The sequence below is a fragment of the Mytilus californianus genome, unplaced genomic scaffold, assembly GCF_021869535.1.
Source record: "Mytilus californianus isolate M0D057914Y unplaced genomic scaffold, xbMytCali1.0.p SCAF_9, whole genome shotgun sequence".
NCBI lineage: Eukaryota > Metazoa > Mollusca > Bivalvia > Mytilida > Mytilidae > Mytilus > Mytilus californianus.
This window is the reverse complement of record NW_026262745.1, coordinates 31484091-31556179: the sequence shown is the minus strand read 5'-3', so window position 1 is coordinate 31556179 and position 72089 is coordinate 31484091. Positions and strand designations below refer to the sequence as shown.

Here is a 72089-nt window from a genome sequence, read left to right as displayed (position 1 = left end):
TCCCAGCCTTCCCTTTGTGGTATGGTACCTTGCAGTTCAATTTCAGAGAGATCCATACACTTGAACACAAATTATTGTCTGGAAACTAGAAAAATGCTTGGGTTTTTTGCACCTTTTTGGCCCCAAATTCCTAAAAGTTTAGGGCAATTACCCCCAAACTCAAACCAAGCTTTCCCTTTGTGATATGGAACCTTGCAGTACAATGTCATAAAGATCCATACACTTACACACAAGTTATTGTCATGAAACTAGAAAAATGCTTGTTTTTTTGCCCCTTTATGGCCCCTAATTCCTAACATTTTGAGACAATTACCCCCATAAACAATCCCAGCCTTCCCTTTGTGGTATGGTACCTTGCAGTACAATTTCAGAGAGATCCATACACTTGAACACAAGTTATTGTCTGGAAACTAGAAAAATGCTTATTTTTGGCCCCTTATTCCTAAACGTTTTGGGCAAGTACCCCCAAACTCAATTCCAGCTTTCCCTTTGTGATATGGAACCTTGTAGTACAATTTCATAAATATCCATACACTTACACACAAGTTATTGTCATGAAACTAGAAAAATGCTTGTTTTTTGCCCCCTAATTCCTAAAATTTGGAGGCAATTACCCCCAAAATCAATCCCAGCATTCAAACCCTCAATCAGCATCATTTAACAGTAATATTTAAAAATGGAAATTACATAATAAACAGTGGGAAAGCCACGGATCAGTTCTGCGCCTCCTTCCATATGACGTAACGGACATAAATTCAAGGGCGACAATCGCGATTTTTACATAGACGGCGACAGTATCGCGCCATCTCGGTAATTTGTTTACGTCGTGTACGTGTGATTTTTCAAGAAATTTGTTATTAAAGACAATTAAACTTGCATCGTTTCATCATCAATTAGTTATATAGGTAAGTTTAACAGGTGACCATACTATTTTTTCTTCTGAGAAGATTTTATTTTACAAGAAACGAGCTTCTGAAAATGGCAAGTGACTTCGTTGTTTTGGAAGATAAAAATATGGCGGGTGTTTACCCCTTCTGAAAATAACTGACACATTTGCATCCTAATTAATATTTAAATATAAAATGACCAAAAATAGTATCTATGATGATGGGCTTCCCCAATTATTTGCATAATTACCCATCACTCCGTGTCAAACTACAACTGAGGCTTCGAAAAGGAAGCGCATCAATCAGCGCCATTTTCAACAGATTCACATAAATAGCAGGTTTCTGAGCTCACAAAATCCCATTTATTTTTTCATTATAATTATAGTTTCAAATGTAGAAAGGTCTGAACAGTATCCCTTACATCATTTCCATAGATCAGATCGGTATATAGCGAGATATTGACCCTTTTTCGAAGCTGAAATCCAGTATTTTATAGACCACATGTAATTCAGCGCCCCCGTCCTTCCGTGAAAATTTAATTTTGACAACACTAACTTTTGCTTGTTCATAATTTCATCTACATTTTAATACATTTATTGAGGTCGTGTAATGATTGTGTTTAGTTGTCTTGCATAGTAAAAAAGTTCAACCTGTATTAAAACAGGGTTTTGCAGTTTAATTGTATCCTTCTAAAAACTGAAACTGTAAAACCAAACCTACACAACTACCCATTGTTTATGTTAACAGCAGTACAACTTTGTTAAATATTGCATCCATTCTGGTAAAATATTTTTAACATATTTCAGGTTTTACAGATTATTGATAGTCTTATTCTATTGACTATTCTTTATTTTGTTTTTTATTTATGTTTGTTAATATGTTTGCATTTTTTGCATTTTAGTAACCTTACTTTTAACATATATATGAATCCAGGGCTACATGAGAAAGTTCTTCAGTTTCATCATGTTCTGGCATTACATTTTAGTACCCATTTCAGGATTAAAAAGATTGGGGACTAAGGTAACTTTGGGGCTTCTGGACCCCTGAATATTTGAATTATTTCATTGTTTATAGTCTAAAATGTTGTGTGTTCATTTTCAGCATTTGTCACTAAGCTTATTTGTCGGTTTTATATGGCATGGTATGATTTTTGAAGAATATTTGTATGCTGTTATACAACAAAATGTGAATATAGCAATTAGCACAACATTTGTATGATATTCAGGTCCTTCATCAGGAACGCTCGACGTTAAACCTTACAAAAATTATTTTGATAAATAAAAAATATGTCTAAGAAGACGAACTGTTTTAAGATACATCCTGAAAGAGAGTCTGGACCTTGCATTCACTGTGAACGTCACAATGATAGGTATATCCATCTCATCCAGAAAAAGACTGATCATTTTGATTTTTTTCAGTTTATTGTTCAAACTTATAATTATTCTGAAATTGCTTGTATTTGTAGAACATGTGAAATGAAATTTAAACGTGCATTTGCAAAAGTTTCTGAGGAAAATGAAATTGGAGTTTCATCATCAAAAAAAACCTTGTCCAAACATAGATAGTACAAATAAAAGTAAAAAAACATGTTTTCTACATAATTTTAATTTATGCACAGAAAAAGGTGATCACAATACATCTATTGATCCAAATTTAATAGAAAGGAAATTTGATGTTAACTTTTTAGATAAATTTTCAGACAGAAGTAATGTAAATGATGTTTTATGTCATATTCATTATAATACCTTAAGTAATTTTAAAAGAGAAATTTCTCAGCATGTTGAGTGTGTCATATGTGAAAAGTCCTCCAGCAAGAGGTTTATTTCTATAACTAAAGAGAATGTTGATATTTTCACAAAATATTTAACATTAGAATTACAATATGACACTGATTTAGATACTACAGCAAAATTAGTTTGCTGTTCATTATGTTACAAAAATTTCAATTCATTTTGTAGGTCTGATGCTGGGGAAGATTTGAAATATCAAACTTCTCAATATATGTGTGAACATGTTCATAAATTTAAGTTTGACGAGTCTGTTAGTCAAGACAATATAGATTTTTATACTTTTCAGCAAATAAATGATATTGTTTTAGAATCCTTTTTGAAGGAAGAACCTTTGTTGCTTCCAAATATATATGAAAAGTACAAACAGTTTTTACTTGTTAATATAGCAAAATTTCAATATGTTATATCTGAAACTGATCTGAAAAAATTACAGCACAACAATAAGTGGATTTTTAGAATGTTGAAAATTAGAATCAGTAAAAGTTTACAGGTTTTTGTGCCTAATAGAAAACAGAATGGACGTTTAATATATAGAAATGGGATGAATTTGATAAATTGTTTACATAGTCTAACTGTTAAAAATAATCAGCTTATATGCCAGAAAAATGATATAAGCGAACAGTTGATAGAAAAAAATTCTACCATTATAGCTCTCAAAAATAAAGAAACTCCAAAACATGAAATTTTTAGTGAAGCACTCCAAATATTGAGACCATTTGTAAAATCATATACAGCAGGTAAGACCGCAACCTCATGTTTACCAGATATACATGCTTTTGATGCTAAGCATGAAATAAATTAGATTCCCCCAGTTTTGTGGAACTTTTTATATAGATTGAGTGCAACTGACAAAGAGGATAAAGAATTTATAAAAACTGTTGGTTCATGGGATCATCACTATATTGAGACCCCATTTAATGTAAATAGAGCATTTCCAAGATTGTATACATGTAGCTGTATTTTTAATTGTCAAAATGCTCAGTGTATGCAACCTTTACATCTCCTTGTAACTGATATTTGTGACAAGTTTTCTAATGCCTCATCTACATTTCTATCAATAAATGCTAGACTAGGTCTTGGAGTGTCAAAAGATTCCTTACGAAGGTACATTACCAACAGATGTAGGCAGTTAGAACAGCAGCAAAGGTTTCTGACTTCAAACAGTTTTGTTGTAGCTAGTTTTGACAACTTGGATAAAAATCAGTCTTATTCTGTTGTTGGTGTAGGCAAAGATAAGAGTGGTTTTCATGGTACAACAATACAGGCAGTAACTCCTTGTCCTTCTTTACATACTAGTATCAGCAGTTCTGAGTCTTGTGGTACTGGTTTAGATAAAAGTGCTGTTCCTTTGCTTAATGGTGGTATTTCATCTGAAGCTAGTGTTATTACTTCAGACATTGATAGCAGTTCAAGTGAGCCTGAGGTAGACTTAAATTCAAGTGCTGTTGCTTTTGTTGATAAAGTTTCAACTTGCACAGCATTATCTAGAGATCGTTCCCTAACATGTGATTTTATTCAGTCTATTGTGAATCCAGATGATAAAATTGGAACCCCCCGTTCCGGCCTGGGGAATCAATTTGAAAATTTGACTGCTTCATATTTGGATGTTTCCCCTAGAGAAGCTGCCTCCTTTACTGATTTCACTGACTTGGTACATAGGTATGGGTTTACCAAATGTTTGTTACATGAAAAACAGATACAGATACCTGGAATTAAGACTTTTCTTTCCATTCCTTCAGAAAAAACTGAGAAGTCTGATTTTACATCTGTTGCTGTTCTAGATGATACTGCCGACAAAAAAGAAACAGTTCTAAAGGTGCTTAACATCTTGCATGATAAATTTGAGATCGGTATATCATGCAATTATATTGTTGTAGTAGGTGATGGCAAAAGTTACGACCATTTGATTAAATTAAAGAGTGAGTATGGTGCAAACTTGTCCTGGGTTCTTCCATACCCAGGGGATTGGCACATTCTCAAAAATCTGTTGCCAATATTTATGAAAGTGTATTTGGATGCTGGTCTGAAACAACTTGCATCCAAATTACATCATGGCTCAACATACAGAATTTTAACAGATTGTACTAAATTTGCTGTAACCCATAGATTTTTGTTACAAGTATGGGAAGCTATGTTGAGGTACCAGGTTAATTCTTTTCTTACAGTTTCAGAGAAAATCATAGATTCTAAGACCTCTTTTGAACATATATTAGATGATATTTTTTCTTCTTTGAATTTAAATTCTGTTGATGAGGCAAATAATTGTAATATCGATTCTTTGTGGACTCAAATATGCTGTAAGAAAATAGAGATTTTTTCAGCTTTTTCAAATGATCTCCTGTCAGAATTTAGAAACTGGAGATATGACCAGAGTTCAAAAAGTGACACATTCTCTTTTTGGGATTCTTTTATTCATACAGATTTTATGAATTATCTTGGTTTTTATGTTTCTATTAGAACCAGAAACTGGGAACTGAGAAATGCATGTTTGAAACAACTGGCATGCTTGTTTCATGCCTTTGACAGGCATAATTATTTAAAGATGATACCTTATCACCTTGCAGATTTGCAAAACTTCCCGCCTGATGTTTTGGACTTTTTTCAAAAAGGGTGTTTCTCAGTTTCCATTTCTGGAGTAAATTATTTCTCTGTAGCTCTTGATGAAGCTCATGAGATGCAAATTAATTTAAAAACAAAGAATGCTTTAAATTCTTTCAGCCAGTCCTCGCTGGCAACATTAACATATTATCTGCCATACAGAGCAGAAACACTTGATAATTTAAAAATCCAATTAGGGTTTAACAGAGATTCTCCCCACCATACAGAAATGACAGTCCCATATGTACAATTACAAGAGAGAAATATAGATGAATATTTTTCTCAGTTGGAGCAGTCCTCATTATTTATTTCAGATGACAAAAAAAATCTACACCACATTTTTTTGGACATTGATGCAACAGACGAACAGTCAGACAGCCTTTTGAATTACAGACGGTATGGGCATGAGGACCTTATAAATTATGTACAGTGTTTTTTGGTAGCTGCTTCTTCTAAAAAAGCTCCCCCAAGGAGAAGAAGAAATCTTATTACATTTTCTGCTCCGAAGGTCACTGTTAGTAAACAGAAGAAGGAAATAAAAGATCAGAAGACAGTTATTTCCTGCCTGAGAAAAAAAATAGCTTTTTCAAAATTTACTAACAAAGCTGTTTCAGATTTAGACCAGTTTCTGCAATTACCCAGGGCAATATGTGATGCAGATGGAATACCAGAAAAAGGTCAGAAATCCTGGGCTACTTCTGTATTTAAGAAGATGTATCCGGTATCCTTTATTTCAAGTTTACCCCCATCCCCACTTGATACTGATACTGCCTATATAATAGATGGAATGTTTATTATTAACACCATTCCCCTGTCTGTGCATAAAACATTTTTAGATTATGCAGGGTTTCTGTTTGATAAGTGGGTGGTACGACCCCACTTTCAGTTTAAGGCAACTGAGGTTCATTTGGTATTTGATCACCCAAACAGACAGGGTACCAGTCCTAAAGACATTGAAAGATCCAGAAGAGATATATCTGATCAAACTGTTGAATTTGATCAATTATCCCCTGATACCGATTTACCCTCTAACTGGAGATCCTTTCTTTCAGTGCGTAAACAGAAAAGGCTTCTGGTAAATTTTATTTCAGAGCAGTTCCTTACATTTGCAAATCAGAAATTTTCAAATTCTGAATGCTCATTCATCACTGCTGGTGGATTTGATAACCAGTTTAAAGATCAGGCTCGACTTGCTATTGCAAATACATCCATAGAGTACATGATAGCATCAGGTGACCATGAAGAGGCTGACACTAGGGTGTGGCTTCATGCAGTTACTTCCACTGCTCAAACAGTTATAATTTATAGTCCCGACACCGATGTTTATTTCATAGGTCTTCCTCTTGTAAAAAACAGTGATAAGTCATTTTATGTACAGTTAAAAGATTCCCCATATGAAAAACTTTTTATTAGCATGAATGAATTTTCTGTAGCCTTACAGAATGATATTTGTTTTCAGGGTATTCAAGATATTGAGTCATGTATACAATTGCTATATATTTACAGTGGTTGTGACTACGTCTCCTACTTTAAAGGTTTTGGAAAGAAAACATTTTTTGATGTATTTAGGAAGCATGCTTCATTTATAACTGGTACAGAAACTGCATATTTGTTAGATTTTGATTCAGAAAGTGCACTGTTTGCTTTTTATAGATTGATATCAGCAGTGTATTTTTCTAAATATTCCACTGCATTTTTGCCACTGACTTCTGTGAAATCCTTATATGACAGTCTTCATTGTCAAAATATTCATGATAAACATGTATTGTTAATATCTCAAATTAGGGAAAAAATGTGGGAGAGAGTCCTTTCAGAACAGGAAATCATGCCAAATTCTGAGGCATTGAAATTTCATTGGCTGAGATCAAGCTGGGTTTTTCAGTTTTGGGCACAAGCTTCTGAAAATTTCCTTCAGCTCTCCACTCTTTCAGATTTTGGATGGAAGGTAAGTAATAATTTACTTGAATGTATATGGGACACTGAAGGAAATTTTCAGAAAGTAGAGCAGACAGTTCAGTGGTACACAAAAGGATGTTCATGTAAGACGGGTTGTACCTCTAATCGCTGCAAATGCAGAAAATCTAAGTCCAGTTCTAAGGATGGTTTCTGTGGTCCTGGGTGTAAATGCACTAATTGTGTAAATCTGCCAGATAAGTCCGACACCTTATTAGATATTTCTCTTGCTGATATTTCATTAGATGAAATTAGTGATGTTGAGATAGATGATGATGATGATGATGATGATGATAATGGTGATGACCCTGTCCAAGCACATCTATTTTCAGACCTTGATATGTTTTATCTTGCAACAGAAGACTTGTAATTATGTCACATATTTGTTACATAGAATATATTGTAAAAGAAAAAGATATGGGCATCCATATATCATGTATATGACACAAAATCAGTATATGCTCAGTGAAAAAAAGAAATAATGCTTTTATTGCTGTTCTTCATTTTGTTTATTTTGTGTAAATTATAGTCAAATTATACATCCAAGGAATAACAGCTACTACAAAAAATATTGGAACCATAACAGACAACATAGTTTATGAATATATGAATCCTTCGAAAAATAAAATGAAGCCTCGACTTGGTAGAGGCACAAAATTTCCATTAGATTTATTGTTTTCCCTAATTTGAGATATTGAATGTTTCACCAGACTATGCAGTAGGCTCTGTACTATCTTTAGTTTCTGTACATATTTTCGTATTTTCAGCTTTCAGGTCATATATATATATATATCTTAATGAACCAGATATTGGTCACAATTTAAAATTCAATGCTGTATCATATTTATTGGCACCAATACATAGTGCTTTATAATAGGATCAAACTGACGGCATATGAACTTTTATGGAGTTTTGGCATTCAATTTGCAACAAATATTAGGTATTAAATTATGAAATATCAAGACCTATATTATTATATTCTTTTCAAAATTGTTTTCCTATATGTCATCATGATAAGTTGTCCATCATTGTGGATATATGGTTTTTCATGATGTTACAACCAGGAAATTTTATTCATATTTCCATGAAATAATGATCTTTTGATATGAAATAGTCCAAATACAAATAGGATCAAACTGACGGCATATGAACATTTATGGAGTTTTGGCATTCAATTTGCAACAAATATTAGGTATTAAATTATGAAATATCAAGACCTATATTATTATATTCTTTTCAAAATTGTTTTCCTATATGTCATCATGATAAGTTGTCCATCATTGTGGATATATGGTTTTTCATGATGTTACAACCAGGAAATTTTATTCATATTTCCATGAAATAATGATCTTTTGATATGAAATAGTCCAAATACAAATAGGATCAAACTGACGGCATATGAACATTTATGGAGTTTTGGCATTCAATTTGCAACAAATATTAGGTATTAAATTATGAAATATCAAGACCTATATTATTATATTCTTTTCAAAATTGTTTTCCTATATGTCATCATGATAAGTTGTCCATCATTGTGGATATATGGTTTTTCATGATGTTACAACCAGGAAATTTTATTCATATTTCCATGAAATAATGATCTTTTGATTTGAAATAGTCCAAATACAAATTTATGGCCGTCACAAGCACAGTTAATTTAAAAAATGAAATATAATTACAACACTGCTCTTAAAGATACATGTATACAGTCTCTTTGGTGACTATTCTTTATATATATTTATATAATATTAAGTTAAATTTACATAAAGTTGTGACTTCAACATGATTTACTGATACTGGTCATCTTTTTTTTTAATGTCACTCAATTTTAAGTTTGTTTTTGTTATCAAATTAATTTGAATTCCTTTATGTCATCATGATACGTTGTCCACAGGGGTGGATATGTGACTGTTCATGATGTTACAGCCAGGATACTATATATTCAATGAATTTATTCTATTTGATAAATCCCAGTATTGCTTTTATATGGACAAAATAATAGTTGATTAGTATCTGCTTAGGTTTCTTGTTATATTGAAGGCAGTTTTTAATTGTCTCTAATGTATTATTGAATACATTATAATACAGTTGTTTGTATTATTATTTTGAATCTAGAATATTTTCTTTTAATGGATGTATTTACTTTATGTATGTGAAAGTCCTTTCAGGTCAGTTGCACTCAATCTATGTAAATATCTTATACAGTGTTATTATATATGTTATTATATCTATATGTAAATATTGCTTACATAGATGGAATATTATGTTTAATGAACTTCTTTTTAATTATGAAATGATTATTTGTATATAATGCTAATGAAACGGGTAATTAAATTTACACACACATCAATTACTAATTTATGAGAACTAATACTTGAAAAGTTGTTTTCTAATTGATGTGTTTAAAGCTTAAACAGAGAATACATTCTGTGTATCCTATTTAGTCCCTAACATGACATCTGCTGACAAATAGAAATAGTATTGTTTATATAAAACCATTACTATGAGCCCATTTAGAATTCAAGTCCTATTCGAATGCAATTCAGCTATATTTATGACTGATCTAGGATGGAAATTAAAATTTTCAACACACATTACTAAATGAGAACTGATACTTGAAAAGTTCTTCTCTAATCATGCTAATTGATGTGTTTAAAGCTTAAACAGAGAATACATTCTGTGTATCCTATTTAGTCCCTAACATGACATCTATTGACAAATAGAAATAGTATTGTTTATATAAAACCCTTAATATGAGCCTATTTAGAATTCAAAAGTCCTATTCAAATGCAGTTCAGTTATATTATTTATGACTGATCTGGGATGGAAATTAAAATTTCAAATTGTATACATGTACTATCTAAAATTGTTTAAATTGTCCAGTGTTATAATGTGGAACAAATTATGGCTAAAGTTGCCACATAGGAATGAGAGTCCACATGGTCTTGATATAGTATTCTTTGTGCATGTACATATATTTATATGATTAACAGTTTAATTTGCTTTATACCAGATTTCTATAAAAATCTGTCCACACAAAAGAAATTATTCATGTTATTGTTAATTTGAATTCTTCTGTATTGTGCTTTATTCTAATATTCTAAATATTAGTCTACTTAAAATTTATTTGCATTTAAGCTTGGCTTAGAAATATTTTGAAATATCATTTACTAACAGAGCAAAATTCAAGATTTAGGGATGGAAATTGAAAAGTTCAATAAGTTGGACTAAAAAAAATCCCACAAATTATATATGATGAATTGCTTGTGTTTAACGCCACTTTTTATAATTTGCTATGTTGTGTCAGCCAGTTTTTATTGGTACTTGAAGCAAGAATGCTCAGAGAGAACCTTTGTTAGGAGCTACCCTACTCCTAGTCAATTAAGATTGGAGTTGAGCGAACCCGCTCAAGGAGGGTTTAAACTCACAACCTCAGTGTAGACACGTAACTACTTTGGCATCCCCACAAGTAATGTTAGGAGTAAATCTAAATAACTGCAAAATAATTTTAAGTGACTGCATTATTGTTTGTTGGAGTTATTGTTTTTATTAATTATTATTGTAACATTCTTAACTGTTGCCTTTAAGTCAACAGATTTGATAATATAATGTTGCAATATGAAGTTTAACTTTGTTATATATATATATATATATATATATTATAACAATATATATATGACATGATTTCTATAAAAAAAAATTGATATGTAAAAGTGGTCAATTAAAGATAAAGTATATTAATAAATACATAGAATAATGTCTTTGAGTATATAATGTAGTTGTATCATGATTATGCCCCTTTTCTCCTTAGACATATCATATAAAGTCATTAACATAGATGATTTATTTACATCTTTAGTCTTAACTCTTTTTTGTTTATTCTATTTAAGCTTATTTACTTTTGTTTATTTACTATTGCAATAAACATGATAAAATTTATTTCAGTTTAATAAAAATGATGATTACAAATATATTTTAAAAAGTCTTAGTGAAATTAGAAACATTCAAATTGAAATGTGAAACTTGTCATTATTGTTGGACTCAGTAGACAATTAAAATATGACTATAATTTCATACTGGGTAACTAATACTTGCTTAATTAGAAGTTGAAAATAATGCTTAACTATGTATCTCTTATATTTACAGATAACAATAGGAACGAAGAAGAGCTTGGAACATTTCAGTTTTGAGGATTTATGAAACAGAGGACTATTTGACATTAGATGATGTTTTACATGGACTTTTTTACATTAATGCCCCTCTATATTTTAAGATATATCATTATTGCATTTTTTTTTATTTACATCCAAAGTCTAAGTATTTTTGTTTATTTTCTAGAAGCTTATTTATTTTTAATTATTTAAATTTTTATTTACATATGTTTCATTTTTACATTATTTTTAAATTTTTCATCCTTTAATTAACCTTTTTTTTCCCTTAACATATTTTTGTTTTTAAATATACACACAGCTACATTTATCATTTTCAGCAGAGCCTATTTGATGAAATAAGATCAAAAGGTACTAACTTCAAGGATATAAATTCTTGACTAATTTTTTCTTGTTGAAAATCAGTTGAAACAAATTTTGACAAAAGAGAATGTGCAAGTCAACGTTAAATGTAAAATATTCTAAATGTCACTGTTGGTGATTTTCTTCCTGCAAAAAGACTACTGATTCTGTAATTGTGAATGCTAGTCATTCTGTGTTGTTTGGGGAAAGACGGTATTGCACCCTAAGTACCTATAATTGTGAATGCTAGTAATTTTGTGTTGTATGGGGAAAGAAGGTATTGCACCCTAAGTACCTATAATTGTGAATGCTAGTCATTTTGTGTTGTTTGGGGAAAGACGGTATTGCACCCTAAGTACCTATAATTGTGAATGCTAGTCATTTGGTGTTGTTTGGGGAAAGACGGTATTGCACCCTAAGTACCTATAATTGTGAATGCTAGTCATTTGGTGTTGTTTGGGGAAAGACGGTATTGCACCCTAAGTACCTATAATTGTGAATGCTTCTCATTTGGTGTTGTTTGGGGAAAGACGGTATTGCACCCTAAGTACCTATAATTGTGAATGCTTCTCATTTGGTGTTGTTTGGGGAAAGACGGTATTGCACCCTAAGTACCTATAATTGTGAATGCTTGTCATTTTGTGTTGTTTGGGGAAAGACGGTATTGCACCCTAAGTACCTATAATTGTGAATGCTGGTCATTCTGTGTTGTTTGGGGAAAGACGGTATTGCACCCTCAGTACCTATAATTGTGAATGCTGGTCATTTGGTGTTGTTTGGGGAAAGACGGTATTGCACCCTAAGTACCTATAATTGTGAATGCTAGTCATTTGGTGTTGTATGGGGAAAGACGGTATTGCACCCTAAGTACCTATAATTGTGAATGCTGGTCATTTGGTGTTGTTTGGGGAAAGACGGTATTGCACCCTAAGTACCTATAATTGTGAATGCTGGTCATTTGGTGTTGTTTGGGGAAAGACGGTATTGCACCCTAAGTACCTATAATTGTGAATGCTGGTCATTTTGTGTTGTTTGGGGAAAGACGGTATTGCACCCTAAGTACCTATAATTGTGAATGCTGGTCATTTGGTGTTGTTTGGGGAAAGACGGTATTGCACCCTAAGTACCTATAATTGTGAATGCTAGTCATTTGGTGTTGTTTGGGGAAAGACGGTATTGCACCCTAAGTACCTATAATTGTGAATGCCAGTCATTTGGTGTTGTTTGGGGAAAGACGGTATTGCACCCTAAGTACCTATAATTGTGAATGCTGGTCATTTGGTGTTGTTTGGGGAAAGACGGTATTGCACCCTAAGTACCTATAATTGTGAATGCTTCTCATTTGGTGTTGTTTGGGGAAAGACGGTATTGCACCCTAAGTACCTATAATTGTGAATGCTAGTCATTTTGTGTTGTTTGGGGAAAGACGGTATTGCACCCTAAGTACCTATAATTGTGAATGCTAGTCATTTTGTGTTGTTTGGGGAAAGACGGTATTGCACCCTAAGTACCTATAATTGTGAATGCTAGTCATTCTGTGTTGTTTGGGGAAAGACGGTATTGCACCCTAAGTACCTATAATTGTGAATGCTGGTCATTCCATATCTGTATGTTTCGTGTATGAATGCTAGTCATTCAGTTTGAAGTTTTTATGTTGACATTCATTTGTTAAGTACAGTGACTAAATTGTCTGCAACTTATCGGACTAAGAGAGAAATGGTTTTATTTGCCAATTTCAACCCGCTATATGTCGACTGGTTTTCTGGCTTTTTCACGCCAATGACCAGAAATTATTTTAGAACAAGTATGTTTCAAGTTTGAATAGGAATTTAATTCATGTTTTGAAACTAAAAAAAAAAAAATATTTTGCAAGGTTACAAAGCTGTTTAAAAATTTTTTCATTAAAATGGTGTGCATTTAGATATTTAACACAGTATTCAAAATGGAAAGATTATGATCCATAGGACTGATACAAAAGGACATTGTCTCATTGGCAATCATACCACATTCTTTATTTTTATATGGAATATTGAAAAGGACTTTTATTACTTTCTTATATTAAATAATAAATATGTTAAAGGTTGATAATGTAGCTGGTGTATTTTTTCTTTTTTCATTTTTTTTTCAATTTGTTTTCCTCTTTTGTTTTTTAGTTTAATAAAAATTGAATCTTATGTATGCTTTAGTGTTCTATTTGGATAAACTAGGTATGAACAAGTAATTTCAATCATCCATATCCAAACCATCCACCAAGACCATTGTATAAATGGTAAAATAATCAGTGCAAAACAGTTGTATCCAATGTTCAGCCTGATTGATTTTCCAATTTGTTTTACATTAATAATCTATCAACATTAATGGTCATTTCACTTTTAATATGGCATGTTTCAAGTCAAGGATATGCATGCAATATATTGCATTGCATGGTCAAGTTTCAATGTATTACTGATATACAAAGGCAGCAGATGCAAAGGGACAATCAAACTTGCAAGTTGAAAACAATGGATAAAGCCATCACAAAAAAATAAAGATGACAAGACAAACATGTGTCTACTTTACAACATGGATCACTAAAGACTCTGAGCAACATGAACCCCACAAACATACAGGTGATCTCAGGTGCTCTGAATGAGAAAGCTGATCCTGCTCAAAATGTAGTATTAAGGATGATATGCCCAAGTGGTCTTTTCCCACATGTGATCACATGATTTTGTAAAACCTTGGTTTTTTAATACTGTAAATTTACAAATTATTGTGTGCATTTATTGTTGCTATTTTTGAAGAATGAACTAAAATGCAAGATTAAATATTGTTGTTTCAGGAAAATCTGTACACAGATATATGAATCTGATTAAGATATAGATCCGGTGTCCAAGCTTTGCTTCCTGTAACGAAAGCGTGGACATAGGATCTGTATTTAAATCAGATTGATAGGCTATCGGAATATAAGTTCTTTTTGATGGGATATTCACCCAGTCACATTATTGCATAAATAAAAACTTCACAATCATTTCTGAATTTACAGTACCTAAAATGTCCACCATAAGAGACATGTAGAAAGAATAGTGTGAAATAAGAGATATGGGTTTAACACCAATTTCAATAATATAAAACAGGATCACCAAAATCAGTGAGACATATACAAGGCATCTTCAAGTTTGATCTTGGAGCAATTTGGCCTTTGTTTTATTTCCCTATTAGTCATATACAGCTTTTACATGAATTGAGACTTGTGTGTTCTTGGCTTTGAGTATTCCTGCTGATTGATTAAAACAATTTTTGTTTCAATAGTTACAGTCCCAAACACCCCTAAAAATGAATGGTTTAGGGTCTAACAGATTCCTTGATAAGGATAGGCACATATAAACAAATGTGGGAGTGTAACCTTCCCACTAGTCTGGTACAGATTTGTTTAACAAGAACAGACCCTAAAAAATCAAGTGAAAAGGGATTGACTCAAACTGGTTCTTCAAGTCGCAGTGCCAGTCTACAAATGTATATTTGTTGATCTCGGGGAAAATGAATACAGATAACTCAATCTCATGAGTTGTGAACATATGGCTAAAAATGTTCAAGTTCTGAATAAGGATAGGCACATATAAACAAATGTGGGAGTGTAACCTTCCCACTAGTCTGGTACAGATTTGTTTAACAAGAACAGACCCTAAAAAATCAAGTGAAAAGGGATTGACTCAAACTGGTTCTTCAAGTCGCAGTGCCAGTCTACAAATGTATATTTGTTGATCTCGGGGAAAATGAATACAGATAACTCAATCTCATGAGTTGTGAACATATGGCTAAAAATGTTCAAGTTCTGAATAAGAACAATAAGACCCATTTAATATAGTGGATCCAAATTTGTTGGGATCCTTCAATGGCTGGTTCAATTCTGTTTTTTAATATTAATGTATACAACACAACATCAAAGATTTCCTGGCTTGCATGTAGATATGTTGTTTTAGTACGTTGTGTAGAGATTAGCTTAGGTTTTTCACCTGGCATGTGTTTTAGGTTTTCATTTTCTTGAAAGTAGGAAGGGGGGCACCACCAGACAACTGAAATAATAACGAAATCCATTCATACACAAAACAAGTCTCAGTGTAGTACCTTAATATGTTACATACTGCATAATGATTAAATATCAATTGACAATAATTGATACGAAGAGTCTGGGCAACAAGGAACAGATTAACAAAAGACGGAACAAAGCAACATTTCACCATTTTTAAAAAGGAAATATATTTGAATTCGAGAAAACATCATCATATTTCATTGTCCTTATCATTTTCGTGGTTAAAAACGGGTAATTTATTGATCTTGTGCTCCATTTTGCGATGAAATAACTCCAAAAACGCCTGAAAAATGTCGATTTTTAACCTCCTGTTCAAGCGTTAATTATGTAAACAAGACAAAGAGTGACGGGAAGTTCTTGGTATAGTCATGTGCCTTTATCTATCTGGGTCACATGTATTTATATCTCAACCAATGAAAAGCTTTAGGATGCAATTGTGTCAGTTATTTCCAGACGGGGGTATTACCCGCGGTTTTTTGGAAGTCAACGGAGGTCGAAACTTTATTTGTCATATTTCAATAACGAACCAATTATTTTAATTTTTTTTTGGCAGTCGTTTAACAAAATCTATTCTGATGAAAATTAAACCGCAGATACTGTTGAATGATAAGTCGTTTTGATAAATTTATTGTCTGAATCGCATGCTACGTTTTTGTTTACAAGCTGATTACAGCGCCACCTCGAAATTTTTCGATTATGTCCCCTTTCCCGCGTGACCACCGGAAGGAACTCTTCAATGTCACTGGCTTTCCCACTGAAAGGTATTAAAATAGAAAATGACATCATAGTCATGGCTAAAAATAAACAAAATCCTTAATCAGCAACATTTTACAGTAATATCTAAAAATAAAATTCCTTTGTAACCATAAAAGCCCATTTAAATACATCATGACAGATATTAAAATAGAAAATGACATCATAGTCATGGCTAAACATAGCAAAAACCTTAATCAGCATCATTTAACAGTCATATCTAAAAATAAAAATTTCTTTGCAACCATAAAAGTAAAATAGAAAATGACATCATAATCATAGCTAAAAATAAACAAAATTTTTTTTTATTACCAAATTTTAAATGGAGTTTATTAAACTAAAACAATAAATTTGCAACCATAAAACCCCATTTAAACACATCATAAAAGTATTAAATAATTCAACTACATCATAAGGCTATAAAAATAGAAAATGACTTCATAGTCAAGGCTAAAGGTAAACAAAAAACCTTCATCAGCAAAATTTTATATTGGCAAATTTCCAATGAAGTTTATTATACTAAAATTGTTGGCAAATTTCCAATGCATTTATTAACAATAAAGTTATTGGCAAATTTCCAATTTACATAATTTAAAAGCAGTGTAAGTGAGATATTTAAATGAGTTTGAATTACCAACCTTACACTGCTTTTAAATAATGTTTTGTACTTATTTGTCTATTAACCTGGAAACCCTTATTTTTTCACCTTTTTTTCCCTTATTATTTAAAGGTTTGAGCCATAACCCTACCCCAAAGCCAATTCTTAAATTCCAATGTAACCTAAATTTACAATATACATAACTTCAATTTAAGTTTTTGATAAAATCAAACCACATCATTATTATTTGCTTTTATATCTAAATCAGAAATAATTAACCAACTTTAATGGAAAATTTTCACACATCACGCCCCCCCAAACTCAATCCCAGCCTTCAGTTTGTGGTATGGTACCTTGCAGTACAATTTCACAGAGATCCAATTACTTAAACACAATTAATTGTTGGAAACTAAAAAAAAATGCTTATTTTTAACCCCTTTTTTAGCCCCTTATTCCTAAACATTTGAGCAATTATCCCCCAAACTCAATTCCAACTTTCTCTTTGTGATCAGAATTAACCAACTTAAAATGGAAAATTTTAAAGAAAAAAAAAGGAAAAAAAATCCCCCCCCCCCCCCCAAAATTTTTTGACCCACTTCCCTTTGTGGTATGGTACCTTTAAGTACAATTTCAGAGAAATCCATACACTTGAACACAAGTTAATGTCTGGAAACTAAAAACATGCTTATTTTTGCCCCCTTTTTTGGCCACTTATTAATAAATGTTTTGGACAAACATTTTACAATAATATTTAAAACTGAAATTAATTTGTAACCTTAAAATTAAATAGAAAATGACATCATAGTCATAGCTAAAAATAAACAAACTATTGGTAAATTTCCAATGGAGTTTATTATATTAAAACAATAAATTTGCAACCATAAAAGCGCATTAAAATACATCATAAAAGTATTAAATTTTTTTTAACTACATCATAAGGCTATTAAAATAGAAAATGACATCATAGTCAGACTAAAGGTAAACAAAAAACCTTCATCAGCAAAATTTTATATTGGCAAATTTCCAATGAAGTTTATTATACTAAAATAATTGGCAAATTTCCAATTTACATAATTCAAACATAGTGCAGGTGAGATATTTAAATGAGTTTGAATTACCAACCTTACACTGCTTTTAAATAATGTTCTTTACTCAATTATTTGTCTATTAAAATGGAAACCCAATTTTTTTAACCTTTTTTCCCCTTATTCCTTAAACGAAAAAAATAATTACCCTTTTTTGACCCCCCCTATGATTCATCACCCCCCTTCCCCCCCAAACCAAGCTCAATAACAGCCTTGCCTTTGTGGTATGGTACCTTGTAATACAATTTTAGAGAGATCCATACACTTGAACACAAGTTATTGTCTAGAAACTAAAAAATGCTTATTTTTCACCCCTTTTTAGGCCCCTTATTACTAAACGTTTTGGGCAATTACCACAAAACTCAATTCCAGCTTTCCCTTTGCGAAATGGAACCTTGTAGTAAAATTTCAGAAAGATCCATACACTTACACACAAGTTATTGTCATGAAACTAGAAAAATGCTTGTTTTTTGCCCCCTTTTGGCCCCTTATTCCTAAAATTTTGAGGAAATTAACCCCAAAATCAATCCCATCATCGACCCTTTGTGATATGGAATCTTGTAGTACAATGTCAAAGAGATCCATACAATAACACACAAGTTATGTCTGGAAGTTACAAAAATGCTTATTTTCGGCCCCTTTTTGGCCCCTAATTATGTTGGTACCATAACCCCCAAAATCAATCCCCACCTTCCTATTGTGGTATTGAACCTTATGGTAAAATTTCATAGAGATCCATTCACTTAAACTAAAGTTAGAGTGCGAAAACCATTGTGTATTCGGACGACGACGCCGGACGACGACGACGACGACGACGACGACGACGCCAACGTCATACCAATATACGACCACAAAATTTTTTTGCGGTCTTATAAAAACTGGTCAGTCTAGAGTCAGGAAATGTGTCTGGGAAGGTTGACAAGTCTTCCTGAGACCTGTTATTCGTGAAAAGGCAAGTAAACAATCCGACACCATGTGTCGGTATTACAAAGCAGGGTTCATTTTTATATCAATTTCCTGAAAATGCATTAAGTGTTTCATTTGACGTTAAACAGCCATTCATCAATCCATCATTTTTCCATAGCCTATTTTACTATCGGTTTACTCTTTTATAATGTAGTATCATAAAAAAAACACATTTCGTATTGTGTTAAAACCGTATAAAGTTTTTTATAGATATATACGGATATATCAAAGTGAGACAATACTGATAAGCGATAACCTTGTATATCGTCAAAATACATGGTCATCATTTTATTTTTAACCTTTAATAAACTTTGAAATTGAAGAGCAAATTGACCATTCAAGATGAAAACCTCTGCCGGGTAAAAAGAATCTCTGGAAATGGTTCCAACGTCGTCTTGCATACATGTTGTTCGATGTGATCCATAACTCACAATTCAAGATATCTGGATTAACTGTATGACAAGCAGTAACAAGTTTATCCAAGAAAAGGGCTTCCTGTCTTCTGCACCACTCTAAATTAATCGGTTCTAAACATTCATCTGCCTCTGAATTATCATCCTCTATTCTTTTAAGGAAATCATGCTCCAAGCCCAAACATTAGCTCAAATTTCGGTACTCTTGACCTGAAATTAAAACCACATAATATTTGGTTAATATACATATTGTATGACAATTAAATGAAATCAGAGATTAAAAAGGGTAATATGATTATCTTATTTGTAAAGGTAAGTTACACAAATAATTCGTCGTAAACTAGGGGGAAGAACAGTTTAAGCGTCTACTCACCAACACTGTGTTTGATTCGCTTGCAGAAATCCTTTAGTTCTGATGGAAGGGTACTTGTAGTTTTTGGTTACTCGACTTTTTCCAATCCTTCGCAAAGTTTGTCACACAGAATTTCAAATCTTTTTTGAGTACGTGTAACCTTGGAAATAATTCTGTCTATCTTGCTAAGGGCAAGGTTTGCCTCTTCGTTGTCGTCTATAGATTTTGACAAACTTTTCATATTCTGAGCGATCTATTTAAAAATTAAAGTTATACATTAACAGACCATGTGAATCCACCTGTGTATTGCGAATATATATATATATTCAATGTTAGATACTCCATTTTTCGGTAGCAGTTTTAATTTGTGGTAGGCAGTTCAGTTTGAGCTTAAGTATAGGTGTTATACCACACATTAAACGAATTACATTGAAAATATATGTATCAGACAGGCCTGATGAGATGGACGTATAGACAACTGTTTAAGAACTAAAACGGGTCCCATTATAGACATTTTACGACCAGAGCTATACGTTCTAGCCAGTCCCCAATCCGCATACGTTTTTTTTAGAATCGAGTTTGGATGGTTTGAGAACTATTGATGTGTGACCAAGGAGTCAAAACAAGCAAAAAAAAAAGTAAAATAAAAAAAAGTCTTCTTTTCAGCTGTACTTCTTTAAATGTCATACAACCAAATCAACAAGTCACATCGAGGAGCAGCCCTACGATATGTTATATAAAAAAAACTTATTTATTTATTATAGTTAGTTAGAAGAATGTATTCCCCTTTTCACCAGAAGGCAATATTTTAATTTTCCCATTACAAATAATCTTTTCTTTACAGTGGGTAATCTAGATATAGAAGTCTAAAATATTGTGTTTAGTTAAATTTATAAATACAATGTATACTCTTTTGCTTACCTCTTGCATTTTGATTTTCATATCTACATTTTCCGGAATGAATGCCATCAAGCTATCATCTTCGTTAATTTTTGGATGGAAATCCAACAACACTGGAACTTTATCTGTACTCTCTACATCATTAAATGATTTTTGCAAAAATGTTTCTTTCATTCCATTTTGAAAAACAATTGGGGCAGTTGCGCGCTCCGTTAACTGAAAGAACTGTGAACTTGTTGGACAACTTTTATATTTTAAATTTCTTGCTTCTTGCGCACCTTTGTTTGTCCGCTTTCGTAATGTTATAGTCTTTAAAATGATCATCAAAAAATGTAATGACTTCTTATCGTGTATTTATACCTTGTATTTGTGGATCATAAAGCTCATACAATTAATTGAATTAGATTTGGAAAAGCAAAACTTCCAAAGTTCTATTAAAATATTTACAATATAAGTCTCTTTTCTCTTGCAAAGGTATACAAACATTTAACTGTTCTACCTTTTACACTTGTATTCTCCATTGTAAAGTTAGACAAAATTTTGTTTGCAAGACGCTCGTTTCGTCTTCAAAAGATTCATCAGTGACGTTCGCACCAAAAAGTACAAAGATGAAGAGCATTGAGGACCTAAATTCCGAAAGGTTTTTCCAAATCAACTGAGGTATTTTATTCCTGAAGTAGAATATCCTTAGTGTTTCCAAAAACGCAAAGTTTTGGTAGATTTAGATTTAGTTAAAAACTCTCCATGATCGATATAAACAAAATGTCAAATATGTGTGTTCTTTCTTCTTCAGTTTTACAACAAAATTTCAGGATACTGAAGATTATTTGTCGTTGCGTGGTATTTACCAAAATTTAGTTGTCTTGTAAATGCCCAAGAAAAAGACATAAATAAACTCATCATAGATACCAGTATTGAAATTTTGTATTTGCGCCAGACTCATCAGTGACGCTCGAATAAAAAAAAGTTAAAAAGGCCAAATAAAGTACGAAGATAAAGAGCATTAATGACCAAATTTCCTAAACGTTTTTCCAAATACAGCGAAGGTAATCTATTCCTGAGGTAGAAAAGCCTTAGTATTTCAAAAATGTAAAGTTTTGTAAACAGTTAATTTATAATTAGGACCATATCAATGGTAATTCATGTCAACACAGAAAATTTATAATATGTGAATGTATAATACAAAAAAAAAAAAAAAAAAACGAAACAAAAGTGATTAAAATTATTATTATTTACCAAATTTGGCGTCTGGATTAAACTACTTAACAGATAACACCTTGCATAAGGCGTGCTCTGAAGCTATGAACTGTGGTTAACTGTACTGTGGCTATTGGTAGCATGTTCTATTGAATGATGGTGTGTGTAAAAAATACCATTTATGTGTTTCCTTTGTGGTTCTTATATGTCTATGAGTATTTGGTTGGTTTTGTCTTGTTCGACGGTCTGTTGGTAATAGTATTTCAGATGATATTGCTATAAGACCGTGAATAACTGTTTAAAATATCATTAGACGTGTTTTAAGGCGGCGTTCAGCTCATGTAGGTAATTTTAAGTTGTTCATTATATTTGTAACACTACTGGTGTTATAGTAGTAATTACAAATGTAGCTAGTTACTCGTGTCTGATCCATTGCTATTTTTAAGAAGCATCTTTTGTTTGAGAGTCCCATAAACTGCAGCTGTATTCTAATTTAGGTCTGACTATTGCTTGATATGCTCTGGATTTAATGTCTGTGTTTGATATTTTTAAATTTCTTTTAAGGAATCCTAAGGATTTATTTCTGTTTGAGATAATGTTGTCATTGTGTAGGTTCTATTTCAGATTTGATTGTAGAGTAACGCCCATATATTCAGCAGATGTAACAGTTTCAAGAATGTGGTCATGTTTGATGTAATCATGTATGTATGGTTTCATTTTATGAGAACTTGAGAGTTTGGTGCATTTGTCCGAGTGCAAAGCCATAAGCCAATCTGCTTCCCACTTTGCTGCAGCATCTAGATCTTCTTGTAATTTGTTGCAGTCTGATTGAGATTTGCTTTCTCTATATATGATGCTGTCATAAGCAAAGAGTCTTAATTTGCTATGTGTAAGATATTCGGAGAAGTAAATGATGTAAATGAGAAATAATATTGGGCTCAGAACAGTACCCATGGAACTCCAGATGTGACTGGCATTGATGTAGAGGAAATACCATTAAAACGTCGGTTTGAGTTCAATCGGATAAGAAAGCTTGGATCCAGCTAAGCGTTATTTTTTCTTATACCACACAGTAATTTAGTTTGTAAGGTATTATTGGTAAGGAACTTTATCAAATGCTGTAGCAAAGTCATAATGATGAGGTCAGTTTGTGTAAGAGAGACGAACGATATCAAAGGGACATTCAAACTCACAAGTCGAAATAAACTGACAACTCTATGGTTAAAAAGAAACAGACAAACAACAGTACACAAAACACAACACAGAAAACTAAAGACTGAGCAACACGAACCCCACTAAAACCTGGGGGTTATCTCATGTGTTGATCAGCATCATTTACAGGTAAATCACAGATTATTTTGTATATGTAGTTTCAGTACTTTTTACGTAGTTCTTTCTCTACTTACTTTTTAAGTTTTCTTTACTTTTCCTGGATTATTTTGTATCTTACGATGTGCCATACTTTGTTGTTGATAAGTTTTCATAATTTATTTGTCACCCAAGGTATATGTGTTTATGTGTTATCAATTTGTGAGATTATGTTTTTCGATTGATGTAACAAGGTCTACTTTAAAGGTGTTTAAAGGTGTTCCATAATGTGTCAATATTACTTGTTTCATAATTTTGTTCTAATGTTCTTAGTATTTTCCCAGTTAGCTTCATCCAATCTAAGGATTTTTCTTGGTACTTCCCTTACTCTTTTGAGCCCTGTTTCTTTTTTAATGTAAACTATGTCATGTTTTGCTTAGCCATCTGGTGGTAATGTTGTGATTTTTTCATATTTGTTCAGTTTGTTGTACGTATAGCTTTATCTGTCACTTGATGTAGGTTTTGATCATTTGTAATATCTAGTAATAGTAATAGGAATAGTTGATGTAATTTTTGTTCAGGTTTGCCTGTAACTACAGATGGTAAAGATAAAGGCAACAGTAGTATACCGCTGTTCAAACCCAACAATTTGGCCCAAGTAAAAGTCGCTTTCAACCCATCTATTTAAAGTTGAAGTATTTTTAATTCTATGTAATGGTATGTTTGAATTTTCGAGAGATGTTCCATCATCAGAGAGAGGTCGATACTAGGTAACAATGATCTTTTTTGTACCTGTGATATTTATTTCGGAACATAAAAGTTCACATTCGCTAATTTTTGAGCTTATGGACTCTTTTGTGACTGCTAAAAGTACCAACCCCCCGTGTTTTATTTTTATACAGTATTTGTGGACAATATTCAGTAATGTTCCCATAATGATGTCAAGTTTAACTGAGTTAATGATCTCTTATAAATCTGGTTTTATATTACAAGTTGATTGGAAGTTCATATTTAATATTCTAATGGGTTTCTTTATTTGATTTTGGTTTGCTTTAGTTTTGATATTAATATGTGGTTTATATCTGTCATCAACATGTACTTTTGGTGATGAAGTGTCCGTTGGTGCCCAGGGCTACTTAATACTGAACATGTTCTAAGGGTTGAAAATTGAATTTCAGTTTCAACGCTAAATGTTGAATTAAATATTGCTGTAGAGAAATTTGGCATACTACATTGTAATTATTCACAAGACACATTACTTACATCAATACATCTAAATGTATTTGCTAACTTGTTTACTTTCAGTTGAGCTGCAATAACTCCTGTTACATGAATGTTTGAACTATTAGTAGTTACAAATGTAATTATGTTCTCATCTTGGTGACTGAACTTTAACTGAGATAGATAGTTTGCTATTAGTAAAATGATGGATAAGCTCAAATACGTATAGTACAGTGTTGCATGATGTTTCTGGTTTATTTGTTCACTTTATTGTGTATGTGCTAAGTCTACCTTTAAAGTAGGATGTTGATATTGAAGGGGTATTTGTTAGATCGTCGTCATTTCTGCTACCAAAGGGTTCTTGTTTATCATGACATAGCCTAGTTAGTTAAAAGAATCAGTGCAGTTTGCAATTGGAAGCAGAAATTAGTGCGGTTTTATGTTGTGTGTGTTTTTCTACAACAAATGTATTTTCGAATGTAAATCAAAACAACATAATTTTTGAAGAGTGTATTTGGATAAATATAATTAACCAGATATGACAATTTTCTGTACAAACTTTGCTGAAAAACGGACATAATGTCAAATTGATTGAACAACAATTCATACAATACAAATTTCCTGGCATTTCCTTCACGCATGCGCAATCCTCTTTTAACTTGACATGCTATCAGACATTCAACAATTTATATTTTTATAAATAGTCGTGTCCATGAACCAATCTCAGCAAAACATACTAATACTATTGTCTATCGGTGACAGGGGCGTAGCTTAACCTTTTTAATGAAGTGGAATCACTAACTAAAGGGCGAGGGGTCCATTAGGGGGCCTCGGAAGCTATACATACATACTCAAATTCAAAACAAACACAACCGTAAAAAAACTTGTACATTTTTGTTGTGGTTTTTTGGTAATCTTTTTGTTTTAACTTCGACTCGAATGAAGACTAAACCTTGTCGTTGAGTGTGTATGAGTTTCATAAAATTTGGATGAGCCAAATATAAGTTAGGGTAGGGAATTATAAATTTGAAAGACGGAAGGACGAAATGACACTCAATGGTAACACATACTGCCCCATTTGCCTAGCGGGAAGGGGATACAAATGTGTCTCTTCAACATCACTCAGCATATGTATATACATATCGGAAAACAGTAATGTATATATTTATGTAAGTTTCATGTCTGACAAACATACGGATAGACACATTAAAATGTCCTGACGGAAAAATACATATGTCCATGAAAGTATGACATATTCAATACTGCAAACATGAGCTATGAGGAGCTTTACTGTCTTCATACAAAATACTTTTTTTTTGGGGAAGGGGCTTTTTTTTATATTGATTTGAATACCAAAGGGATTCTGAAGGAGATGATTTTATTTTCATCGTATGAGGCATTACTCTTAAGCCTGTCAAACAATGAGCTGATTCTTTTCCTACCAAATACAAAATCGACAACTGTGAGCTATTGCTTACTAGTTACAACTAGGATACCCTACATTACAAAGTGGTATCAATTGTCAGACAGGAAGTAGGGAGGAACTGACAGGTAAAATCAAATTCATGAAGCTTGTTACTTAATACTAGATTTCTGCAAGAAATAGTTCATGAGAAAAATGCCACTAAAACTTCCATTCATGACCACATGTTCGAAAATAAAAAGAGGTCAAGGAAGTAGGAAACTGAGGAGTATTTTGCTGTGATGAATAGTTGCTAAGAAAAATGGTGTTACGGACTGATGCCTTGACAAAGATACACATGTACAGTAACCAGTATCCCCCGTACTCCGTTGAACAAAGAATGGGAGGATAAAAAAATAAATATCATTCCCAATAAGTGCATTATGTGGGAACCAAACCGGTCGTTTTTACAGGTGGCTGCCCACCCCTTTCTTTGCATTGGCCTTAGCTTTAAGTCGCGATTTAACAAACACACCGATGGTGAGTCATCGACCTTTTCTGATTGTTAGTGATTGATGAAGAGACGCTATGGTTTTTTTTATACTGATCCTAAAGTTTGAAGAAAAAAATAATTTGGCTTCGATGGGTTTAAAAAATAAATAATTGGATGCTTTTTCACCAAGTCTGTAAAAAAAAAACGCCTTTCTCTATGTTTGGTTTTTGTTTTGTTCTTAGACTTAGTTCTACTCTTATTTGTGCGTCAAATTATAAATTAGCTTAAAGGAAACTTGTATTTTGCAATATTATATATTATATATTATCTTTGTTTGTCTCTCTCTCTCTCTCTCTCTCTCTCTGTTTTTGTTTTATGTTTGTTTATGTCTAGTTTTTGTGAAAACGACGTCGATGCACGTGCTGTCGTGCCTCCGGGAAGCGCTCCTATGGTTTTTTTTTCCTTGTCCGTATATAGTTTCTATAACGACTTTCCAAGTCTCGCTGTGTATATGTTATATGCATTTACATGTTCGCCTCCCATTGCAGGTTTATTCTATTTTTGTTTTGTTAATGCACGATTTGGTGATCCATACATGTTGCATGTTTCGCTTTAATATATATTCCCTTTACTTTCTTAAATTGTTGAATCCTGATTTGACCTTTCTTCGGTAGATTGTCCTGAGATACATTTAAACTTTTAACTATCTATATGTTTGAAAGGATTTCCCAAAAGTAATGGTATGTCGTAATCAAATAGTCCTTTATAAATGATTTGATGATATAATTTAGGTCATTTTCGACCTAGGCCGTACATCATAATCACGTATCCTAGCCTAATTTATTTTTATTTATTATAATATTCGATTATAGTTACTAATTATTAAAATCATCCAAGGGTGACAGGGGAGTAAAGATATGGTAACCACAGGTCTTCTTCCGACCGGTAGTAATACCCTTGCAAAAGTGGGGCGTCCATTCAGCTGTGCGGAGTGTACAAGTACGCAGCCACGACCGGTCAGAATGGGGACGATAAATCCGATGCATCGTGAAGAGAGAGTGCCACGCTCCCTGCTCGTTAAGAACCATTGTAACAACTTTTTGAGGAGTCCGTAGGTGGCCTGTTACAAGGCAAAATTTCTGTCCCTATCAAATATACTCTCATTTTTTAGTGGGTGTCAAATTACTAAAAAAAAAAAAAAAATCAAATATAGAGATTGATATTGAGATAAAATTAAAACTACCAGATTCACACTTGCTTATTTTCTCGCAACTAGATAGTATAAGCAACTCAAAAGGAATTTAATATTAGCATACTTATGTTTTTCTAAATAACCATAAAAGAGAGATTGTTAAAACACAAGATCACCGGAAAATTAGTAAGGCGGTGTACCAAAATTTATACGAACACTAGAATTATTCAACTATAAATTAAAGAAGAAATAAACCAACGCATGCACAAAACTAACTTCCAGACACATGTCTAATAAATTGATAGACGGTTCAAAGCTATGGATAATAAAACGCAAAATTGCAAACAATAAAGAAAAAAGACAACGATACAATACATACAGACGACATAAAAGACGGTAATATAAATACGTGAAAAAGGTACAAAAGGCTGTAAAATATGTTGAAATATTTACAAAAGAAAAACTATGTAATGCTGAAATACTAGTTCTAGCGAAAGGACTTAAATTCATTCCTAGTGCAACACTTCAAAATGCAAAGAAATCTCTCATAAATGACTTAAAAAAACTAGCACATAAAATGAGATGCACATATCACTTTGATGAAGGATCTACACACATTCAACCGTCATCCGTTTCTTTCAAAAAAGTGGGTATAATCCAATCATGGCAAATGATGCAAATGAAAAATACGTATTTTCAACAAGAATTGAACGTTAGAAAATTCAAATTAATACATTAGGATAACCTATCAAAAACTTAAAGAATGGCATTGCAATCTTTACATAATAAACAGTTAACACATAGTTATGTCTCGCCTGTCGGCATACATTTCTGAAAAAGACAATATGAGGAACAGCAACAATGTTCATTATTTTAAAGTCGCTTGACCATGATCTAGTGGGCAGGGCCTTAAAATGGTCGACAAACTGAGATTTACAGACTGTAATGTAACTTTATAGAAAATATTGTTGTCTATTGTAAGTAGTTCCTGTCAATCTAACTATTAATACAAATAGTCGTCAAACTTAAAAATGTATTGATAGGGATGCGACTTTATACGAAATATTATTGATTTCTCACAATAAGTTCCTATCAGAATGACTTAGGCAGAAACTTAACAATAAAAACTGCGTATCAATTGAATGTGACTGGACCATGACCTAATGGCAAGGCCTAAAAATAGTCGTCAAACTGATATGAACTAATAGTAATGCAACTTCATACAAAATATCATTGATCTATCAAAAGTAGATCCTCTTAATCTAAATTAAGCAGAAAACTTAGAATTGAAAAATGCTAATTAATTCAAAGTCACTTGACCATTTCCTAAGGAGAAGGGCCTCAAAATAGTCATAAAACTTATATGAACTGATAGTAATGCTTCTTCATACAAAATATTATTGATCTATCACAAGTATATCTTACATAAATCAAACTAACTCAAGCAGAAAACTTAACATTGAAAAATGATAATAATTGCAAAGTCACTAGACCATGATCTAGGGGCAGTTCCTCAAAAAAGTCGTCAATATTTTATGTACTGATAGTAATGCGACTTCATACAAAATATCATTGATCTATCACAGGTAGATCCTACATGTATCAAACTAACTCAAGTAGAAAACGTTACATTGAAAATTGCTACATAGACCATGATCTAGGAGTAGGATCTCAAAATAGTCGTAAAACTGATATGAACTGATAGTAATGCTACTTCATACAAAATGTCATTGATCTCTAACAAGTAGATCCTATCAAACAAACTTCAACAGAAAACTTAAAATTGAAAAATGATAATTAGTTCAAAGTCATAAGACCATGTCCTAGGGGACAGGGCCTCAAAATAGTCGTCAATCTGATATGTTCTGAAAGTAATGCGACTTCATACAAAATATATTTGATCTATCACAGTTATATCTTACATGTATCAAACTCAAGCAGAAAACTTAACATTGAAAATTACTTATCATTTCAAAGGCACTATACCATGATATTCGTTTCAGGGCCCAAACATAGTCGTCAATCTGTTATGAACTGATATTAATGCAACATCATACAAAATATCATTGATATATCACAAGTAGAATCTACCAAACTAACTTAAGCAGAAAAGTGACAATTGAAAAATGCTAACTACTTCAATGTCACTGACCATTTCCTTAGGAGGAAAGGCCTCAAAATAGTCGTCAAACTGATATGTTCTGATAGTAATGCGACTTCATACAAAATATCATTGATCTATCACAAGTAGATCCATTCAAACTAAGTTAACGATTGATGACGCCATCGTCGCCGTCGCCGAAAAAGCAATCCCTATTGTGAACATTTTCCATATATCTTTTTCTCTCTCTCATGTGCATATATTAAATTATAGTAGGAGGAAGAATTTACATTAGACAACATTTGTAAGACGAATGAAGGTTTTACAACCACTCGATCTTTTAAAAAAAAAAATTTCGAAGCAAACTTTGACCTACCTTGATATACATTCGCTCATCGAAAACTGTAATTTTGGCATAGCAGCACGATATCTTTTTTTTGACACACTGAAAATAAAATAAATAGAATTTAGAAATTCGTACTTCATATAATAGATATTCTAGAAATAGCTACAAATGTATCGGTAAGGGCGTTGTGAATTTCCCTTTGCAAATACAAAATGTTCAATTGATTCAGATAAATGTTTACGTTGTCTGATGTGTCCTTTCAACTTCGAGAGGAAAGGAAAATCCCCAAAACAAACATATCCAACATATGTGTTTGTACATCTGTTAAATTTATTTATTTAGTAGCAAGATTTAGTTTTTTCAAATGCAATTTATTATTGTAAATTAACATTTGATGACGATACTTCACATAGGGTAAATGTTTTCTCGTTTACTACGAGTTCTCGTGTAATCTTCTTAAATACTAGTACATGTATGTACAAAGAACTGAACAAGAATGATGTCAAATAAATAAACGAACAAATCATCTAAAATAAGTTGTTACAGTAGTCAATAATCAATTCGCAGTTTCAGAATCGAAAGGAGCAGGGGTAATCTCATTGTTCGTACCCAAAAATGAATACAACGTCACGTCATTGGCTGAATTTCAATTGTTTCAGACGTTGTAAGCCCATCACAGCGTTTTTTGTGTACACTTTAACAATATTACGCAGAATGCTCTAAATTTTGAAACGGCGAATTGCTGAATGGTTTACAGTAGATTTGTACATCTCGCGTCCTTCCTTTGCAACAATAGAAATTAAAAAAACGTATCGGACTAATTTGCATAAAAGGAATTATACATGTATTCACCAGTTCTCAATTGTTTTCAATATTTTAAAACGTCCTTTTCTTTTCTGCAAGTGTTATTACGGCTTATGACATATGTATAAAATTAGCAAAGGAACTACAGAATATAGACGTTCCAGGAAGTCCCATTGTATCTTTCTGTAATAGCCCCTTAGAACGAATTGTAAAATTCATTGATTACTTTATCAAACCTGCTGTTGTCAACCAATTTTGAACATACACACAAGATACAACTTCTTTTATAAACAAATTGGAATACATAAGAGCAAATGCTGATATATTAAAGAGTTCATTTGACATTTCTAGTTTGTATATCAATCTACATCATACTGCAATTATAAACAAAGTCGACAGAGCATGGCCGCTAATAATGCAATGTGAATTTTACATCCCGGTGCCTCCCAAAAAGGATATGTTAGAATTTCTGCAAATTGCCGTTGAAAACAATGATATTGAACTCAACGGGCATTTTTTTAGACGAAGAGTCGGAGTACCGTAGGGGTCATCAATTTTCAACTTATTAGAATATATGAAATAGTTTCTGAAAATTAATATTGAAACGGTTCTCACACTCGCCCGAAATTTCTCTTCTATCTGTCCACAGAGATGGCAGATTTTAATTATTCAAAAAAAGCTAACAAACGTTTTTTTTTTAAATTTACCAAATAGCAAATATTATTTATCCATTGTTGAAATTCACACATGAAATTTCTAATAATCAAATACAAATTTTGGACGTAACGATATTCAAAGGAGATAATTTAAAACGGAATAAATATTAGATAATTCTTATATGATTTACATATTAGAGAATACGTTGATATGATTGGTTGAGAGGACTTCCGGTAGTTGTTCTTGACGTTGTTTATTTTTCGATAGACGACGTTGACCGAACTTCTTTTCGTAACCAATGTAAACAAGATGGCGGCGATAATTACGAGTGTGGAAAAATAAATTCCTTATCTCCAATTTTAAAGAATTATAAGGACTAAACGCCTTTTTAAAGGAATTTATTGTTGTATAAACTGTACCAAGTCACTCACAAACATATCATAAAAGTCCGACTTTTATTTGTTTGTGAGTGAATTGGTCGAGTTTATACACCAATAAATGCCTTTAAAATATGCGTTTAATCCTATAATATCAAATTATATCGCAAACGTACGGATAACTACCAATATTTAGATACATTACACTGTTGATTCGATCGTGTAATAACAAAGATGACATTGACATATATCTCAAACTATTCAAACACAAGCCTATACTTAGGGGATACAAGGACAATGAAATTAATCAACTAGTAAATAAAGTACTACGAAAAATTACAAAAAAAAACCCATTATATTATAAAACAGAAAAGTCCAACACTAGTCATAGAACGAAATGTATCAATAATTCCTTTATTTAAGCAGTTAGAAAAACGAAAGAGATTGGATTGAAGATAACACAACCGCTAAACATATATTTCCCAGACCGCCTATAATTGCTTAACGTAAACACAAGAATGGGAAGGAGTACTTGACCTCGGCAAATTATAAAGTAATAATGGAAAATGTGTCCATGGGACACCGATGAAGCCCCAGCTTGCAAATGACGTCATGAAGGGACATAACTAGAGAACTGTAAACTTGACGCCACCCAAAATCAAAATTGATTTGTGTTTTGTGTAATAAGCATTGTGCATAAGTTTATGCATTTGGTTAAGGCATACTAAAATTAGAGAACGGAAACGAAAAATTCACCATTTTTTCCAATTATGAAGGGACATAACTCCATAACGATTTTAGGGACGCCACCAAAATTCGAATTTGATCTGATTAAAATAAACATTGTGTATAAGTTTCATAATATTTGTTTGAGGCAAACTAAAGTTACAGAACGGAAACGGACGTATGGACGGACAAAAGTAAACCTTAATGCCCCCTCCGCTGCGGCAAGGGCATAATAAGATAAAGAATTGACATTAAACTATAAGTGTATTGCAGATTCACCAAGTGTAATGCCAAAAAATGTATCTTCAATTGATACGTTACACGATAAAACATATTAATTGTAATTAAAAAGTAATAATTATCGAATATTATAATAAATAAAAATGGATTAGGCTAGGATGCCTGATGAGGATGTACGACCTAGGTTAAATATGAAATGAAAATGATATCCGTAACACCAAGTGTAATATCATTAAATCAGAAAAAATTCTTGTAGACTATTTGATTACCACAGATCGTCAGTTTCGGAAAGTCCTTTCAAAAATACGTAGATGCATAAACTTATATTAATTTAATAATTTAGCACAGAACAATCTACCGAAGAAATGTCAAATCAGGTCTTAACAGTTTAAGAAATTTAAGTGAATATATATACTTAAAGCAAAACATCCCACATATATGGATCACCTTATTGTGATGTAACAGAAATAGAATAGACCTGTAACGCTGGGATTGGTTCATGGACGGGACTATTTATAAAACGACTATTCTGTATTGGTATAACAAGTATCTGGGTTCAACAAGGTTAAAGCTTTTGTAACCTTAAACAAATAAGATAAACTTTAAGCAGGAAGTCTATGACATATAATGACCTTCCATTGAATCATACTAACAAAATCTAAATTTAAAACCTAGTATTACAAATAATAGATGCATTTTCAAAAAAGGTTGACAATGAAAAAAAACTGTTTTTACAGGAATTTTTTCATAACGATATAATTTCGTCTTATTCGTAAAAACATATCTTTTATGACATCAGAATTGTTGCACCAATCTCCAGACCCTTTATACATATATATATTTATAGAATCGAACTCTATATAACCGTTAAAATATATTCATTTAGGCTAATGATATCAATCCGTGATATTGTATAGTCGAAGTTGCAACTAGATTTCCAATAAATACTTTTAGTCTTACCTTTTACCGAAAATGTTGTTCTAAGGCTTTTTTCATTGTCAACCTTTTTTTTAACATGCAATAATTCAATATGGTATTATAGATATATATATTTAATTCTGAGGGGGTATAGTTTTTTAAAATTATAATTCCCAACTTTGAAGAAATAAATATTTTCATTAGCATGAAGTAAAAACTAAATTTTCTGATTGGGAGTTTTTTCTTTTCCCTTGAATATTAAATGTTAAGTTCTTAAATGCATATTCGCTTGGCGAGACACAACAAATAATTTGATGTTTGTATGGATATTTTTTTATGAATGAAACAAAAATAGCACTTTCTCCTCAAAGTTAAATGGTCGTTCCCTATGTCGAATCTATAATTCTGTATAATGTAAATACACAATAATATATATTTACACGATACTAAAACCTCAGTGTACTGACCTGTGTTCAGTACTCATGTAGGTTATAATGATCATAATCGATTATTATCTATTACGTACACATTACATACATGTACACATGTACATAGATAATTAGTTGTTGTCAAAACCATTATATCTTATCGTCAAGTGTTTGACAAAAACAAAAAGTATGTCATCAAAATGACCACAGATGCCATTCTTGAAGCACAACTCTTAAATGGTAGTTTTCCACTGTCAAAACGAATCTTGTCCTGTATGGGCGTAATAAACATCTCCCTTGCTGACTAAGATATAGAGGTGGCGTATTAACATATTTAATCATTCTGAATATATTTGTATTGGAGTACAAGTTAGGGTTGTTAAGAAAGAAAAAAAAAACGTTTTAACAAATATCGATGCAAAAAGACTGTTGGTTGTGTGAAGACTTTGAAATTGAAAATGGTTATTTCGTCAATGAAATTTAATTTTTCTTCAAATTGAAGTATCTCTTGGTTTTCCCCTCCTTCTTGTTTTTTAAGATGTAGTCAAACTGAGATTTGAAAATCCTGCAAATTCCAAGTTAAAAAGATAATCAACTTTTGAATATTTATCAGAAAATTAGTATTTTATTTTTGCTTATCTTACTATATTCATGTAAGTATAGGTTCATGTAAAAATCACGCAAAAACAAAAAGATAATTTTGCACTCTGTATATTATTAATCACACAAATTATCTTCACTAAGTAAGTAATTTTTTGCAGGATTTGTTTATTGTCGACGTGTGTCATACAATTTTCCATGAATAACCTTTATCCTGGAAATTTACTTTTATCTCAATACCTTTAACCAGAAACCTAAACTTTACCATAATAATTTTAACAAAGCATACTATTTTGATATGATTTATAGTAAAAGGATTGTGCATAAATATAAAAATCAGTTTTTACTTGGAGAAGTTGGATCTGAATCAAGAGCATTCTTTAAATCTGGTATCAGAAAACGCCAACAGAAAATCAAGCCTTTGATTCTTGTGAAAGTGTGTACGCCGAGAGGTTTTGAGATCGTAGGGTTCCATTTCTACCATGGTCAAACAAAGAACTTCTTCTCTGCCAACAGTACGAGATGTAGGCGTTATAGCATGTATACTGTTTGGCTCGGAGTCAGCATGATGATGTGTCCGGCTTAGACGACACGTCTTTCTTTGGACTGTTAACTTGTTATCTAGAAAGTTAACATTCCGATTCAGCGTTTCGTACTAGTATCAAACAGGGTATTACAATATTAATATTTCTTCGTCACGTTATCGTCCTGATAATGCATGTGCTATTTGCAACTGAACATTAAACCGTCATCAATCCATCTTCCACTTATCTTGTTCAAATAGGATTAATTACTAAAGGTTTCTCCACCGAAAGAATTATATTCTCTAAAAAGACTTTTTTATCATTTAGGGTGTTTGTGTCTTTCGACGGCCTTTACATTGACTGATGCATATAGACGTATTAAATAATTTCAAATGTATTTATATAACTACGCATGGGTTTGGAAATACACCTAAACTATCAATGTTAACATTGCATCCATGTATAAGATTTGTTCCCATCTTGTGAATTATTTAATATTGAGTAATTTGAAGGATGATATTCTTTCTTAAAATTATTTCTTTCATAAAATAATCGCCTTGTCTGTATTATTTAAATGAACAACTTTCGGAAAATAGTGTCCGGATGATAACTTGAGTTTTCTTTACTTGATTATAATGAAACTTATACTGGTAGAATATATAGGGTGGGGGAAAGTAGCCAAATTATTATAGGGTCAACAGGTCAAAGGTAAAAGACAGTGCTACTAAAAAAAATATTTGTTTTACGCTGTTTTCTAGATGGTATCGCCCTATGAATTGTTACATATTTATACAGATGAAAAATCAGAAATAAAAGCCATTTTATTTATCCTTCTGGTATTATAGAATTTGAAGCTTTGAAATGAAAATGATTTCCTTAAAAAAATGTGCAGTTCAGGGAGCATCAGTTTGCAGTGCCAGCCTTTAACTTGTTTAAATTTGTTTTAATTGAAGGCGTGTTTTCCGGTAATGCCGATTTATTTTACTTATTTTATTGTAATTTAGAACTTGAATTAGTGTGACTTTTCTTTGTAACTGTTATTTCCCATTGATCAAGGAACACATTAAGTAAGAACTACCAAACAAAATAAGTATATTGACGGCAACCTATTGTAGTGTTTGGTGTTTTATTTAATTAATTTACCTTCTGCCTACACTTGACTCTTTTTTTTTACAATACTTTGTTTTAAGTTCTTTATTAGGGTAATGGATCATAAAAAGTACTTACCATCGAATTTATGGGTTCATTAAAATAGTGTCACGACGATATAAAAATAGAATATATCCTGATAAATATACAGTATATACAGAATATTCAAGAGCTTGTAATTCAGTGGTTGTAGTTTGTTGCTACTTAAAATATTTGTTTATCATTTATTATTTTGTAAATGAATCACGTCATTGTTGTTTATCTTTTGAGTTGTTTTACATTTTGTAACGTATAAATTACTATACTGTAGGGGTTTTGCTCACCTATAGTGTCCCTCATCTCATCATTTGGTCTTTGTTTGATAGTTTTGTAATTGACCAAATTGTCTTATTTTGTTTATAGTGTTCACTGTAAAGATAAAGATGATATGCCAAAACCAACGCTAGTATTAATTAACATTCAATGATACTAATATGAAATAATGAGATGTGGTATGATTGCAAATGAGACCACTATCAACCAGAGACCAAATGACGTAGATGTAAGCATCTGTAGTTCACCATATGGTCTTCAACAATAAACAAAACATATTCTATCTATAAAGCTATAATTGACCCCAAATAACAAACCGTAAAACATTTCAAAATAGAATAGCAACGACCTGATGTATGTACAAAACAACAAACGAAATCCAAAACTGGTACAAACTTCAAACGACAACCACTGAATTACAGTTTCCCTTCGTCTAACCTTGGACAGTTGTGTTGTAGAGTGTAAATGAAGCTATGTTATGGACCTGTATATAGCTATCTGTTATTATTTTGTCATTTATCTCTCTGTCCTTTCAAACAAGAATGTGGTAAATCATAAGAAAAAAATATAGGAAATTGAAAATATTTATTTTTCGAATACTACATAATAATTGGTTTTGTCTGCATAATATCGTCATATCATGTAGGGTTTCATTCAAATTTGAACTCTACATTAAGTCGATAAGTTTGCACATAATTTGATATTCAATTTCGATAGATGAAGACAAAAAATGCCCTTTTAACGGCATGTTCTCCACTGCTATTATTTAGACAATTTCAAACCAGCTTTAAGTAGAAGTTCTGCTATCTGATCTAAAATTGCCCGAGGTTCTAAATTAGAAGATCCACTGGCAAATGATATCTCAGATATACAGCTTCTGCCGTCGTCAAATTCAAGTTCATTGGAGAAGGAATTGTGTCGTCTACCTAAAAAAGAATTAAGCATAGAAACGGGCCTAAACGGTTCCTGTTTCTCTTCACGAAATTCCATGCCATCAATTGGATCTGCATTCAAACTTAAATCAGTTACTGAATCTGAAATGAATAATTATTTCATGTTTTTGAAATTTAACAAAAATGAAATCTTTTATTCAAATTAATTATAATATATTTTGTCAACAGTCTAAAATGTATAATTATGACCATACCAATGACAATTCATGTCAGCACTGAAGTGCTTACTACTGGAATTGGTACAGTTTATATTATTTATTCAACAGGGTTAATACCTCTGCTGGTGGGCTGTATGATCATTTGTTGATTATCAGGCCAGCACTTCAGTACTTTGGTACTGTCATGAAAATATTGATATTGATTTATTGAAATTCGCTGTTGAAATCATGAAATCATTTGAAATTGAGTAATATATCTCCCTTATGCATATAATTGATTTCTTGTCCGGATATGAGTATCCTTTTTTGTCCTTTTTTGGTTATGTCTGCTATTGTAACACAATTCGGGTTAGGACATTATTTAATTACATAACGACAAATATGTAATGCATTAACAGATTATACAGGCGGTGTTACAATTATTTTGACAATCGTAATACAATAAGCTTTGGAAAATTTATTGTATACATAGTGATTAAAAGAATTACAGAAGTGACAATTGACAAACTTAAGTGAATATTATTCCAGTGTTACTAATATATATATCCTGCGGGCAAATAATAACCTTGTCCGAAACACGGAACCTAAAACAAAAGCTAGTACATATATGCTGTGGACATTTGCTAACTTTGTACAATACCAGGAACGCAGACGATATCAATACTAGGAAAGAAAAAGAAAAAGAAAGATCAGATTCCATTAGGTCTCCCCCTCGTTGATAGGCTGGAATTCATTTACCACAAGAATTAATCTAGCTAGGACCGAAAATATACCACTATATGAATACGTGTCCGTGTGACAACCTGTGAACTTTCGAACAATTGAACATTTGAACATTCTAAAAATTGTATCCATGTAATAAATTATTATTGTACATTAAAATCGTATTCGTTATACTATTCGTCGATTGTATCGATTTGTACTTTAAACATATTTAAACCGCATCAGTAGTCGCGTGAAAGCGTGTTCGCCTCGAATGCGGGAGGTCGTGAGTTGGAACCCCTGCCGTGTTGGTATTTGCTGCGTTTCCGATAAGAACGCGACATTGAGGAGTAAGAGCAAAAATTGGTCGACTTGGGTTTAGAATAATGTGTCCGGGTATGGTTACATGTCTTCCGGCGGACTGTTACCTTGTGAAATAGCACTTTCAAAATTCGACTCAGCGTGAAGGTCAAGTACAAAGCAGGATTGATATTCACATTAGGTTAACATGTTCTCGTCCTGAATATGCACTTCTCTTATGGTAGTGGCCTGTCGTCTATTTCTTGCATGAAGAGATAGTTCTTGTATAACACTGCACGGAGTGTGATGTGAAAAAGTGATACAAAAACTACGTTAAATTTGTTGGCTCCTCCAGCATCATGCGCCGATATTAAGACATTTCAATTGGCTATTCGTTAGGTCATTGATGACTGCCAAAGGTTAAGGCGATTTACATTTCGTTCATGGCAACGGACATATGTGATTTCTTCAATGATATACAAAACAATTAAACTTGTCACATGAAAATCTTCTTTTTGTCAAATTTTATTACATTCTGAAGCGTACAATTAGTTTTAAAATGTCTGATGTTAAAGTTTGACGCCGGAACAGGACACATGACGTCATATTGGTATGTGCAAAAGACGAGATCAATGTTTCGCTGAAATTTTAATTTAACACAATGGTAGTGTTGTCCGTTGGCATAAGAGGCATAGGTTTAACAACTCGTGAGAGTTGGATATCACTTGATATTAATTCGAGTTATTTAATTTTAATATGATAATAAAGGAGCCGTTGAAAACATGAATAATTCTCACTTGTTATGAAACCTATAATTAATTTGGCGCTGGACTTAAAACAACAATCCATCATCATCAAACATTTTGGCGTCGCGCATCATGACAGGGAAATTACTTGTCGAAATGCAGTAAATTGGTACAAATAACTTATGTCTGCCAAGGAGAAGGACAATTATAATTTTGCCTACTAAACAGCAACGGCAAAATAAAGTACCTTTTAGGACTGATGAAACGTGAGGTTGTTCGGATTTTTCCAAGGCAGTGATAAGTTCGTCAAGACCATTATCTCTCGTACCTAATGCCTCAATAAGCCTCGACAATCGTTGGTCTTTGGTTTTTGGTTTCAAGATATATCTCTGTAGTTTGAATGTAAGTATACCCGATGAAACTAAGTGCGGTAGGACTGCTATCTCGTGCATTTCCTCGTAAAAGAAATTGTAATGTTTCTGAAGCACTTTTCTAAGTGATCTTGGTAATGGTTTACCTGCAAAAAATAGCAAGAAATTCTTCTAACTTAGATGGAATTAATTATATCAGACAAATGAAGAAGCTTTCAAATTCCCATTGTCAATTTATCAATACTTCTACTCTTTTGTAAACACAACTTAAAACGAAAACCAAAATGACAACATACATGCAATTGTTAATGCGTTGACATTCCGGTATTATACATCGTTAAAATATTTATGTATTATTAAAGCTATTGTAAAAAAATGAGTTATTACATAACATCAATGAATAGAGATTTCCGGAAAAGTGAAACACCCAAAACTTCAGTTGACTTAAGTATCTGACCTATCTCATATACATATATTGCTTTTGATTTTTTGTTTATTTAAAGTTTTTTAACAGTTTTGTATGTTAACGTTTAACATACTCCCTTTTTTTTTTTATTATATCAAACTTATAACATACAGTATTTTGAAAATCATATCGTGTGAAACCCGATACCCATTTCAAACCTTGTGCAATACTCGAAGGATATATGGCAAACGAGATTTAAATCAAACAATAATTTGGAAACACAATTTGATTGATTGCTTGTTGGTTGCTTAACGTCCAGTGGAAATCCACAATTTAAAAGACTGTTGTGAATAAAATTAACGTTAAAATGTTGAGGTGTACGTCACATCCGGATGCATACGAAAAAGGGTCGAAAAAAAAATATTCCCTTAGATTTGACGGTTGTAGGAAATGAATCCTGCATTTCATTGCAGTAAAAAAATTCTGAGTCATAAACATATCCTCGTCTCATGGGTTTTCGTTCTATTAAGAATGCATTGTGATTGTGACGTCACACTTTCCATTGAGAAAGCATGCATAGTACGAATTCATATGACGTACGAAAACATATGATCTGACCATATATCGTTGGTGTTTCAAACAATCATTCTTTTTTTATTTGGTGTTTCAATAGAATATTTTGGAAACTTGAGGTCACATGGTTACTAAAGCTTGTTCACAGGAATAAAATGGGTGAAAATTTGATTGGTTAACTTCCAGTGATGATTATTATCTTATATGCAATGAAATGTTATGTGAAATTTTGTCTGTAGTACTGGACAGGATAAAACTTTACTCATGCCAAGTATTTTTTTATTTGAAACAAAGATAAAATCTGCACAATTTTTTGAAAAGTGCAAATTTAACAAAGACTAATAGGGGAAAAACAATGGTGGTATAATACCTTGATAAAAAGTTTAATAGACTATATCGCAGTTAAATTTATATACATTTGTATGTTAGAAAAAGTGTGCAAGTGTATTCTATAAGTTGATAAAGGGTTTGTATTCATCTACAAATTTATGAATGGAAGACAATATTGAATTCCAATTCTCTTGTATATCCTCCTAGTACATGGTAATTTCATTTTGCCAACTGAAGACCTTTAAAAACATTTGAATCGAAAAGCAAAATGACCATGTAAGATGCATGAACTCTGTCGATTAAGAATGACCCCCGGAAGTTGAGTTTCAACTTTGTCTTTCCCCATTTAAAAAAAAGTATAATGACTTTCAGATGTAAAAAAATAACTTACACTTTAAGATATCTGGATTAACTGTATGGCAAGCAGTGACAAGTTCGTCCATGGAAGGGGTTTCTTGTCCTCTGCACCACTCTAAAATAATTGTTTCTAAACATTCATCTGCCTCTGAATAATCATCCTCTATTCTATCAAGAACATTAGGCTCCAGGCCCAAACCTGAGCCTAAATGTCGGTACTCCTGACCTACAATTACAACGACATAACACTTGGTAAATATACACATAGAATAATTTAAAGAAATCGCATACGACATTTTGTTACTAAAAACAGTTATATTTTAATTTTCAAAGGTACATTACAAAAAGAATTCGTCGTGAACCAAAACAAAACTACATTTTTTTTGCTTCCACTCACCAACACATTGTTTTATTCGATTGCAAAAATCCTTTAGTTCTGATGGAAGGGTATTTATAGGTTTTGTTGACTCGAGATTTTCCAGTCCTTCGCAGAGTTTGTCACACAGAATTTCAGATCGTTTATGAGTACGTATAACCTTGGAGAGAATTCTGTCTATCCTGCTAAGGCTAAGGTTTCCATCTTCGTTGTCTTCTATAGATTTCGATATGCTTTTTAAATGCTGATTGATCTGTGTAAAAATCAAAGTTACACATTAACAAATTAAAGACATACATTAACAAATCAAAGTTATACATTAACAAATCAAAGTTATACATTAACAAATCAAAGTTATACATAAACAAATCATGTTTATTCGAGGCTACATTTACGTTTTCTTAAATGTTACCCTATAATGGAGGACCACAGATTTAAAGTAGCATTTTCAATTTGCTGTAGCAAGTTCAGTTTGTGCTCAACCTGAGACGTCACACTAAAAAAAAAAAACAATCACATTTATACCATCTCTTATAAAAGTAACACTTTCCCGACAGAACATGTTGCGTTTGTGGTTGATGTTTAACACCAAGACTACCATGAAACCATGCAAAACAGTCCACAAGGGGGGTCATCAGATTTGATTAAAACTTTGTGTGCTTAAACAACATTATGAAAGAAGTCCATAAAACAAATATTTCAACTGGTTCCCATGCCTTTCAGTTAGTAGATGCTGTAATGTACATGGAACCAGTTTCCTCATGTTGAAGGCTGTATTTTTCTATGAAAATTACCAATTTCAACACCCTGAAACTTATGAATGCAGAAAACAACGAGATAAAGAATGATGATTTATTGAATAATCAAGTGTTGAAGCTTTAGTAACTCATCAGTACTTAAATTTACAAGAAACAGTTTGTGGATTATTCCAAGGGAGATAATCCAGTAAAAAAGTATTTTCAGAAAATCATAAAAAGTACATATTTTTAAAACTATCCAGACTTTGGTCCATTAAAAATATAAAGATAACTCCCTATGTTTTATTAATTGGAATACCTAATTATGCATTTTTAGCTAGTAAACTTGCTGGGGTCTCATTGTAGTACATTCTAGAATTCTACTAGAAAAATGCCTAAATTTACATTTTCTCTCAATAAATCAATGAATTGAAAATAGTATTCTGTAGATAATTTCTGAAATGTAAGTGTTTCTTTTTAAAAAGCACTGTAATATTTAACAAAATAAGTCAAAGTAACAATGAGCATAGTTCAATTACAATTTATGATGCCATAAATATTGAATTTCTATGGTACAAAGGGTGATAATCCAGTATTTTTTTTTTTAAATCTTAAAATTACATTTTTTTAAACTTACCAGCTCTCGGTCCATTTAACATGTTTGAAATATAAACATATCTCTATTTGGTTATTTTAAATGACAGAGTTAATAACGCATTTTAGCATATACGATTGGTGGGCTATTGTTTTAGTACGTTCTAGAATTCTCCTTGAATAATGTCAAAATTTACAATTTCTCTCACAGAATCAATGAATTATAAATATCAATCTGTAGATAATTTTGGAAATGTATATATATAAACTTTATGAAGCATTATTATACTTAACAATATAAGTTAAACTAACAACGAAGATAATACAATTACAATAAATGATGCCATGAATATTGATTTTCTATTGTACAAAGGGAGATAATTCGGTAAAAAATTCATTTTCTAAAATCTTCAAAAAGTATCTATGTTTTCTTCAAATTAAGCATTCTGCTCTGATATATCATAAGTGTTTCGATATTTCCTTTCTTTTCATAAAATAAAATATAAAACAAAGCATACCAAGGTGTAATAAGAGAATGTTTAGACCAAAACACTGATTGTGATTATTTTCTATGATTCTGTTGAAAAATGTCAAAATTTGCAAGTTGTAATTTATAATGAAATAATCATAAATCTATTTTTTTTCTTGCTTTTAAAGTTTCTATCTATAGATTGTAGTTTTCAAGATACTAGGCAAAAATGCAAAAAATTGTTAAAAATCTTCATTAATTAAATATTTATTTTCATTTTACGTATTTTACTGATAAATAGACTTAGTTCTTTTTACAGTTAACAAGTAGTTACAGTCTGGGGTTAAAACTTGTTACACATCAATTACTTTGGTTAACCTTCATACAATTTTATAAAACTTTGGCAGAAGCATTTTTATGATAATGTCTGAAGCAAACTTTTGAAAAAATATTATTTTTATTTCAGTATTTTTCTGAAAGAATTTTTAATTAGATGGACTTAGTTTTTTAGTTTACATTTACAGGCAATCTGGAATTGAATTATTTTGACATGATGAATTTGTAAACCTACATGGATTGTTATGAAAAATGGACAGTCGCTAATCTTCAAGACCAAGAAAAAGCACCAAAAAAAAATAGATTTTTTTTTATTTTGTATTTACTGACAAATGAACTCACTTTTTAGGTAATCATTACACTTTTACACTGACAGCAGCAATCACAGGTGAGACACAGGGTTCTGAGGAACCCCTTACGAATTTTGTATTGTAAAGTATCTATCTATTGCAGAGTTTAAAATAATAGGCAAAAATTATGTCATTTAAGGGCAAAAAACTCCAACACGAGCTCGTCTTACAGTTTTGACGTGAATAGATGGTAGGGATATTTCAGCATTTTGAAAATTCCTGCCCCTGTCAGATTTTCTCTATCTATAGTAGTTTTCAAGATAATAGACAACACCTGCATTTTACCCCGTAAGTTCTATTTTTAGCCGTGTCGGCCATGTTGATTGGAACAAAGAGGGATGGTCATCGCACACAATTTCTAAAACTCGATACCCCAATGCTGATTGTGACCAAGTTTGATTAAATTTAGCCCAATAGTTTCAGAGGAGAAGATTTTTGTAAAAGTTAACGGACGACCACAACGGACGACTGACGCCAATTGATGGGAAAAGCTCACACTGGCCCTTTGTTCTTAAATTGTACTTTGAAAATAGTTTCAGAGACTGTATTTTTATAGTTGGGCAATCTTTTCCATTAGATAAAAAGCTGGTGTTTACAAAAATAACTAGTCATGATTCGTAGACTGTCAAAATGTAGTCAAACTTAGAATTCAACTGCCAGACTTGAATATACAGTTCATGCTGGATCCAAGGACCAAACACTCAAGAAAATCATTTTAGTACCAAATTGTGATGCAACAGATGCATGTCATAATACATTCACAAATATTTCTGTTATATAAACACATATATTAGACAGAAAGTTTACAATTCAGACGAACGAACAGCATTTATATATTCCAGGCCGCAATGTGATGCTGGGGGGACAACAAGAACAGATATGGGGTATATGGCAAGGTGACAACATTTCATCCCAGAAATTAACTAACCAAAAATGTACACCCAGAGGTCGCCACACGATCTGCAACAAACTGGGAAACCCCCACACCATGTAGTTAGCCTTATATGGCCCAGACTGTGACATGAACTTAGTTTCATTTTCATTTTTTGTATAATATTCAATATAATCTAAATTTGCTTTAATTAATCTCACATCTTTGATGGTCACCATGAATACGCAATAATATTATTACACACATTAAGTTCTGAATTAACAGTATTTCAAATTTTTCTGCATAAAGACAGAATTCTACCAAATTGTCTTTGAATTTAATTACAACTAGGTAGAACTGTTTTAGTGAATTAAAAACTAATGTCTCCCCTGTAGAAGTCACTCTGGTAAAAAAAGATTGTCATTGCAAGTAAGAATATATGGTTAATGCGTGGAAATATGCGCTGTTTTCAATATATTTACCAATTTATGAAACGAGGGGGTAGGGCATAAGGGACAAAATATATGTTATACTTAATTGGTCTAGTCATGATATATTTATTAGAGTGTATGGTTTAGGGGTGGGTATCTGAACAGTGTATGTAAGGGCACGAACCACATCAAAAACATATATGGTGTACGCAAAGGTGCTGTCATGCTGATTGAGAATATATATATGATTTAGAGGTAGTGATATGAACATATTTCAAGCTATTTTACCATCAATGGTATGTAGGGGGCAGGGCATGTCCCCCATGATGAACTAGAAAGGCAATTAAGATTAAATATGGGTTAAGGATGGGGTTCTGAACCCTTATTTTTAGATAAATCTATATTACAACATTTTTATATGAGGGGGCGGGGCATGACCCCCAGGGAAAAACCCTTAGCTGCACTGCAAAGGTCTTGCACGTTCAGTGGCCTATAAATTGCTTACTACCACTTCATTTCAACTGTGTGGATAGTTGTCTAATAAGCAACCAGTCCACATCTCTTCATTTTCATATTGACATGGCAAGAAAGAATATGTTTGGTTTTAGGGTGACATATAAAATTAAAATATTTGACCTTGACTTTTTATTTGACCTTGAAGGTCAACGATCAAGGTCATCATCCATGGTACGCGACACATCATATTGAGGTGCTGCACTTGTGTGTCAAGTATTAAAAGACTTTGTCAAGGGAGAGGAAAAGGTATGCTCCAGATAAGAAAATGTAAAAAATCAAGTATTTTGACCTTGAGGTCAAATGTCAAGGTCATTTGACGGTTTTAATTTTTTATGAGATACACTGTCTTATTGTAATACACCTTCATGTCAAATATCATAAGCCAGTGTCAAAAGATGAATAAGTTTTCATGATTAAATACATGGATTATTGTGAAAAATACGTGAAAATTACACATTTTTATTCCGTTGCCATGGTAACGGTGTTGAAGACCCCAGCTCAAAAATCATAAAACTTGTAGCACACATGTAAACCTTTATAGAAATATTTAAAACATTAAAAAAATCATAGTACTTTAAAAGATTTCATGTCTTTTTGTTGATCTTTTTAAGAAGTATCCCAAAAATGTCCAAAATGCCCTTTTTAGACCGGTCAGCCTCAAAATATAGCTATACTCAAGCAAAAACATATTGTCAAGTTTCGAAGGACGAATGATGCTTATTATAAAAATCAATTCAAATATCAGCTAAACATAACCATATTTAGCATATTCAGAGTAACAAAATTGTGACATTTTTGTGGAAATTTTTGGAAATTAAGCCTTGTATAATAGATGGCGCTGCAAAATCTAAAAATAGCCTTCAATCAAATTTTAAAGTTAGAATTGTTTTTCTCTTGACTATCATAACATATGTGCAAAATTTCATTACATTTGGTTGACATGTCATGTAGACCCACTCATAAGCCTTTTGCATGGTTCTATCAAAGACTGGGTGTTAATTACATTAGTGAATACATTTACATGAATATACCTTTTGTTGAATGAAAAAAAAATTGTAAACCATTTTGGACACAAGTTTTTTTTGTGTCCAGATTTCGATAACAATTTAAGGGTATCTATAATACATGATATGCTTATGAGTTAATGCTTACATCCACGTTCAAGGACTCTGACGGACAGTTATCTGACTGCCGATCATAACACATATCCTTTGTGTTATGTTGATAAATGTTTCAGAAAATCAGAGTGATATATTTAGTAGTTGGAGTGCTAAATGTACAATCCACAAAATGTTTGGTTCTCTTGAAGTTAATCTTAATAGGTAAAATATTTACATGTAGAGAGCTGTGTAAATTAAAATAAACGTGGTGTGAAATCTTAGAGAAAATGGTTGCAGATAACCTGTGTTTTTGTTTTGTTTATCTGTACTTTTATATTTAAATGCATAGTATAGTTTGTTAAAATACATATTATATTTATTATAGTTCACAAGATTAATTCAATCCCCTTTAAATTTACATCAGAAGGCCGTATTTTATTTTTCATATAACAAATACTCTTTTCATAACAGCAAGTTATCCAAACATATAAGTTTAAAATATTGTGTGTAATCCGAAATCATGTATACAATGTATCGTCTTTAATTCTTACCTCTTGCATTTTGATTTTCATGTCCGCATTTTCCCGAATTAATGACAGCATCAAGCTATCGTCCTGGTTATTTTTATGTTGGAAATCCAACAACACTGGAACGTTACTTGTACTCTCTTCTTCATTACATGATTTTTGTAAAACATTTTCTTCCTTCCCATTTTCTAAAACAATTGGTGAAGTTGCACGGTCCATAAATTGAAAGAACTTTGAACATGATGGACAACTGTTACATTTTAAATTTCTTGATTCCCGCACACCTTTTTTACTCCGTTGTATGAATTTGTCAGTTTGTGTATCCGAAATTTTTGTGTAGTCTTCAAAATGATCTTTGAGTAGTTTAAAAATCTGCGTTAACGTACTTCGTTCTTCTGACATATTATTTATTGAACAAGGACGTCAACAGCTGCTGATTTATTTTCAACAAATAGTATTAGTGTGTTTGTAATTTAACCTTCATTTTAATGACAATGATATAAAAATAAGGAGATGAATAACTGTGTAAATTGGAATTATAATAAGGTTATTCCATACATGAATATGATGTCTCAATGTATTCAAAATGGATATTAGCATGAACTGAGAATAATAAAAAGCTATTACAAATATACAACAATACAATAATAATTTATTAACGTTTCACCATCAATAATACAGTATACACATTTCACTTTGTAAAAGTAAACTTTTTAAAAATTATTAATGCCATTCTAAAAACAATTATATGAGAGACGGATTAAAAAGGAAGTAGTATATTTACACATTCTAAAAAAACTATAAATAATCTATTATTTATCAAATAACGATTTACCTGATGCAATTCATTTAGTTAAATCACTGTACGTGCGAATTGAATTAAATGTAAAATGTGTGCGGTGGCTTTATAGCCAGTCAATGTCGTAAAACACCCCCGCAGTAATAGTCATCAAATTGACCTACTAACAGACATTTCGCAAAATACAGTAGACTATTTTGTGTTTGCATGGTGTGGTTATCGGGGTTCAACAAGGGTAAAACCATTGCCACCTTAAACAAATAAGATAAATTTCAAACAGGAAGACTATGACACATAATGACCTTTCATTAATCATACTAAAAAATCTAAATTTGCAACCTATTACTACAAATAATCGATTTTCTTGCACTATATTATAAAAACATGATATAAGAGGGTCCGTATATAGGGTTTTAAGAATAGAGAATAATGGAATATAAGTGCAAAAAGGGCAACAGTTATAAGATTAGAGAAAAATAGGTCAAACTAGAGAATAATGCCATAATAGTGGGTGTGGATGGGGTTTACATAATAGAGAATAATGGCAAAAAAAAAAAAAATAGAGAAATATTGACAAACAAAATTGAGAACAATGGGGTGCTACAAATATAATGAATAATTTTGTCAAAATAAGAATAAGGTAAAAAAAATACTGATTAGAGAAATAAATGATTAACAGAATAATGAAATTGTGCGTTTTCTGCACATCAATTTATTATTGATAATTGACCATTAACTAAAAGATCATTTAGTATAAAATGTCAAAATGATAGTAATCGGAACTGTTCAATTGATCTTAGCAATGCCAGTTCTATACATTCGAAAGTATCGGTATTTTCCCTCCGAAAACATCTTGCACAAGTTAAAATAATCTCAAAGTATCATTTCGTCCGCTAGTGCAGACGAAGTTATTCCTACATCCTTCTCCTGCTTTGTTTCAACAATGATGTACAAATTGCAACATCGATAGAACTTTTTGTGACAGAGTTTAAACCAGTATATCCATTGGCAACAAAAAGCACTGTAATTGGTATAATGCTTAAATGCAATGGTAACTTTAATTTAACCATTTCCATGATGATGGAAAAAGCTAGAAAAGCTTATTTTAAAATTTAAAATAAAAACAACAGTTGTTTAAAACAAAAATATGTAAACCACTAGAGAAACTTCTTGACTCAGTTATTATCACTAATTTTGTTATATTGTTGTGAAGTATGGGGTATAGAGAATGCTTTTAATATTCGTTACTCTGAACCTTATGAAACATTTCACATTAGATTTATTAAAGAATTGTTAGGAGTTATAGTAAAACTTCTAACGATGCAAGTAGAGCTGAATAATCTAGATTTACCTTAAGGACGAAATTATTAATAGTATGTCCTCTATTAAATATTTGGATCATTTAGTTAAATCCGATCATACTTTAGCTCATGATTTATTTAAAGCCACTTGGAATTTGGTATTTCAAGGTCAAGAATTCCATTTAATGTAAATCTTTGACCTTTAATTACATGAAAATCTTAGAACGACATTTTGTCGTTTGAGATTTCATAGGTGAACTTCACTGATGATAAGGGGTTATAATTATTTGCTCCTTCCTTTTGCTCCTAAAAGCTGCAATGCAACTCTTTAGCTTGACTAGAAGTGGTTGAACCAATTACACACCCCTAATTATTATGAGCATGCCAGTCACAATACCATGTCAATAACTGCTAGTCCACCATCACCTTGGTCTTGTTGGAGCTCTTTAAATTCCCCCCTAACAAAAGAGGAGTTCTGCCAGCATGCCAAAAGGCTAACAAGGGTATATGGGGTATCATAAAAATCTATATTTCTGTGATTTTCAAAAAATTCATGGGTATTTACAATTCATTTCATCCAAGATAGGCGTCAAGATAGATAGGCATATGCCTGTTGGAACAAGGATCGGGGATGACTATGGTCCCAACATATATTGATGTGTTTGTGGTCATCTAACGAAAGATTTGTAACTTTTGCATCCTAGAACAGGTCTTCAAAGGTAAAACGAGAAACATTTCGGATAAAACTACTTGTCCATGGCAATGAGTTGACACAAATACATGATGGTATCCCGAATTGTGACCTTTTATTTACAAATCGATCTATCACATATGCGTTTGAAAAGATTATAGCATTATATGCAACAAAAAAGCGTCTATGTAGAAAAAAAATAAAATTGAAACTTATTTTGGAGCGGCAAGCCGACCAAAAATTTGCGGAAGCGGTAATCATTTTTATTTTATTGAAAAGTTAATTTCTCCAAAACAGGAGCGGGAAAATCCAAAGAACTAGGAATCAAATTTATATGGTCTAAGAAGAGAACATAGGAAATCGAAAACATTTATTTTACAAATATCACACAATAAGTGGTGCTGTTTGAATAAAATCATCATATCATGTCGGGTCCACTTCTAATTTAAACTATAATTTCCTTTTTCAAATTTTATTATAAGTCGATAGCTATGCACAAAATTTGTTTCTCGATGTCGATAGACAGCAATGCCCTCCTGTTAAAGGTGTGTTCTCCACTGTTATTATTTATACACATTCAAACCAGCTTTTACATTAAATATAAGTTCTACTACCTGACTTAAAATTGCCTGAGTTTCTAAATTTGAAGCATATCATATGTCAGATATACAGCTTCTGCCGTCGTCAAATTTAAGTTCATTTTAGAAAGAATTATGTCGTCTACCAATAAGATGGTTAAGCATTGAAACGGACCTAATAGGTCCCAGTTTCTCCTCAGGACATTTCATATCATCAATTGAATCTTTATTTACACTTGAGTCAGGAACTGCACCTGCAATATACAATTATTTGATATTATTGAAATTAAGAGAACTTTAGCATTAAACATCTTTAGTATTGAATTGAAAGCGAATGCAAAACAGTGTTTGATATGTTTTGACAAAAATGTGTTTACGTCTGCTACTAAATGCGAAAAAACAAATAAATTCTTAAATAATAAATCGTAAAATTGCATCAACGGAAGAATCAAACAACACATTGCGGAAAGCAGAAATATAAATCCTCTAGTAAACTCTTCAGTGTTTGTAATTTGGAATTTGCAAACAATTTGAATCATTGTCGAATAAACATCCGTTTTGGAATATTCGCATCTAACCCGGTAGTTTAGTAAAATTAGAACCGTTTTATGTTATTACGTGTACTACCACTGGGTCGATACCTCTGCTGATTGACTGTTAATCCCTGATGAAATCATCAGCCCTGTAGCTCAGTACTACGGTATTGACATAAAAAAGGGAATTGTTTTATTAAAAAATTGCTATTATCAAACTTAGATCATTTTAAATTAAGGAAAAGCTCTCATAACTTGTTCGGGTCAAGCCATATTTAAAGTTATTTCGGTTAAATTTTCTCATCAACGTTTACGTTAGGTCTTGATTTTTCAAACATTTTGACATCCAACTTAACGAAATAGACATTTCTAATCAAAATGCGCATCTAAGCATTACAACTGCTACCGATTTGTTTACAAGTTTTTGATGTCTGCCACAAAGATGGAAAATCATATTTTTTTTTCTTCTTAATAAAGTACCTATTAAGACTGATGACATATGAGGTTGTTCAGAATTTTCCCAAGCAACGATAAGTCCTCAAGACTATTTCTCTCGTACATAATACATCAATAAGTCTTGATAATCCTTGGTCTTTGGTCAATGGTTTCAAGATATACCTTTGTAGTTTTAATGTAAGTATACCTGATGCAACTAAATGCGGTAGGACTGCTATCTCGTGCAGTTCCCCGTAAAAGAAATTGTAATGTTTTAGAAGCACTTTTTTTAGTATTTCTGGTAATGGTTTAACTGTCAAAAATAGCAAGAAATTCGTCAAAATAAATTAAAAGGTTGATTTAATCAAACAAATGACGGAACTTATAAATTCCAATTATAAATTTATAAACACTTATAAGGAACGTTTTGAAAACGATATTCTTGTTTTCTACTCTTTTGTAAACACAACTTAAAAGAAGATAAGATAAAATGACAACACGGATGTATAATTATTTTAATGCAATGACTTATTATACATATTGACAAATTTTCAACATATGTATGAAATCTTTTGTAAACATAACAGCGTAACATCTAATATTTTACTTAAGTATCTGACCTATCTCATATACATGTAATGCATTTGAATTTTTTAAAACATTTATAAAGATTCAACAGTAAGTGTAGGTCAACATTTAACGTAACTCATTTTTGATCAAATTTAATATATACAATGTATTATTTTCGAAATACTTTCATAGCATGTAAAAACAGGTTACCATTTCAAACCATGTGCGATACAATGCAAACGAGATTTGAGCCAAACCATAATTCGGAAGCACAACTTTAAAGATTGTTGGTGTTAAAATACACGTCAAAATATTGAAAAAGATTTACTAGAATTCATCGCAGATAAACCGTTGTATATTATGAAGAGTTTGCAGCTGTTATATCCCTTAAGTTGTCGTCATCCACGGGTATATCAGAGGAAGACAACATTGACATTTATTGTAATCAAATTCACCGTTTGAGATGCATAACTCTTTAGTGTAAGAACAAACTCCGGAACTTTCTCTTTTAACGTATATCTTTTGAATTAATAAATAACTTATACTTTAAGATGTCTGGATTAACTGTATGACAAGCAGTAACAAGTTGATCCAAGGAAGGTTTTCCTCTCTTCTGCACCACTCTAAAACAATAGGTTCCAAACATTCATCTGCCTCTGAATAATCATCCTCTATGTTCTTAAAGACATCCGGCTCCAAGCCCAACAATGAGCCCAAATGTCGGTACTCCTGACCTTAAATTACAACGACATAATATTTGGTAAATATACAAATAGTATACAAATTTAGTGAAATCATTTATGACATTTTGTTTCTGAAAAAAAAATAATTTTCTTTTCATCGGTATGTTACACAAAAATGCATCGAGAAATAAAGGTTTAGCGTCTACTCACCAACACTTCGTTTTATTCGATTGCAAAAATCCTTTAGTTCTGATGGAAGGGTATTTGTAGTTTTTGATGATTCGACTTTTTCCAGCCCCTGGCAGAGTTTGTCACACAGATTTTCCGATCTTTTTTGAGTACGTACAACATTGGAAAGAATTTCGCCTATCCTGCTTAGAGCAAGGTTTGCCTCCTCGTTATCTTCAATAGATTTTGATAAGCTATTCAAATGCTGATCGATCTATTTAAAAATCAAAGTTAAACATTAACACATAAAGATAAGATGAAAGACCAGTAAGATCTGCATGCATATTAGGATGCTATATATAAATATTTTTTTTAATTGTTGCCCTAAAATGTTTGATCCGCAAATTTCAGGTAACAGTTTCAATTTGCGGTAGCAAGTTCATGTTGTGCCCAACAAGAAGCGTCACGCTCCAAATTAAACCAATCATATGTAAAAGTAGCCGTACTCCGACAGAATATTTTGCTTTTGGTGTTGTTGTTTAATAAAACCAAAAATGAATTTACAAGAATTCAACTTTTGCAGAATGAGAAAATATATTTAGACCATTTTAAGCCCAAATTTTCTTGTGTCTTAATTTCAATCACAAATCTATGGTTAAGATGTAATACATAAGCCAACATCCAAGCTAACATCCAAGTTATTAGGACTCTGTTGAACAGTTGTCTGATTTTCAATCATACCACATCTCCCTTTTTATATAATTAATGAAAACCAGAATGGTGAATTTAGTAGTAGGTGACTTCATGAATGTCATGTATCACTACATTAATTGAAATTGGTGATGCATGTACAATTCATGATTCTTATGACGTTAGATGTGAGGTCAAATGTGTATAGAGTTGTGAAAAATAAAACATTTCGTTGAATATATAAGAATGTTGAATTGGAGGTGTCACACTTTAACTGGAACGAGCAGCGAAAAAAGAAAAGAAAAAATCTGAAAACCATGAATATTTGTTCCCTTACTTAATGATTTTAAAAGCAAAAAGGAAAATGTCAACATATATTTTGCAAAAAAAGACACTGGTTGACAGTTTACATCCTCTAAACCTAGATTTGTTCTATGTTTAGCTTTTCCAGGCTAACATGCATATATATAAAAAAAATTACTGAATTGTAAACAGTGCACAGTTAGCTGTTTCTCTGGTATCTAACAGTGAAACATAGGTTGTTGACTGCCAACATTTTATAAATCGTCATGAATATTTTTTGACATTATTTGAATTTGCCTGTTATACCATTGCGACATTATATTTATTAAGGGGTCAATATAGCCTTATATTCATTCCAATTCCGTAAATTGTCTAAAATTAAACAGACCGGGTACACTACCTTATACGGATATGCATAATTTTACTGATGTTCTCGTCAATATATGTTTGCATAATACTCATTTTTTTTAACCTAGGCATTGACCAATCTATTGAATGAGTTGCAATGCATAATGGAATACCAGTACAATTTTTACAATTTATCAAGGACACGTGTTTTGTTATAACATACGATGCAATTTTTCAGATTGTCGAAAAAAGACTTCGTCTTACTTTTTCTTCTTATGCGATTTGATTTACATACCATGATATAAATTATTTGTTCTATGCTCAGATAAACGAAAAATAGTTTCTGTCTTAAGAAAGGAGTCTTTGAATTACTTAAACCATAGCCACTGATATCATGGATAAATAAAAAATATTTCAGACATTCATTTACGAGATGGCCACCAAACGGCACAAAAAACCAAAAGATGATTAGGGGTACTAACATTCAGATTTTTAGGCTCATTTATCTCGTAAAATATAGGGAATTCCCTCACAATTTCTTTTTTGCCACAGAATACATTTTATAATACGTAACCTACTTCTGCCATTGCAAAGTTCAGTAAACGTGAACAAAAGGGCCATTGTTAAAACAAGAGTGCACAAGCTGAAGTGTCTCACCTGTTTTACTTATCATTGATTTCAGTAATATGAAGTTTTCACTACAAGTACCACATAAACTTAACATTATCAATGTTGTATGAAAATGAGGTCACGGTCAAATTAACCATGACAGACAGACATGTAAATCTTACAATCATTCCATACACCAAATATAGTGGTCATATCGTTAAAAGTACCCGAGAAACAGATCAAAGCACAAAGTCTCAACATTGTCCAATGAACAATGACAAATAGTTCAAGGTCATATGAACCTTGCCAGACAGACATGTACACCTTACAATTGTTCAATACACGCAATGTAATTGAACTATTGCTTATAATATCTGTGAAATGGACCAAACCACAAAAACTAAACATTGTCCAATGAACCATGAAATTGAGGTCATGGTCAGATGAAACCTGCGAGTCTGACATGTAAACCTTTAAACCATTACATGCACAAAATATAGTTGACCTATTGCTTATAGTATCTGAGATATGGACTTGACCACGTAACTTCAACCTTGATCACTGATCCATGGAATGAGGTCGAGACCAGGTGAATCCTATCTGACGGACATGTAGATGTTGCAAGGAACCCATATACCAAATATAGTTATCCTGTTACTCATAATAAGTGAGTATTTCACTTAAAAAAAAAAAAAACAAAAAAAAAATTCAAGCAGTCATTGGTTTAAACAATATTTTATTCGATAAGTCAAATCATGCTATATAATATAATCCCTTGATCACTGATCCATGGAATGAGGTCGAGACCAGGTGAATCCTATCTGACGGACATGTAGATGTTGCAAGGAACCCATATACCAAATATAGTTATCCTGTTACTCATAATAAGTGAGTATTTCACTTAAAAAAAAAAAAATTCAAGCAGTCATTGGTTTAAACAATATTTTATTCGATAAGTCAAATCATGCTATATAATATAATACAGTATAAACAATGGGATTCAGAAACAAGCAACATTGCTTATTTTAATCTGTCTCCAAAAGAATGTTGACATACAATATAATGAATACTTGGAGCATGCTCTGTCAATTGAAATATATTAAGAATAGTAAATACAAAAAAAGATTGACTATATAGTTTGAGAAAAAAGGGAGAAAAAAAAAACAAAAACAAAAAACAAAGTGATTGAAATGAGCTAAATGAAATGCAAGGAAAACATATAAATGATGCTTTCATATTATGGTGTGAATATTTTACTTTTCAATATGTATTTTTGTACCAATACAAAAAGAGTACAATTTTCTTCATCAGTTAAACAATCTGACCCAAAAAGCAAAATATTTACATCAATACGCTGCGGAAAATCAGCAAGAGAATTCAGTAGCACTTGGCGTATGTTAGTATAGTAAGGACATGTTAATAAAAAATGAGAGCTTGTTTCTATAGCACCACAACGACAATTTGGCGAATCCACTAAATTACGTAAAAATAAATCGGAGTTTAAAGCACTAGAGTTCATTCGCAAGCGTGCATGGAGAATTTGTCCAATGCGATTTCCAACATAATAATGTGTGGGAACCTTCTTATTTTGTTTACAAATATGTTTTTTAAATAGAAAGAGAGAGTCGCACTGTCTTATATTAAAAGGTATCTTATTCCATAATTTCACGGTTGCAGGGAAAAAGTATTCTGAATATAAGCGAGTTCTTGTAACGATTTCTAAGATATTTTGACGTTGCCTTGTATTATGGTTATGCCTACTTTCTACTAAACCTGGTATTTGTTCACGGAGATAACTAGGTGTTTTGTCATATATAATTTTGTGCCAGAGTATCAATCTATGATTTTCTCTTCGTTCCGATAACTTTTCCCATTGAGTTTCGACATATAACTTACCAATATTCGTAAGTTTAGTCCCCCCTGTAACTATGCGTGCGGCATCTAGCTGGATATATTCAAGCCTTTGTATTAGGTTTACATTATGTGTGTCCCATACAACATCGGCGTATTCAAGAATTGGCCGTATAAAAGACATATATAGTTTTTCCAGAGTGAACCGATCGAAAACGTTTCTAACTTTTCGTAGAATATTAACCCTTAAATAAGATTTTTTCATTATGTATTCGATGTGGTCTTGCCAAAATCCATTATTAGAAAAATAAACACCAAGATGTTTGTGATTGTCGACTATTTTCAGTTCTTGGTTATTCATTTTTAAAGGGGGGTGGTACAACTTAGTTTTTTTCCTAGAAATAATCATAGACTCTGTTTTTTTGGCATTAAAATTAACAAGCCATTTTTGTGACCAATTATATATTTTATCTAAATCATTGTTTAGTGTTTCAGCAGCTTCAATCGGATTATCAACTACTAAGTACAATGAGGTATCGTCAGCAAATAATTTAATTTCTGCATGAATATCTTCGACAATGTCATTTATAAAGATTAAAAACAGTAGAGGCCCTAAAATAGACCCCTGGGGTACCCCTGCATTTACTGGTAGCCATTCAGAACTTGTACCATTTATTACCACACTTTGGGATCTTCCTGACAGATAATTTTCAAACCATTTCAATAAACTACCAGATATTCCAGCTTGTTGTAATTTGAAAAGAAGACCCTTATGCCAAACTCTATCGAAGGCTTTGCTTATATCACAGAAAACAACCCTTATTTCTTTACCACTATCAAGAGCTTTACCAAAATCATTTGAAATATTAACCAGTTGATTTACTGCTGAGTCCCCCCTAGTGAAGCCAGACTGATTATTGCTAAGAAACTTATTTTGTTTTAAGTGATTGTAAACATGTTTATAAACACAACGCTCCATACACTTTGATATAACACTCAAGAGGGAAATCGGTCTATAATTTTTCACATCATTTGGTTTATTACTTTTGAATACAGGGGAAACGTTTGCTCTTTTCCATTGATGGGGAAATACTGCACTACGCAAGGACAAGTTGAATAATTTACACAAAGGACTTTTAAGAATAGCTGAAGCCTCTTTTAACAGTTTTGGATTTATTAAATCAGGACCTGAAGCTTTTGATGGATTAATTATACTAAGAATGTCTTCCACTTCTGTTTCGTTAAGTTCTATTTCGTTGATTGTAGTTGAAGCATTAAGAGGTATAACGGGTAAAATTGTACTGGAGTCATCAATATTAGACTGGGATGCAAAAAAATGATTTAATTCGTTTGCTTTGTCGATATCATCAAATATAAGAGAATCATTTATTAAAAGAGGTGGTATACTTGTGTCTTTTGATTTCATACCTGTAATTTGATTTACGATTGTCCACCAATTCTTATTAGAGGAGTTGTTATTAATAACTTTTTTTATCAAGGAATTATTAAAATCTTCTTTAGATTTTCTTACTAAATTGGTAACTTCGTTTCGTATTTTCCTAAATTTATTCCAGTCTTTCGAATTATTACGTCTTTTAGCAATTTTGTGTATTCGATTCTTTTTCCTTATCTTTTTCTTTATTTCATTAGTAAGCCAAGGGGGTTGATCCTTACGAACCGTTATTATTTTATTTGGAATACATTTATCGGCTGCATCTAAAATAATGTGTGTGATATTTGCCGTCATGTCTTCAATATTATCTGAATCTGTCATTGAATTCCAATTATTTCCGGACAAAATATTTCTGTATTTTGTATAGTCGCCACGATCATACAACCATATTTTACGTTTGAAAGATTTATGACAGGTTTTGGGAAAATTTAAAAGACCAATAATAGGACAATGGTACCTCAATTGATCAAGAAGTGGCGGACCAACGCCACAGTACGTAACAGCATTTACGTTGTTTGTAATGAAAAGATCTAACAATGAAGAAGACTGTTCAGTAAAATGTGTTGGTTCGTCTATCAACTGATTCAAACTGAACTGTGTTAATAAAGGTTTAATCTTAGAGTTAGCGCAACTTTTTTGATTATCATTAAAATCGCCAGTAATCATTATGTAATCTACATGATTGTCGTTTAAGGCCATATCTAGTGAGTTTTCTAATTTCACCCAAATATCTTGCTCGCAATTAGGGGGGATATAGAAAGTCCCAAAGAGAACTTTTTTACCATGTAATTTTAGTTCTAGCCACACAGATTCAAGGTTGTCCATTTCTATGTCTTGGCGTCGATGTGCAACTAAATTATTTTTAACATATACGACAACTCCACCGCCTGTTTTTTGTGGTCCTCTATCTCGACGGAAGGGGCTATGATAATTTAGTAACTTTATTGATTCGTCTGTGTTATTATTGTTTAGCCAAGACTCCGTAAAAGCTAATATGTCAAAATCATCATACTCCGCTTCTATAAGGTCCAATTTTGGTACGATACTTTGAATATTTAGGTGAAGAAATGACACAGATTTTGAGAACAATTCAGAAAAATTTGATAAATCAGCAATGTTAACGGTACTACCTGAGGAGTTTAAATCATCATTCGGACCAGGGTTTGTTTCTAAGCCTGCTATTATTAACAGCATTTGAACAATAACAAGTATGAAAGAGAACGCAAATATAAATAATACATCACAGGAAGCATTGCTTTTAGTACATACATTAACATTTTTACAAATTTGGGATTTAGCATTTTTATTATATATTAAGAAATTGATCAACAGTGCTAGTGCGACTGCTTTCAATTTTGTTTTGCTAAAAAGTATTAGGTTGATACAGAATACATCAAGATATGTAAGTCTCTGTTTAATGTTAGTACCTGGAATAAATAGGCCAACTCTCATGCGATATTGTTCAATACTAATACCCATTTACTATGTAACACCTGATTGGTCTCTTTGAAGATGAGAGCGGCCAACTTCTAAACAAATACATCTTTGCATTTCATTTTTACAAAAGTAAGGGAAGTACATCATTTCAAACAGTTTGTGAGAACAAAATATATACAACAATGCATTTAATACAAATAAAAAAAGAAATAGGCACATTTATGTGACTATGTAGAGGTATATGTACCTCTGGCGTAGGAGAATAAAGAAACCTTAATTATTATGATTAAAGAAAAGATCAATACTACAACTTTGTTAACAATTCACATGTATAGTTATTATTGAATGGATCCCAAAAAAAATTGTCCAATCAAAGACAAGTTTGAGCAAATAAGACATGTGATTGGCCAAGAAGTCACGCACAAGTAAATAATTTTACTATCGGCGCTTGGGATAGTAAATTCCAAAATGACCTGTAAAAATAAAAATAAAAACCAAAGTTTACTCATATATAGAAGGAAATTAAATTTTAAGTGATAAACATTTGAAAAGTGGTCGATATTTAGAATATTTTCTGTAAACTACGGAATTAATTCACAATTAGTATACATTTAAGAATTTAATCGCACATTATCTTAAGCGATTCGAAAAAAATATTACTTAGAGTGAAAACAAGTTACCCACAAAGAAATATAATTTGTAAAGTGCTAGCTTTATAAAGGAATGACAATAAATTATAAAATTATAAAACTGTCTCTTAAGAATACAATTGAAGTGGCCATGCATAATATAAATATAAAATTGTAAAAAGAAAAAAAAAACATTTTAATTTCATTTATAAAAGTCTATTTACGATAACAGTACTTAGGAGTGAGGCTCACTTCCAGATTCCAGATTTGCGTCGGATACTGTTGGTGCTGTAGATAATGTTTCAGCATAGGTTCGAAGCCTGCACGGTGTTTCGTAACTCGGCGGTCTTTGCAGTTTTCTGTTGTAGTCGAGTCTGTCAAGAAAGTTTTTAGCTCCTGGACAGCAGTAGACAGAGACGAAGTTGAGAAAAGCTGCCATTGTATTGACTTGGTGGACCTGTTCAATATTATCCTTTACAAAGATTTTACCGTTCACGGTCCATGTATCTCTTATGTGATGCTCAATACGAAGCTGTCGAGCTTTAAATGCAATGGTGTTCCTGATTTTTGTGAGGTCCTCATTTACCCTGATATACCTGAGATCTCTGTTTTCTCTCATCGCTTTTTTACATTTCAGTATTCGTTTCTTAGCAAAGTGGTCTTTCAACTTAACAATCACCTGTCTGGAACGAGGTGGAACAGAATTTCTCGCACTGTTAGCATTATCGGAGCCAGTACGAGGTTGACCAATACGATGGGATCGAACAACGTCGTTAATATCAATACTCTTATCAACAGACTTCAATAATTCTTTGACCAGTTCTGTCGTTTGTTCTGATGTTTCGCTACTCCCTCCATCCGGTATACCATTAATACGAAGTAAATCGCGACGACCGTACTGTTCTAAGGCATCAATATCGTCGCGTAGACTTTGGTTCTCCTTTGATAGTTTATCTATTTCGGATTTGTATTGTTGTATTGTTGCTTTGATGGTATAGTCTATCTCTTCATGTAAAAGTTCTTTTAGTTGAAGAGCTATTTTTACAATATCGGACTCAGCCAAGGAGCAAGTAATAGTTTGTGATGGTATGTTGGGCTCTTGTACTTGTTGGTATTCGAGTGAACTGAGACCTGCTGAAACAGTAGCATGATGTATTACAGATGGGTCAATATCGACAGGAAGAGAGTCTGGGTCAGATTGAGAAGACATAATGTATCTTTTTACAGATTCATTTTCAGGTGGCGATGGCTTGCTGAGACGGCGAAGTCGATTGGTGTTATCAGGTGTTTGCATTTGTTAAATGTTATATGTAAAGTTGATTACAATAGTGTTTACAGTATACAGGTGACAGATTGTTGCATATTTACCTTCAATTTCGTTGAGAAGAGTTCACAGATATAAATAAATAAGTTATATACACAGCTATATACTAATGAAATTTATACATCAAATCCACATTTTGACGAAATATATCCTCAACGATCAATTAACCAACCATTTCATATCCTCCTAGAGGTAAAAAGTGTCTTTACGGATTACATTTTCTTGGAGCAAAAGAAAACACGTCCATTACCAGAACAGGCATGCGCATTTATGCATCAAGCAGTCATTGAACCATGAAAATGAGGTCAAAGACATTGGACATATGACAGACGGAACCTTTGTGACATAAGGTATCTGCACCCAAGAAATGAAGCATCCAGGTCTTCTACCTTCTGAAATATAAAGCTTTAAACAAATAGTTTACGCCGTCGCTGTCGTTGCAGCTGCCGCCGCCGCCGCCGCGGCGCCGTCGTATTGTAACACCCATGTCTCGTATACTGCGACGAAACAAAAACTAAAGCCAAATAATGTACACCCTCAGAAATTATCATTTTTTTCTTCTTCAGCACTGAACAATTGCACTATTATTGTAAATACTTATGGTCTCTGTAGTTTCATTCATTAATAAATAAGTCTATGAGAATATAGTTTCATTCATCAACAATTTTTGCTTTTTCTAGTCCTGGATTAACAACATGTTAGCAAAGGCCCAAATGTGACTTTGCATGTATAACAACAAAACAAGCGCAATTTCCTTTCGTTTTTTCTTTCGTGCGTAGTGATTTTGTGTCACGAACTAACGCACCATGTCCTTTATTTTCCTTTCCTTTTGTTATATACATGTATACGAGTATAATTTTATAATGTCATTTGATATGTTTCAAACTAGGTTAAATGAGCTGTGGCGTATATGTCAAGGAGACAGTAACCAAACAAAAAATGACAAAAAGGAAATTTAGAGGGCAGCATAAAATCTTCAACAAGAGATAGCTAGGTGTCCCAGTCTATTTGTATAACACATCATTGAGAATACTGATTTGGACTAATTTTAATGTAATTACTTTAAAAACAAGTCAAGCCAAAAAGTCAACACAACCAGTGAAGACAATTTATGTATCTGTCTCTTTAAACTCATAGTTCTTTGCGCCATGTAATGCTTGATATCAAGTAGAATGTATGCGCCTATATCTCAGTAATTTATAGATAATTTCATCTTAGATACCAGGATAAAAATGTGTGTACGCCAGACGCGCTGATCGTCTACAAAAAAGACTCATCATTGACACTCGAATCAAAAAATTTCAAAAAGCCAATAAAAGTACAAAGTTGAAAAGCATTGAGGACCCAAAATTCCGAAAGGTTTTGCCAAATACAGCTAAGGTAATCTATTCTTGGGGAAGAACATCCTACGTTATTAATATCATGTAGAATGAATGCCCAGGTGCAAAACAATAGACAAAACCTGTAATAGTTTTTAACTTCGACAACACGAAAAGACTCGACTGCATCCAGTGAACAATATTTCTAAAATCTGAGCATGCAAATTGTAGATTATGCTATATTAATTACATGTATTACATTAGGCGAACAAAAAAATCAAATAAGAGATTCCAAGGTACAATACAAAATGATACTTTTCAACCATACTCCACGTGTTCTGAAGTGATAGTAAACTCGTAGTAGCGCACAATGCATTGTGGTTTAATGTGTCGATTGGTCAATTTCTTAGGAACCAGTTTACATTCTTTATTTATAATTACTATGCAAGAAGAGGCGAAAGATGCCAAAGGGATATTAGTTTTAAAGAGCTCAAAGGAGTTTTACTTGACAATGGACTCTTCGTTATCAATTTCATGTAGAATGAATGCACAGGTGCAAAACAATAGACAAAACCTATTCTTTACTACTTTGACAAAACTAAAAAAACTCGAATGCAGCCAGTGAACAATATTTTCAAAATCTGAGCATGCAAATTGTAGATTATGCTATATTCATTTCATGTATTAAATTAGATTAACAAAAATATGTAATGTTTATTTTTTTAATTTTTAAAATTAATGACGAAGTGTCCATTGTCAAATGTATTACCACGTCAGAACTCCAGTGGTCTCGAGATCTTAAAGTTCCTTCGTTAATATTATTGAGTTATATCAAATGAAAAATTGCATGACCATAATTGTATAATAATAATTGCTATCACTGAAGAAAAAAATTCTTAAGGGGTTCTACAGAACCCTGTGTCTCGGCTACGATTGCTGCTGTCAACGTAAAAGTGTAATATTGACTTAAAAAGTGAGTCCATTTATCAGTAAACTACACAATTTAGAAAAAAATCAAACTCTTTCTTTAGATGCTATTTCTTGGTCTTGAAGACTAGTTTCTGTTCAAGTTCATAACAATCCATGAATTTTACAAATTTATCATGTTAAAAAAATGTAATCCCAGACTGCATGCATATGTTAACTGTAAAACACTTAGTCCATCTATCAGAGATTTTTTGATTTTTTTGATTTTTGGCGTTTTAACGCCACTTTTAAGCACCGCTTTTGGGCTATTTCGTGGCGGCCAGTTTTTATTGGTGGGGGAAGCCGGAGTGCCCGGAGAAAACCACCGACCTTCCATAGGAAAACTGACAATCCTAGTCAATTAAGATTGGAGTCGAGTGCACCCGCACGAGCGGGGTTCGAACTCACAACCTCAGTGTTGACTGGCTAGTGATTACAGTAGTGACTACTTAGACCACTCGGCCACCGAGGCCCCCATCTATCAGAGAAAAAAAAAAAAAAAAAACTGAAAATGAAAATATATTTTCAAAAGTTTGCTTCAGAGAAAAAAAACTGAAAATGAAAATATATTTTCAAAAGTTTGCTTCAGACATTATCTCTTAATCATTAAAAAGCTTCTGCCAAAGTTTTTTAAAACTCAATGAAGGTTTGACAAAGTAACTGATGTGTAACAAACTTTAACCCCAGACTGTATCTACTTGTTAACTGTAATAAAAAAAACTAAGTTCATTTATCAGTAAAATACGGAAAAATGAAAATAGATATTATCAGAATTTCGCTCTGGATACTGTATTTTGGTCATAAACAAGCTTCTGTCCAAATTTCATAAATTTCCATGAATGTTTGACACAGTTATTGATGACTAAAAAACTTTAATCTCAGACTAAATCTGAATGTTTACTGTTTTCAAAATTTTGCTCTGGATACTGTATTTTGGTCATTATAAACAAGCTTCTGTCCAAATTTTCTAAAATATCATGTAGGTTTGACAAAGTTATTGATGTCCAAAAAAGTTTAACCACACACTGAACTTAAATGTTGACGCCGCCGACGTCGACGCCGACAACGGAATCTATGATCGCTATGTCTCGCTTTCGCGATATAAATTTCGCAATCTCGACAAAAAGGTCAAACAAGCTGCGAAAATCAATTATTGTTACGACTTTCTATTTGATGTTATCTTAAACAGCTATTACTAGTATTTATAAAGATGTGTTGGACTACTCAAAATATGGTCACAAGAAAAACAACAACATAATTATAATAATGTTTAAGCCTTTCTGCATGAATTCTTGATTCGACAATTGCCAAAGTTTATTTTTCGTCTTGGGACTCAATATGACATAATCAGAAGGAATAATATATAGTGTTATTTTTACGAATTAAAACAAAATATTAATCAAAGATTCTAAAACTAACTAACTTTTACCCATAATTGTTTACTTTTACACATTGTGATTTGGATGGATAGTTGTTTCATTGCCACTCATAACACATCTTCTTATTTATAAGCCTAATAAATCAGAAATTAATATTCTGCCTAACACGCCGTTCAACCGGATATTTACTCACAGGCGAGTATAAATTTGTAGTGGCGAGTACGTGACTTTTCACGAAGTATGGATATACCGTCAGATTCCAGATTCCAATCCTTCTCACTATAAAAATCCTTGAACCAAATCAACAAATCAAATTGAGAACATATGTTTAAAGTACCCCTACAATGACAATTTAACATATGTTTTTATTTGTGAATCTGTACATTTATATTTCAATTCATACGATATTTTGTCAAAATACTTATATATATTTTGATTTACTAGAATGATTCAATCCCATTTACACCAGGAGGTCACATTTTACTTTTCCTATTACAAATAATCATTTCATTACAGCAAGTTATCCAGACATAAAAGTTCTATTATTATATTGTGTTTAAGTTGAAATCATAAATACAGTTTATCGTTTTTATTCTTACCTCTTGCATTTTGATTTTCATATCCGCATTTTCCCGAATGAATGACAACATCAAGCTATCGTCCTCGTTAATTTTATGTTGGAACTCCAACAACACTGGAACGTTACTTGTACTCTCTACATCACTACATGATTTTTGTAAAAATGTTTCGTCCATTCCATTTTCAAAAATAATTGGTGACGTTGCACGGTCAATAAACTGAAAGAAATTTGAACATGTTGGATAACTGTTACATTTTGAATTTCTTGATTCCCGCACACCTTTGTTTCTCCGTTGTATGAATTTGTCAATTTGTGTATCCGAAATATTGGTGTAGTTTTTAAAATGATCTTTGAGTAGTTGAAATATCTGCATTAACGTAATTCGTTCTTCTGACATATTGTTTATTGAACAAGGAAGTCAACTCCTGCTGATTTATATTTAATCAAAATAATAATAGAGTCTTTGTAATTTCACCTTCATTTCAATGACAATGATATCAAAATAAGGAGAAGAATAACTGTGTAAATTCGGGTTATAATACTAGAGTCATTCAATATCTAAATATGATGGTCTCAATATACACTGTATTCAAACTGACTAATAGCATGATCAGAGAATAATAAAAAGATGATGCAATTGATTTAGTTAAATCACTGTATGCCCGATATAAATAAAATGTAAAATCTGAGACTTTTAACTTGACCTGCTATCAAGCAATCAGCAAATTACAAAAGACTAGTCAGTATTGGTTTAAAGTTTATCCGGGTTCAACAAGGGTAAAACTTTTGTCACTTTAAACAAATAAGATAAACTTCAAATAGGAAGACTATAACGTACAAAAACTTTCCATTTATCATACTAACAAAATCTAAATTTTCAACCTAGTACCACAAATAATCTATTTTATGCACTATATATTTTGAAAATTTGATACAAGAGGGTCGGTATAGGGTTTACAGAGAGAATAATGGACTTTAAGTGCAGAAAAAGGGCAACAGTTATAAAGATTAGAGAAAATTAGGTCAAAATAGAGAATAATGCCATATATAAAAATGGGTTGCTGAAATATAAAGAATATAAAGAATAGAGAATACGGGTCGACATAAATAAAGAAGAGGGAAACATGGTCTAAAGAGTTAAAGAATAAGGAAATGAAGAAACCCCAATCAAGACTCTCATATAGTGTACGTGTACATGATCAAAATATGAAAACGTAAAAATTAATACACATGTGACTCGCCATGACATTTCCAGGCATAACATCATTGTGAGAAAAATGTTGTTAACTATTAACGTTAAGTCAAATTATGTATGGGGATATTCAAGTTGATTTCTATACTGAGTTTAGAGTCTGGGTGCTTTTAAGAATTAAATATGAAATTTGTTTAAATGTTTCGCTTAAACATTAGAAATAATCGTATCATTCGGCAACACAGAGCTTGGATCTTTCTGCCTATTTTACTTTAATACGTGAAATTTTAGAAAAACATGTTTTTTCTCAGTCCATTTCTTTACATAAATACATTGTATATAACCTTATCGTATTACCATTTATACGATAACAACCAATAGTACCATACTATTATATTATTCAAAAACATGTGTATAACTTCCATTAGCATATACTTAGAGTAAATAACTTATAATTTTTACAGTATGATAATAGCATTAAATTTACGTGAATACCATATTTTTCGAAATGGTGCTTAGCGGGCTGATATGAAAAAATTATCAACTGCTTCCGGCTATTATCGCATGCCTTTCCGTAACGTTATCGCATGGCATTCCGACGTTTCTCGGCAAATTCCGGAAAATACACCTCAATGGTACGTTTTCAGCGAAAAACATAACAAAGTAGGGTACAAACAAATATTAGGAAATAGGGAAATATATTATGTAAAATGCAAAACAAATGGTAAAATAAATGCATTTTTCAAAGTTTCCAGCATAATTTAGCAAGATACTTTACAAATGTTGACTTTTCCAAACAGTGTTCATTATGTTTTGCTGATTTTTTTTTTATCGTCAAATGGTATGAGTTCTCTTCTTACCTGCATTTTCCGAATTGTAAACTACATATTGTGGAAAATTTTGCCAAAATGCATTTTTTTCGGATAACATTTTTTCTTAGATTATGTGAGACATCTCTTGTATCTCAAAATATGTATCTCCGTGAAAATATTACAATAATTGCATATGCAATGCAAAAATCAGATTAGTTAAGACGTACATTTAAAAATACTTTTTTCATTTCTTAAACAGCTATTTCTAATTGAGCAACTGTTCAAAAATGCAAGAATTTAATTGGCTTTATTGTTTCATTAGTTAAATACGGTGAACATTTTCAGTAAATTAGGACAAAAAGTCATGACTTACTTCACGATTTATTCTGATAACTGTTTTATCCAGATTGCGTTCTTTCCGTACTTCGGTGATCAATTCATATAGATGGAAAATCACAGTATATGTGATATACTTTATGACAATAAACAAAATATCGCAATTATTATTTCGAGAAAAAATGCAACCCCTGTAATTTGTGTTTAACCTAAAAGAGAGGCGAAGGATACCAAAGGGACGTTCAAACTCATAAGTCGAAAATAAACTGACAACGCCATGGCTAAAAAAGAAAAAGACAAACAGACAAACACAAAACAACATAGAAAACCAAAGACTGAGCAACATTTGATTAATAAACATTAGATTTGGAAGAATTTGGTTCGTTAATGTAAAATTAAAAAGTATATGTGATTTACGGACCTGTTCGTATTTTTCGAAACTTGAAAAAATGTATGTGATTTACGGACATGTTCATTTGTATCCACTTTTCCAAAATAATTGTTTTTTTTTTATCAAATTTATTTGAAGTTATGGCGCACACCACTTCAGCAGTGTCGATATGTTTTCGTCCATTTCTTTTCAAGTAGCATTTCAAGCATTATCATATCATGAAAGTTTATTGTATATATGTACATTTTATTCTTTTGTTCATTAAAATCTTACCAGTGACATACAATTTTCTCAATACATTCACCAGTATACACATTTCACATATATAACCTTATCAATTTAAATGTTATTGTATTCGAAAAAAATAAAATGTCTTTTAACCTTCTCTTATTGTCTCTATTCACTCTTTTTCTGGGGGGAAATATTTCATAAATAGATATTGTTATGATTAGGTAATAAATTTCATCAATCTCACAAACTGTTTTGAAGATTTACTGTCCAGTTTGACAATTGAACTGGATCGTTTATACAACATAACCAATGCTGTTGAATAGCTATGTTTAAGGTACAGCGGCAAATATTACAAGGATTTTATGACAAGAACACGTCAATGAGTTGTAAAAACAAACCCTGTTTTGTGTTATTCATATATACGCTGAGTTGTATTTTTTATTTGCTAGCTCACAAGGTAGAAATCTAGAGAAGTATTCGTGTCATCTGATCGGAACAAATTATTCCAAACTTAAGCCGACCAGCCTTAGCTCTCGTGTTTGCGTACTTAGCGGAGAAGCAGCTGGGCAAACCAGTTTTAACAGTTAACTAAAAATGTAAACACATAACCTTTCGCGGCACTAAATCCGAGCGAGCTCTCCGCCATGAAACCACCGATATGGTTTTATATGCTTTGATATATGTATACTAATTTATAGATCTACCACTGCATAAACATTTATTTAGTTTATACATAAGTATGACAGGAACTGTACATTTTTTGATATGGATGAAAATGCAGGTGGTTTTTTTATAATTAGGGCCACTGAATAAATCAAACATAAACGATGTTTTAGTCTTTATTGGAAAGGGCAAAAAACATTACATGACTTTAAAAAAGATGGACATTTAATGAACCAAACCTAAGAAATATACGGATATTATCACCAAAGTAGAAATCAATAAAAGTCCCAATAGGTTGTGTGGAACCCTGTCTATTGTTGAAGACTGTATTTTGACTTCTAAGTGTCTGTGTTATTTTTGTTGTGGAGTTGCTGCCCCAATAATGTATACCCAACATTTTTTATTTATGATCAACAAACTATTGTTTCCAGGTATTTCTTAAAATATCGTTCAGAATCAGAATTGTAATTGGTTTCAACCGTATTGCATGCAGTATTTGCGAAAGAAAATTTCACAATATGTTTGCTCAAAAAAAGCGCAAGTTATTATACGTTTTTGTTTGATTCTCTTCATTGGAAACACTCTGTAACCGACAAAATGTATATACATGTTTATAATTGTTTCATACGTATTTGCTTACGATAAGTTGTGGACATTTCTTCTCTGTTCAAAGCGTTTTTAATATTCTTTCACCATTAAGATCAAATCACATAAATAACATGTACTTATAAACGTCTGTTATGCTTTCAATTTGTATGATATACTAAGGTATGGTGCATCAATTTATGATCAAAATCATACATATATCTAAGTATGGTAGAACAAATTTAACCACTAACATGGCGATTGAAGAATCACATAACATAATAAATTCAGCTACTATTAATTAAAAACATTCGCAAATTATAGATTGGTCCTGTAAGACACTATGGTTTGGGATTCAAATGCAAAATTACAATGATACCTGGGATTTTCACAATGATAACAATGAGAAAAATGGCAATGGACATACCAACGAAAATCAAACATTAAGGCAAGCAAAAATTATCATTGCTAAGTTCTGTAGTTTTGTATATTGTTCCTATCTTAACTTTGGAAATATCATTTTGACATTTCTGACACTTTTTTTAGAGCTCCTTTGCAGAAAAGTAACGGTTAGACCTTGTATTTCATGCTTTTAAAAATTATATATATATTAATAAAATGAAAAGTGAGGTAAACATCAATAAGACGGTAGGCCAACGACACAGAAAACCAAAAGTCATCTTTTAAATAGTACATTGCATTTTAAGAACAAAGAAATGTGCCTTATCTAGTAAATACTGCAAAGTTGAAAGGTTACCTAATGCATGCTGTCATTTGTAAGCCATAATTACTAAACTCTTTTGAAATATTGTAAAAGTAATCTGTTGAAAATTTATAAGAAGCTGATGGAATACTTTATGAATAGATATATTCGAAAAAATCTTGACGTCGGCCATTAAATTTCATTAATGGAAGAATTACTAAATCAGGATCGTTGTACAAATCTTCAGACCGTTCATATAAATATATCTAATTGAACATTATATAACCGTGTAAATATATTCATTCAGGCAAATAATATCAATCCATGATAAGTTCGTTTGTACATGTATATGTTATAGTACATATTGAAATTCAGTAAGATCCAGTGTTATCCTAGTACAAATTGGAATTCCAATATCTACTAGTAGAAATTGGGATGTCCAGATTGGTACTGG

The 72089-nt window shown here is 32.0% G+C and overlaps 1 protein-coding gene and 2 long non-coding RNA genes across 12 annotated transcripts; 1 reads left to right on the top strand and 2 right to left on the bottom strand.

Moving 5' to 3' along the window:
- Positions 1-11643: 11643 nt before the first annotated feature.
- Positions 11644-13727, bottom strand: LOC127715131 (uncharacterized). Of its 7 annotated transcripts, none has more exons than XR_007988173.1 (5): positions 13588-13727; positions 13123-13366; positions 12611-12930; positions 12035-12226; positions 11644-11970 (listed from the first exon to the last, which is right to left on the bottom strand). It is a non-coding gene; the product is annotated as an uncharacterized LOC127715131 (long non-coding RNA). The 7 variants fall into 7 exon arrangements; XR_007988178.1 differs by having other exon boundaries at positions 12035-12162; XR_007988176.1 differs by having other exon boundaries at positions 12803-12930.
- Positions 13216-13913, top strand: LOC127715134 (uncharacterized). The gene is made up of 2 exons (XR_007988181.1): positions 13216-13346; positions 13704-13913. It is a non-coding gene; the product is annotated as an uncharacterized LOC127715134 (long non-coding RNA).
- A 23530-nt stretch (positions 13914-37443) lies between these two features.
- On the bottom strand, positions 37444-67134 carry LOC127715094 (uncharacterized). 4 transcript variants are annotated; one of them, XM_052221134.1, is made up of 6 exons: positions 48912-49101; positions 48101-48506; positions 42167-42398; positions 41804-41995; positions 40061-40249; positions 37444-37907 (listed from the first exon to the last, which is right to left on the bottom strand). In XM_052221134.1, the coding sequence occupies exons 2-6, from the start codon at positions 48476-48478 to the stop codon at positions 37636-37638; spliced, it is 1263 nt and encodes a 420-aa protein (XP_052077094.1). In that variant the 5' UTR covers positions 48479-48506; positions 48912-49101; the 3' UTR covers positions 37444-37635. The 4 variants fall into 4 exon arrangements, with proteins under 4 accessions (XP_052077094.1, XP_052077092.1, XP_052077095.1 ...); XM_052221132.1 differs by having other exon boundaries at positions 39980-40249; positions 48912-49097; XM_052221135.1 differs by having other exon boundaries at positions 39980-40249; positions 48101-48264; positions 48912-49097.
- Between the last annotated feature and the right edge of the window lie 4955 nt (positions 67135-72089).

Bases quoted from the DNA above. Each gene is read 5' to 3' on its own strand.
- LOC127715094 (XM_052221133.1), bottom strand. From the start codon at position 67,119: ATGTCAGAAGAACGAATTACGTTAATGCAGATATTTCAACTACTCAAA. The intron at 41,996-42,166 runs GTGAGTGGAAGC...TTGTAATTGTAG, and splicing joins TCGAATAAAACAATGTGTTG to GTCAGGAGTACCGACATTTA. The intron at 40,250-41,803 runs GTAAGTTATTTT...TATTTTTTGCAG, and splicing joins TAATCCAGATATCTTAAAGT to GTAAACCATTACCAAGATCA.